At 44.3% G+C, this 72089-nt stretch overlaps 2 protein-coding genes across 2 annotated transcripts; one reads left to right on the forward strand and one right to left on the reverse strand.

Moving 5' to 3' along the window:
* Window positions 1-37689: 37689 nt before the first annotated feature.
* Window positions 37690-42415, reverse strand: LOC140735029 (uncharacterized). The gene is made up of 3 exons (XM_073059858.1): window positions 42343-42415; window positions 41105-42121; window positions 37690-39523 (listed from the first exon to the last, which is right to left on the reverse strand). Exons 1-3 carry the CDS (start codon window positions 42413-42415, stop codon window positions 38598-38600), a joined length of 2016 nt encoding a protein of 671 aa, XP_072915959.1. The 3' UTR covers window positions 37690-38597.
* Window positions 42416-55142: 12727 nt separating this feature from the next.
* On the forward strand, window positions 55143-58470 carry zic3 (zic family member 3 heterotaxy 1 (odd-paired homolog, Drosophila)). The gene is given in 4 exon segments (XM_073057750.1): window positions 55143-55508; window positions 55510-56146; window positions 57219-57382; window positions 57592-58470. Coding segments are annotated over 4 exon segments (1341 nt in total). The 5' UTR covers window positions 55143-55151; the 3' UTR covers window positions 57775-58470.
* The last annotated feature ends 13619 nt before the right edge of the window (window positions 58471-72089 follow it).

Consider the following 72089-nt stretch of genomic DNA (forward strand, 5'->3'; position numbering starts at 1 on the left):
GGCAGCACTGAGAACAGAGTATGACCTGGGTGGTGGGGGTTGCTGATGATGGATGCTGCTTTCCTGTGACAATAGAATAGGAATAGAATAGAATAGGCATCCATTAGTCTTGTGAGACCATGGATTTGCACCTTGGAAGGTTTCCAGGGTGCAGGCCTGGGCAGGGTTGTATGGGAGACCGGCAGTTGCCCAAGCTGCAAGCCTTCCCCTCTCCACACCACCGATGTTGTCCAAGGGAAGGGCACTAGGACCCAAGCAGCTTGGCACCGGTGTCGTCACAGAGCAATGTGTTGTTAAGTGTCTTGCATTGTCCTGTGACAATGCTCCATTTAGATGTACTTTATCCATGATGGATTGTGCTTTATCCACCTCTTTTTGTAAGATCTTCCATTCAAGGGTATTGATGTTTCCATACCAGGCTGTGATGCAGTCAGTCAATATACTGTCTGCTACACATCTACAGAAGTCTGTCGAAGTTTTAGATGTCATTCTGAATCTTTGCAAACTCCTAAGGAAGTTGAGGTGTTGCAATGCTTTCTTCAGAATTTCACTTACGTGCTGGGCCCAGTACGTGCTCCTCTGATCATTAACAAGGCATTTTCACCCACAGAATATTTGTTGCTTGTTTTGCACCATTCCCTGTAAACTCTGGAGACTGTTGTCCATGAAAATCCCAGGAGATCAGCAGTTTTTGAGATACACAAACTACCCCATCCAGCACCAATGATCATTCCATGGACTAAATCACATTTCTTCCCCATTCTTATATTTCACCTGAACAGCAGATGAACCTCTTGACCATGTCTGCATGCTGTTATGCATTGAGTTTCTGCCACGTGATTGGCTAATTAGATATTTGCATTAATGAGTAGGTGCACAGGTGTACCTAATAAAGTGGCCACTGAGTGTGGATTGCTATTAACTTTTACACAGTGAATAGTAGTACACTGAGGAATGCATTAGAACAGAAGGGTCAGGGAATACAGTCCATAATTCCTTGAAAAATGGTGTCACATGTTGATAGGGTCATAAAGAAAACTTTTGGCACATTGGCCTTCATAAATCAAACCATTGAGTATAAGAGAAGGGAGGTTATGCTGAAGCCAATTAAGATGCTGGGGCGGCTTAATCTTAGGGTATTATGTGCAGCTTTGGTCACCTACCAATGCAAAAGATATCAATAAGATTGAAAGAGTTCAGAGAAAATTTACAAGGATGTTGCCAGGATTTGAGTACCTGAGTTTTAGTGAAAAGTTCAATAGGCTAGGATTTGATTTCCTACAGTGTAAAAGAATGAGTGGAGATTTGATTAAGGTATACAAAATTATATGGGGTATAGATAGAGTAAATGTAAGCAGGCTTTATCCACTTGAGTTTGGATGAAACTACAACTAGTTGTCATGGTTTAAGGTTGAAAGGTGAAATGTTTAAGGACAAGCTGAGAGGGAACTTCTTCACTCAGAGGGTAATGAGTGTGTGAAACAAGCTGCTAGCTCAAGTGGTTGATGCAGGTTTGATTTCAACATTTAAAAGAAATTTGGATATGTACATGGATATGTTGAGTGTGGACGGTTATGGTTTAGATGCAGGTCGTTTGGACTAGGCAGATTAATAGCTTGGCATGGTCTCGGTGGGCTGAAGGGCCTATTTCTGTGCTGTGGTGCTCTATGACTCTGTCACTCCAGGGGTGAATCTTATGTTTCACATAACTACTATGACGCTTGCTTATGAAATGTGCAAGCGTATCCTCCGTGGAATGGAATGTTAATGCGCCTAGCAGATCATTACAGAATGTATTAGAGTTTAGAGGTTTGCAGGATAAAGAACATGAGAATTGTCGGGTGAAAAATGACCAAGGGTCTATCTTTTCACCTTCCAACTCACTGGGTGTCCCAACAAGGGCAGTAAAAGAAGAACGGGTTGATTGCACCAATCAATCTTCATTCTTGTTCCTGCTACAGAACTAGACATCAGAAAGGAAGCTCCCGGTGAGGGGAAGCTTTAGGAAATCTAATAAGGCTATAGATGGTTACTGAACCTAGAGGTTACCTATGATTTGATGAACAGTGTCAAGAGGTTGGATGGTTCCTTCCTGTGCCTGTGTGACATAATAGTGAATGGGGCTGAATGTCTTCCTTCTGTTGTTGTGTTGCTCCTGAACAAATTGCATATAACCCATGAGATGTTCATATACTGTATCCTAAATTGTTTTTCAGGATTATAACTGAGTATTCCATCAATTTGAACAAACTTTAAGTAACTGTAAAGAAGATTTACTGACCATGAAAATGGGTTTCAGATGAATCACACCCATCAGGGATATCAAGGATCACTTCCCACTGCTCACTCACTCAATAATAGTCTAAATTACAGATCTGAAAAAATGTATTCCTTTGCCAAGGTTTTGCAGCTGTTCAAATCATATAGTCATTACTTAATAGTGGTTGTATACATGTTTGTATATATTAAATCTATGCTAGACATTAAACAGATTTGTATTCTGGTATTTTCAAAGAATTTAATCAAAATAGAAAAATCAAGTGGTCTAATGACATGGAAAGTTAAATATATATAAATGTATATTTGTGCCCCAGTATAGAAATGATTAAGCTCCTTCGCCAGAGGTGCTATCCCCCACTAGACATCCCAGACACGGCAGCATACACCAGATGAATTTCTCTTGTTGATAATTATTAGGAACTAATGCACTGTTTTATAGTATGGAAGAAACATTGAATGTGTTCTAATTTGTTCTGAATTTCATTTAGATATATAATTTGTAATATAATTAAATGGCAGTTTGTCTTTTTTATATCACTTTAACTATTTCCATAAAACTTCTGCTGCTGGGGCAGCCACTTAATTGGGCCAAAATGCACTGTCCCAATCTGTCCCAATTATGCAGAATCTGTTGGAAATTTTTCAGGATTGATAGAACTACGGACACAATCTTTTAGAGTCTATGGACACTAGCTAATAGCTTCAGGAGATTTGTTCAGTTTCTGACCCTTTAACATTGCCTGAACTTTATACTTAGTTATATTAGCAGCTTTAAGATCACCCCCCCCCCGATTCTCAGATATTTATTCCCCCTCCATTTTTGCCACATTACTTGAGTCTTCTGCAATGAAAACATTTAGGGCATGGAACATAGAGTAGTACAGCACAGGAACAGGTCCTGCAGCCCACAATCTTCTGCTGAATTGATTAAGCTAATGATGCCTAACTCAATTAATCCCTTCTGCCTGCACATGATCCATAACCCTCCATCCAGATAGCACTGGTGAGTAAGAGCGATGCTTTGTGGACAGTTTAAATAACTTCTAGATATACTTCATCTGAGCTACTCTCACTGGAATATGCAGCCTGTAATTTCCCTTTAAGTAACATAGTTATGAACATTTATTGCATAACTATTATCATTATTTGTTTTTATTTATCTATTTGTAGTTTGTTGTCCTTTGCATATTGGTTGTTTGTCCGTCATGTTGGGTGCAGTCTGTTGTTGATTCTATTGTGCTTCTTGTATTTACTATGAATGCCCGCAAGAAAATGAGTCTCGGGATTGTATAATAGTGAAAACAGTGCCTATAAAAGGTCTATAAAAAGTATTAACCCTCCCCCTGTAAGTTTTCATGTTTTATTGTTTTACAACTTTGAATCACAGTGGATTTAATTTTAAAACACAAAATGCTGGCAGAACTCAGCAGGCCAGACAGCATCTATGGGAGGAGGCAGTGACGATGTTTCGGGCCGAAACCCTTCATCAGGAGTGAAGTAACATGGGATGGTTGAGGGGGGATAAGAAGTGGGGGGAGGGATGAAGTAGAGAGCTGGGAAGTGATAGGCTGGAGGGAAATGGGCTAAGGTGAAGAATTAAGGGAAATAAAAGAGAAAGAAAGGTAGGGCTGGGGGGAGATTATAGTGAGGGGGTAAAAAGAGAGAGAAAGAGAACCAGACTAAAATTATAGATAGTGATGGGGTAAGGGGGGGGGGGACAGGGGTATCAATGGAGGTCTGTGAGTTGAATGTTCATGCTGGCAGGTAGGAGGCTAAGAGCCTCCTACCTGCCGGCATGCAATACCTTATCTCCCGTCTAGGTAGCTCTACCTGCCTGCATGAGCATTCAACTCACAGACCTCCGTTGATACCCCTGCCCCCCCCTTGCCCCATCCCTATCTATTATTTTAGTCTGGTTCTCTTTCTCTCTCTTTTTCCCCCCTCACTACAATCTCCCCCCAGCCCTAACTTTCTTTCTCTTTTATTTCCCATAATTCTCCACCTTCCCCCTAGCCCATTTCCCTCCAGCCTATCACTTCCCAGCTCTCTACTTCATCCCTCCCCCCACTTCTTATCCCCTCTCAACCATCCCATGTTACTTCACTCCTGATGAAGGGTTCCGAAATGTCGTCACTACCTCCCCCCATAGATGCTGTTTGACCTGCTGAGTTTTGCCAGCATTTTGTGTTTTTATTTATTTCCAGCATCTGCAGATTCACTCGTGTTGCCTGTGGATTTAATTTTGTTTTTTTGACACTGATCAACAGAAAAAGACTCTTTCGTGTCAAAATGAAAACAGATCTCTACTAAGTGACCTAAATTAATTACAAATATAAAACACAAAATAATTGATTGCATAAGTATGCACCCCTTTCAAGTTAGTATTTAGTAGATGCCCCTTTGGCAACAACTACAGCCTTGAGTCAGTGTGGATAGGTCTCTATCAGCTTTGCACATCTGGAGACTATAATTTTTCCCCATTCTTCTTTACAAAACTGCTCAAGCTCTATTAGACTGCATGGGGATCGTGAGTGATCTGCCTTTTCCAAGTCCAGCCACAAATTCTCAACTGGATTGAGGTCTGGACTCTGACTGGGCCACTCCAGGATTTTTACTTCATTATTTTTAAGCCTTGGCTTTCATAATGGCTGATCCATTTTCCTTTTCAGCCCCAATCTCCTGCCTTCTCCCCGTATCACTTCATGCCTTGACCAATCAAGAATATTCACCTCCTGCCTTAAATATACATAAAGTCTTGGCCTCCACAACTGCCTGTGGCAATGATTTTCACAGATTCACCACTCTCTGGATAAAGAAATTTCTCTGTTCAAATGGCTGCGGAGGCCTAGTCTTTATGTATAGTGTATTTAAGGCAGTGGTTGATAGATTTTTGACTGAGCTGTGTCCTCTAGTCCTAGACTCTCTCACCACTGGAAAGATCCTCTCTGCATCCACTGTATTGAGGCCTTCAACGTTTGATAGGTTTCAATTAGGTCAACCCTCACTCTTCTGAATTATATTGGCCCAGAGCCATCAAATGCTCTTCATACGACAAGCCGTTCAATCCTGAAATCATTTTCATGAACTCCCTTTGAACCTTTTCCAGTTTTAGCACATACTTTCTAAGATCAGGAGCCCAAAACTGCTCACAACACTCCAAGTGAGGCCTCACCAGTGATTTATAAAGTCTCAACATTATACCCTTGCTTTTATATTCTAGTCCTCTTGAAATGAATGCTAACATTACATTTGTCTTCCTCACCTCTGACTCAACCTGAACCTTTAAGGAATTCTGCACAAGGACTCCCAAGTCACCTTGCATGTCAGTTTTTTGTATTTTCTCTCCATTTAGAGAAAAAAGCGACCATATACTTCCCAACATTGTATTTTACCTGCCACTTCTCTCCCCATTCTCCTAATCTATCTAAGTTCTTCTGTAGACTCTCTACTTCTTAAATATACCTACTTCTCCACCTATCTTTGTATCATCCACAAACTTGGATAATTATATTGATGGTTTTGTTGCCAAGTCATTGACATATACGTAAAAAGAAGTGATCCTAACTGAGACTAACGTGGAATATCACTGGTCACTGCCAGCCAACCAGAAAAGGCTCCCTATGTTCCAGCTCTTTGCCTCCTGTCAATCAGCCACTGCTTTTTCCATGCTAGTATTTTTCCAGTAATATGCAGGCTCATTTGTGGCACCTTGTCAAAGACCTACTGAAAATCCAAGTTCAGAACTTCCACTATTTCTCCTTTCTCTATCCTGCTTGTTATTTCTTCAAAGAATTCCAACAGATTTGTCAGTTAAAATTTTCCCTTGAGGAAACAATGCCTATTTTATCATGTGCCTCCAAGTACCCTGAAACCACAGCCTTAATAGATAGATAGATAGATACTTTATTCATCCCCATGGGGAAATTCAACTTTTTTCCAATGTCCCATACACTTGTTGTAGCAAAACTAATTACATACAATACTTAACTCAGTAAAAAATATGATATGCATCTAAATCACTATCTCAAAAAGCATTAATAATAGCTTTTAAAAAGTTCTTAAGTCCTGGCGGTAGAATTGTAAAGCCTAATGGCATTGGGGAGTATTGACCTCTTCATGCTGTCTGAGGAGCATTGCATCGATAGCAACCTGTCGCTGAAACTGCTTCTCTGTCTCTGGATGGTGCTATGTAGAGGATGTTCAGAGTTATCCATAATTGACCGTAGCCTACTCAGCACCCTTCGCTCAGCTACCGATGTTAAACTCTCCAGTACTTTGCCCACAACAGAGCCCGCCTTCCTTACCAGCTTATTAAGACGTGAGGCGTCCCTCTTCTTAATGCTTCCTCCCCAACACGCCACCACAAAGAAGAGAGCACTCTCCACAACTGACCTATAGAACATCTTCAGCATCTCACTACAGACATTGAATGACGCCAACCTTCTAAGGAAGTACAGTCGACTCTGTGCCTTCCTGCACAAGGCATCTGTGTTGGCAGTCCAGTCTAGCTTCTCGTCTAACTGTACTCCCAGATACTTGTAGGTCTTAACCTGCTCCACACATTCTTCATTAATGATCACTGGCTCCATATGAGGCCTAGATCTCCTAAAGTCCACCACCATCTCCTTGGTCTTGGTGATATTGAGACGCAGGTAGTTTGAGTTGCACCATATCACAAAGTCCTGTATCAGTTTCCTATACTCCTCCTCCTGTCCATTCCTGACACACCCCACTATGGCCGTGTCATCAGCGAACTTCTGCACATGGCAGGACTCCGAGTTATATTGGAAGTCTGATGTGTACAGGGTGAACAGGACCGGAGAGAGTACGGTTCCTTGCGGCGCTCCTGTGCTGCTGACCACCGTGTCAGACCTACAGTCTCCCAACTGCACATACTGAGGTCTATCTGTCAAGTAGTCCACTATCCAATCCACCATGTGAGAGTCTACTCCCATCTCCGTTAGTTTGTGCCTTAAGATCTTGGGCTGGATGGTGTTAAAGGCACTAGAGAAGTCAAGGAATGTAATTCTCACAGCACAACTGACCCCATCTAGATGAGAGAGTGATTTGTGCAGCAAATACGTGATAGCATCCTCCACTCCCACCTTCTCCTTATACGCAAACTGAAGAGGACCCTGGGCGTGCCTGGTTAATCGTATCCTACGTCTTTCCAACTACTGAGGTCAGACTAACTGCTCTATGATTTCCTTCCTTCTGTTTCTCTCCCTCCTTGAAGGGTAGAGTGATGCTTGTAATTTTCAATTCTTCTGGAATCATTCCAGAATACAGTGATTCTTGAAAGATCATTACTAATGCCTCCATAATCTCTTCAGCCATCTCTTTCAGAACCCTGAAGTGTACATCACCTGGTCCAAGTGACTTACCTTCTTTCAGACCTTTCAGTTTCCCAAGAACCTTTTCCCTAGTAATGGCATCTTCACACACTTCTGCCCTCTGACACTCTTGAACTTCCAGCATACTGCTAGTATCTTCCACAGTGAAGACTGATGCAAAATACTTCTTCAGTTCATCTGCTATTCCTTTATCCCCAATTGCTACCTTTCCAGCACTGTTTTCCAGCAGTGTGATAACCACTTTCACCTCTCTTTTATACTTTATGTATTTGAAGAAACTTTTGGTATCCTCTTTGAAATTATTGGCCAGCTTATTTTCATATTCAATTTATTCCTTCTTAATGAGTTTTTTAGTTGCTGCTGTTGGTTTTTAAAAGCTTCCCAATCCTCTCACTTTCCACTCATATTTACTCTATTGCATGCCCTCTCTTTCGCTTTTATGTTGGCTTTGACTTATAACCATATAACCATATAACAATTACAGCACAGAAACAGGCCATCTCAGCTCTTCTAGTCCATGCTGAAAGCTTACCTAGTCCTACTGACCCACACTCAGCCCATAACCCTCCATTCCTTTCCTGTCCATATACCTATCCAATTTTATTTTAAATGACAATACGGAACCTGCCTCTACCACTTCTACTGGAAGCTCGTTCCACTACCACTCTCTGAGTAAAGAAATTCCCCCTCTTGTTACCCTTAAACTTTTGCCCCCTAACTCTCAACTCATGTCCTCTTGTTTGAATCTCCCCTACTCTCAATGGAAAATGCCTATCCACGTTAACTCTATCTATTCCCCTCATAATTTTAAATACCTCTATCAAGTCCCTCTCAACCTTCTACGCTCCAAAGAATAAAAACCTAACTTGTTCAACCTTTCCCTGTAACTTAGGTGCTGAAACCCAGGTAACATTCTAGTAAATCTTCTCTGTACTCTCTCTATTTTGTTGACATTTTTCTTATAATTCAGTGACCAGAACTGTACACAATACTCCAAATTCGGCCTTACCAATGCCTTGTACAATTTTAACATTACATCCCAACTCCTATACTCAATGCTCTGATTTAGAAAGGCCAACATACCAAAAGCTTTCTCCACCATCCTATCCACATGAGATTCCACCTTCAGGGAACTATGCACCATTATTCCTAGATCACTCTGTTCTATTGCATTCTTCAATGCCCTACCATTTACCATGTATGTCCTATTTGGATTATTCCTACCAAAATGTAGCACCACACACTTAGCAGCATTAAACTCCATCGTTCAGCCCACTCTTCTAACTGGCCTAAATCTCTCTGCAAGCTTTGAAAACCTACTTCATTATCCACAACACCACCTACCTTAGTATCATCTGCATACTTACTAATCCAATTTACCACCCAATCATTCAGATCTTTAATGTATATGACAAACAACATTGGACCCAGTACAGATCCCTGAGGCACACCAATAGTCACCGGCCTCCAACCTGACAAACTGTTATCCACCACTACTCTCTGGCATCTCCCATCCAGCCACTGTTGAATCTATTTTACAACTTCAATATTAATACCTAATGATTGAACCTTCCTAACTAACCTTCCATGCGGAACCTTGTCAAAGGCCTTACTGAAGTCCATATAGACAACATCCACTGCTTTACCCTTGTCAACTTTCCTAGTAACCTCTTCAAAAAATTCAAAAAGATTTGTCAAACATGACCTTCCATGCACAAATCCATGTTGACTGTTTCTAATCAGACCCTGTCTATCCAGATAATTATATATACCATCTCTAAGAATACTTTCCATTAATTTACCAACCACTGACATCAAACTGACAGGCCTATAATTGCTAGGTTTACTCTTAGAACCCTTTTTAAACAATGGAACCACATGAGCAATACGCCAATCCTCCGGCACCATCCCCGTTTCTAATGACATTTGTTCTGTCAGAGCCCCTGCTATTTCTACACTAACTTCCCTCAAGGTCCTAGGGAAATCCTGTCAGGATCCGGAGACTTATCCACTTTTATATTCCTTAAAAGTGCCAGTACTTCCTCCTCTTTAATCATCATATTTTCCATAACTTCCCTACTTGTTTCCCTTACCTTACACAATTCAATATCTTTCTCCTTAGTGAATACCGAAGAAAAGAAATTGTTCAAAATCTCCCCCATCTCTTTCGGCTCCACACATAGCTGTCCACTCTGATTCTCTAAGGGACCAATTTTATCCCTCACCATCCTTTTGCTATTAATATAACTGTAGAAACCCTTTGGATTTATTTTCACCTTACTTGCCAAAGCAACCTCGTATCTTCTTTTAGCTTTTCTAATTTCTTTCTTAAGATTCTTCTTGCATTCTTTATATTCCTCGAGCACCTCATTTACTCCATGCTGCCTATATTTATTGTAGATATCTCTCTTTTTCCTAACCAAGTTTCCAATATCCCTTGAAAACCATAGCTCTCTCAAACTTTTATCCTTTCCTTTCAACCTAACAGGAACATAAAGATTCTGTACCCTCAAAATTTCACCTTTAAATGACCTCCATTTCTCTATTACATCCTTCTGATAAAATAAGTTGTCCCAATCCACTCCTTCCAAATCCTATCACATCTCCTCAAAGTTAGCCTTTCTCCAATCAAAAATCTCAACCCTGGGTCCAGTCCTATCCTTCTCCATAATTATATTGAAACTAATGGCATTGTGATCACTGGACCCGAAGTGCTCCCCAACACATAGCTCTGTCATCTGACCTATTTCATTCCCTAACAGAAGATCCAACACTGCCCCTTCTGTAGTCGGTACCTTTATGTATTGCTGCAAAAAACTATCCTGCACACATTTTATGAACTCCAAACCATCCATCCCTTTTTCAGAATGGGCTTCCCAGTCTATGTGTGGAAAATTAAAATCTCCCACAATCACAACCCTGTGCTTACTACAAATATCTGCTATCTCCTTGCAAATTTGCTCCTCCAATTCTCGCTCCCTATTAGCTGGTCGACAATACACCCCCATAAGTGTTACTACACCTTTCCCATTCCTCAATTCCACCCAAACAGCTTCCCTAGATGAGCCCTCTAATCTATCCTGCCAGAGCACTGCTGTAATATTTTCTCTGACAAGCAATGCAACACCTCCCCCTCTTGTCCCTCCAATTCTATTACACCTGAAGCAACGAAATCCAGGAATATTTAGTTGCCAATAACACCCCTCCTGCAACCATGTTTCACTAATAGCTACAACAGATTTCCAGGTATCAATCCATGCTCTAAGCTCATCCACCTTTCTTACAATGCTCCTAGCATTAAAATAAATGCATTTAAGAAATTCTCCAGCTCCTCCTCTCTGTTTATCTCTAACAGTACAACGAACTTTACTGTCTTTTTCTTCCTTCTCCCATACATCTGTTCCTACACTCTGGTTCCCCTCCCCCCTCGTATCTAGTTTAAATCCACTGGAGCCTCTCTAGCAAACCTATCTGCAAGAATATTTGTCCCCCTCCAGTTCAGATGTAAACCGTCCCACCGGAGCAGGTCCCACCTTCCCTGGAAAACTGCCTAATTATCTATAAATCTGAAGCCCTCCGTCCTGTGCCATGTCTTCAGCCACGTGTTGATCTGCACTATCTTACTATTTCTAAACCCACCTGCACGTGGCACTGGTAGCAATCCTGAGATTGCTATCCTGGAGGTCCTGTCCTTTAACTTGGCACCTAGCTCCCTAAACTCACCTTTCAGGACCTCCTCACTCTTCCTACCCACGTTATTGGTCCCTACATGGACCACGACATCTGGCTGCTCACCTTCCCTCTTGAGAATACTGAGAACTCGATCTGAGATATCGCGGACCCTGACACTAGGGAGGCAACAGACCATCCGGGATTCTCGATCTCTTCCACAGAACCTCCTATCTGTCCCCCTAACTATCGAATCCCCTATCACTACTGTTCTCCTCTTTTCCCTCCTTCCCTTCTGAGCTGAGGGTCCAGTCTCGGTGCCAGAGATGCAACCACTGCAACTTGTCCCTGGTAGGTCGTCCCCACCAACAGTATCCAGAACGGTATACTTATTATTGATGGGAACGGCCACAAGAGTGCTCTGCTCTTCCTGTCTATTCCCCTTCCCTCTCCTGAAGTCACTCAACTACCTGTCTCCTGACTCCTAGGGGTGACTATCTCCCTGAAACTCCTGTCTATTGCTGCCTCTGCCTCCTGAATAATCCGAAGTTCATCCAGCTCCAGCTCCAGTTCCCTAACTTGGTTTGTCAGGAGCTGCAGCTGGATGCACCTTTTGCAGGTGTAGTCATCAGGGATGGCTGTGCTTGCCCTGACTTCCCACATACTGCAAATGGAGCACTCAACTGCCCTAACTGTTGCCTCCATTACCTACTCCTAAGCTAATTAAATTAATTAAAGACTAATAAGAGACTTCTCTTATTAGCTACGGTTGTGTCATTTTGCCTTTAGATACAGCAATGATGCTGTGTTTTAAGAAAAATTTATTTAACTCTACTGAATGTAATGATCAGAAAGGTAGAAGTTTAAAACATGTAATCAAGAGGATATGGCCACAATCATCATGAGGAAATGCTGGAGATCGATTAGGCACTTGATGAGAAGAGAGGCCAACTCCATCAACAAAGCAGCACTTCATTGGACCCGTGAAGTGTGTAGGAAATGCAGAAGACCAAAGGTAATTTGGTGCTATACCTGAAAGGCAGAACTGAGGACCTTGAACCACACCTGGGACGCAGCAGAGAAGATGGCCAAAGAAGGAGCAGCTTCATTGTTGCCCTAAACACCAGCAGCGTAACAGGTAATATGTAAATAAGTTACATTGCTTTTCGTTTGTATATTTTTATTGTGAAAAAATGTATATTTTTGAAATATAAAAAAAACTTTTCTCTTAGATCTCTCCTCAGTCCCACCACTTCAGAGAAAACAGTCCACCCTCTCCTTATAGCGTATGCCCTCTAATTGATAAAGCATTCAGATAAACCTATTCAGTGCCCTTTCCAAAGCTTCAATGTCCTTCCTATAATGGGCAACCAAAACTGAGTGCAATACTCCAGGTGTGGCAATGGGCTGCTGAGGGGTGTGGGGGGAGGTGGGGGAGGGGGATGAAGGAAGAAGTTGGGAGGGGCTAGGTGGAAAAGGCACTGAAAAAGAAATGTGACAGGGAAGGACAGTGGACCATGGAAGAAGGGGAAGCAGGAGAGGTATCGGAGGGAGGTGACAGGTGGGTAAGGAGAAGAGAAGGGATTACTAGAATGGGGAATGGAAAAAGAGAAAAGATATGGGGGAGAAAATACTAAAAGATAGAGAAATTGATGTTCATGGTATTAGCTTGGAATTAGACGTTCATGGTATTAGACGGAATATGAGCCTCCTTCAATCTGAGTTTGTCCTCATCATAACAGTAGTGGAGTGCATGGACAGACATGTCAGAATAGGAATGGCAAGTTGATTTGAAATTGATAGTTACTGGAATTCTGTTTTACGTGGTGGACAGAGTGAAGGTGCTTAACAAAGTGATCCTCCAGTCTGCCTCAAGCCTCAGTGATGTAAAGGAGGCCATAGTGGGAGCACCAGGTACAATAGATGACCCACCTCATGTGCTTCATCTTGAATTCTAAGTGACTGAACTTTCATTTGTGGATGATACGAATATGTGGAGGGGCAGGTAGTTTTGAGTAATTAAAGGGGCTTTAGAAGGTCTTAGACAATTTAGGAGAAAGGGCAAAGAAGTGGCAGATGGAATACAATGTCAGGAAGTCTATGGTCATGCACTTCAGTAGACAATATAATAGGGTAGACTGTTTTCTAAATGGAGAGAAAATTTTAAAAATCTGAGGTGCAAAGGGTCTTGGGAGTCCTAGTGGAGGATTCCCTGAAGGTTAATTTGTAGGTTGAGTTGATGATGTTAGCATTCATTTCAGGAGGACCAGAATATAAAAGCAAGGATATAATGTCGAGACTAAAAGCACTGGAGAGGCCTCACTTTGTCATGGTCTGGTCCGTGAAATCCACATTTTGGTTCACGGCCCAGTCCGTGTTCCTTATTCCAGGTTTTCTGGGTTTCCCCAGTTTCTGTTGAGGCAGCTGATTCTCGTTTGGGCTGGCTTCATAAATAGCTTCAGGATTCAGCCTCTGGCTACTGGGTTGTTCCTGTCCAAACCCCCTGTCTGTATCCCTTCCTTTCACCTTTCTGCCTGGAGCCTTGCCCCGCCCTGCCCCTGCCTGGAGCCCTGCCCCTGCCTGGAGCCTTGCCCCACCCTGCCCCTGCCTGGAGCCTTGCCCCGTTTGGAACTGTCTGTGTCCATGCCTTTGCTAGGTAAGTCTGGCTGCTTTGCCACTACCTAGCATTGGGATCTGTCTCATTGTGTTCAGTGTTCTGTGTAATGAGTCCTGGCCCTACGTCCTGTACCCAAGGAGGGGTCCTGGCTCAGTTCCTGTCTCTTCCTCAACCAAGTCAAGGCCTCAGGGTCTTGTCCTGTCCTAGTCATGTCCAATGTCCTTGTCCTGTCCTAGTCATGTCCAATGTCCTTGTCCTGTCCTAGCCATGGCTTTGTGTTCTCATCTTGTCATGTGCCTTGCTCAGCTCAGGAATACCTTGCCCAGCCCGCTGTTGGGGTTCCCTTGTCCTGTGATGGGTTTGCCTTGTCCTGTCCATGAGTCTCACATCCAGTCCTGTTGCCTCTCCTCATCCTGTAACCTTGTCATGTCTGTTCTGGGGTCCGAGCCCAAGTCAAGACCCAGGTTCTGGGTCCTTGTCCAGTCTCGGGCTCGGAGCCCAAGCCCAGGCTCCTAGTCCCCAGTTCCATATCCTGGTTCCCTATCCTAGTCAGGTTCTATCCCAGGCCCGGAGTCCTTGTCTCATCCGGGGACGGTGTCATGTCCAGCGTCCTTTCTTCCTCACTTCCCCTGCTCCCTTCTCACACCTAGTCCTGTTCCTGGTTGTTCAGTGTCTGTGTCTTGCTTTTGGGTCCACTCCCTTCGCCCCCCCCCCCCCATGACACACTTGGAGTATTGTGAGCAGTTTTGGGCCACTTATCTAAGAAAGGATGTGCTGACATAGAAGAGGGTTCAAAGGAGGTTCACAAAAATGATTCCAGTATTGAAAGGCTTGTTATATGAAGAGCACTCAATGGATCTGGGTCTTTGCTCACTAGGATTCAGAAGAATGAGGGGTGACACTAAAACCTATTGAGTGTTGAAAGGCCTTGATAGAGTAGATGTGGAGAGGAAGCTTCCTCTGGTGGTGGAGTCTAAGACCAGAGGACACAGCCTTAGAATCAAAGGGCATAATTTCCAAATAGAGAATTTATTTAGCTAGAGAGTGGTGAATTTGAAGAATTCATTGCCGCATGTGGCTGTGGTACACTTAAGGCAGAGATTGATGGATTCTTGATGAGTTTAGGTATGAAGAGATATGGGGAGAAGGCAGGAGATTTGGGCTGAGAGCAATGGCAGAGCAGATTTGACGGGATAAATGGCCTAATTCTGCTCCTGTATCTTGTGGTGTTATGACACCATCAAAATTGTTCTGTCTCCAATTTAGAATCTCAACTCACAGACCTGAGCTATCTGTTTGCACATTTACTTTGAAACTAAAGGCATTGTGATCACTCATATTTCTTCAACAGTTTGCGATCTCTTTGCAAATTTGATCCTCTAAATCCTTAGGACTATTGGGTGGTTTGAAATATCACCCCAATAACCTTTCTTATTTCTCGGTTCCACACAGGGACAACAAAATGGCAGAGTAACTGAAGGGACAACGAAATGGTGGGTGAACTGAGTAAGAATTTTGTATGTCCTCAATGTGAAAAACACTAACAGCATGGTCAAAATTCCAGGTGTCAGGGGTCATGAAGTATGTGAAGTTGCCAAAACTAAAGTGAAGGTTCTTAGGAAACTGACAGGACCGAAGGTAGATAAATCATCTGGACCAGATAGTGTGTGCCCTAGGGTTCTGAACGAGCTGGCTGAAGAGATCATGGATCATCTTTCAAGAATCCCTAGATTCTGGAATTGTTCCAGATGACTGAAAAATTGAAGATCTTATTCCACTCTTCAAGAAGGGAGAGAGGCAGAAGAAAGGAAACCATAGACCACTTAGTCTGACCTCAGTGGTTGGGAAGACACTGGAGTAGATTATTAAGGATAAGGTCTCAGGGTTCTTGGAGGCACATGGTCAGCATGGCTTCCTTAAGGGAAAATCTGATCCGACAAATCTATTGGAATTCTTTGAAGAAATAACAAGCAGGATAGACAAAGAAGAATCATTGATGTTGTATGCTTGGATTTTCAGAAGGCCTTTGACAAGAGGATGCTTAACGAGCCCATGGTATTACAGGAAATATGTGCTCTGCCTGCCAGAAAAAAACAGGATCTCCCAGTGGGGAGATGGGATGATCATCAATTTCTCGAACTTCTGGTAATGGCCCCCTTTCACCATTCTTCATCTATTTTTTCCCTGTCTCACCTTATCTCCTTGCCTGCCCATGACCTCACTCTGGCGCTCTCCTTTTCTTTCTTCCATGGCCTCCTGTCCTCTCCTGTTTGATTTCCTCTTCTCCAGACCTGTATGTCTTTCACCAATCAACTTTCCAGCTCTTTACTTCACCCCTCCCTCTCCCGGTTCACCTATCACCTTGTGTTTCTCCCTCCCCTACCCCCCCCCCCACCTTTTAGCTCTCCTCATCTCTCTTTCTCCAGTCCCGCTGAAGGGTCTCACCCGAAACGTTGACTGTACTCTTTTCCACAGGTGCAGCCCAGCCTGCTGAGTTCCTCCAGGTGTGTGTGCGTGTGCGTGTGAGTGTGTGTGTGTGTCTTGTATTACAGGAAAGATTCTAGCATAGATAAAGCACTGGCAGGAAGATCGGGGGAGTTTCCCTTCTCTGCGGCTCTGGTGGGATGTGGGCAAGGCTCACATCCGACTGCTTTGCCAGGAATATGCGCGCGGTCGAGCAGGCGGCGGATGTCCGGGATCGATCGGTTTGAGAAGGAGCTGACCTGTCCTGGCTAGGGCCGCTCAGTGGGGACCAGCCCCTATGAGTTGAGTACCAGCGGTAGAAGTAGGCACTGAGGCACCTGCAGCTGGAGAGGTCCCAAGGCGCATATGCGAGGTCGCGGGTCCAGATGCTGCAGGATCCACGGCTCGCCCTTCTTCTGCTCTCTCGAGAAGGGGAAGGGTGTCCGCAGGCGCGAGTGGAGTTACTAGCAGAGGATGGCTCCTCCGTCACGGATCCGCCGAGAATTGTTGCTGAAGGTCATTCCTTTTATGAGGCTCTATTCAGGCTGGACCCGTACAATGAGGATGCACGCAGGGCTCTGTGGGAGGTCTTGCCGTAGGTCAGCCCTGGGGGTACTGATCGGCCTGATGCTCTGCTGTCTTTGGTGGAGCTGACTAGGGCCCTCAACCAACTACGGAAAGGCAAGTCCCCGGGGCTGGATGGGTTGACCATTTAATTTATCCGGACTTCTGAGACATCCTCGGGGCCGAGTATCAGGGATACCGGTGGAGAGTATGGCGACGGGTGAGATGCCCCTCCCTTGGCGCAAAGAAGGAGGATCTCCGTTGCCTGCGGAATTGGCGCCCAGCATCCCTCCTCAGTGCGGAGTACAAGGTCTTTGCCCCGGCGATGCCAATCATCTGGGCTCCGTGCCAGCGCATGTGGTCCACCCTGACCCATCCTACACGGTCCCGGCGCGATCGATTCTGGGCAATATCCACCTCATCCGGGATCTGATCTACCTGTGCTCGGAGCTGGTCTGTCAGTGGCTTTTCTCTCCCTTGACAGAAAAGGCGATTGACAGGGTGGACCATGAGTACAGTACCTTTTTGGGACTCTGCGAGCGTTCGGGCTCGGACTGCTGTGCAGTGCCTACTTAAGGTCAACGGGTCCCCTTGTGCTTTGGGGGTTGGGTGCGTCAGAGGCGCCCCTGTCGCGACAATTGTATTCGGTTTGTGTGGAGCCATTCTTGTACTTTCTCGGTAAGAGGCTACTGGGTTTGGTTCTACGCGAGTCAGACATGGAGGTTGTCCTGTCGGCTATGCCGATGACATCCTCCTCATGGTTACCGACCTGGATGATTTGCAGAGGACACGAGACTGCCGGCAAGTCTTCTCGGCTGCGTCCTCTGCAAGGGTCAAATGGGAGAAGAGCGCGGGGCCCTTGGCGGGTCAGTGGCAGGTGGATTCCCTATCTGAGAGCTTGAGGCTATTTGCGTGTGCGTGCGCACCCAGCTGGGGGCCGTCCGCCTCAGGACCCTGCTGAGATGCCTCTACAGCGACCACCCTCCGAGAAAGCATCGCACTTTCTCCGGTAGGTAAGCTGCCTGCAGGGGTGCACGTGAATCCCGGTGGACGCCGCTCTGAGGGAATTACCCCGTTTCTACCGGGAACTGCGGAGGGTATGGGATCAGGACTTATCCGGGAAAAGTGCTCCTGCGTTGTTGGACGGTGCTCTGGCTGCTGGGGGAACTGGTTCCGATCCTATTATAGTGGCTGTCGGGAGGTGGCGGGGTAGTGGACGGGTTCCAGTTGCACCACCACCTGATGTGCTCGTCGGACCCAGGCCTCGGGAGACCACGCGGGAGATGGTCCCGCACAACGTGAGCCAACACGCGGCGTTTCCCATTGTGCCGTTCCGCGACGCTTCGAAGCGCCATTTGTACCGGCTGCTGCTGCACACCTTCCACTCCTCGTCTTCGTCCGTCAACCAGACTCGCCTTGGGGGTCCGTGTTACCATCTGGCAGCGGAAGAGGTCCCTGATGGAAGTCCCTTTACGCAGGGTTGCTTCCCTTGTACACTGGGGATCTGGGGTGGAAGGTGTTGCATCGGGCAGTACCGTACAACAGATTCTTGAGCAGCCTCATGTTTGCTCTGGAGCAGGTTCACTGTCCATTCTGCGGGTACACGGAATGAGGGAGGTTGCAGCCGTGCTTTGATTTTCTCAAGGGGCTGTTGCTGAGGTCCTGGCTGCGCTTTAGTCCCGCGCTCCACATCTACGGGCACCCAGGGGGCGGGGTGAGAGGAGGATGTCCTGGTGGGTTTGGTCCTGGGCCTGGCCAAGATGGCCATCCAAGGGTCTAGGTGGCGGAAGGTGGAGGGCGCTGCCAGGGGCCGACTGCCTGCCCCTTTTCTGAGGATACGTTCGTGCCCAGAGGGTGCATGCGGTCGCAATGGGCACAGTGGGGAATTTGCGGGAACGGTGGGCGCCCCGGGTATTGACTGTTTTATAGCAACCACATTTTGATCTGAGTATACTTACTGTCTTGTAAATATTGAATGTCTTACCTTGTGTATATGTGTTATAAATAAACTTTTATAGTTTTGTAAAAAAAAAAGCAGTGGCTAGTTGGCAGGTGGCAAAGAGTGGGAATAAATGGAGCCTTTTCTGCTGTCTGTTGGCGGCTAGTGGTGTTGCACAGGGGTCTGTGTCGGGACCAATTCTTTTTAAGTTATATGTCAAGGATTTGGATGATGGAATTGATGGCTTTGTTGCAAAGTTTGTAGATTATATGAAGATAAGTGGAGGGGAAAGTAGTTTTGAGGAAGTTGAGTCTACAGAAGGACTTAGACAGATTAGGATAATGGGCAAATAAATAACAAACGGAATAGTGTGAGAAAGTGAATGGTGATGCACTTTGGTAGAATAAATGAAAGGTCTGACTATTTTCTCAGAGGAGAGAAAATAGAAAAAAAAACTGAGGTGCAGAGGGACTTGTGCGTCCTTGTGCAGAATTCCTTAAAGGTTAATTTTCAGGTTGAGTCTGTGGTGACGAAGGCAAATGCAATGTTAGCATTAATTTCAAGAGAACTCGAATATAAAAGCAGGGATGTAATGTTGAGACTCTATAAAGCACTGGCGAGGCCTCACTTGTGAGCAGATTTGAGCCCGTATCTCAGAAAGCACGTGCTGACACTGGAGAAGGTTCAAAGGAGATTCACGAAAATTACTTAAGTTTGAACGGCTTGTCCTCTGCAGAATGATGGCTCTGGGTCTGTATCCACTAGAATTCAGAAGAATGAGGGGCGACCTCTTTGAAACCTATCACGTGGTGAAAGATCTTGATAGACTGGGTGTGGAGAGGATGTTTCCAATGGTGGGAGAGTCTAAGACCAGAAGATACAGCCTCAGAACAGAGGGGAGTCATTTTACTACGGAGATGAGGAGTAATTTCTTTAGCCAGAGAGTGGTGAATCTGTGGAATTCTTTGTCACGGGCAGCTGTAGAGGCCAAGTCTTTTTATTTATTTAAATCAGAGGTTGATAGATTCTTGATTGGTCAGAGCGTGATATATACGGGAAGAAGGCGGGAGGTTGGGGCTGAGGGGAAAATTGGACCAGTCATGATGAAATGGCGGAGCAAAATTGCATAATTCTTCTCCTATATCTTATGGTCTTATGATCTTATAACGCCTCGCTAGAGGATTTCTCCACTCTCTTCTGACCGAGTGCTACCGTAACATTTACTCTGGCTAGTAGTGCCACCCTCCCTCCTTTAATCTCTTCTGCTCGGTCACATCCAAAATGACGGAACCTCGGAATATTGCAACCAAGACTTGCTAATGGCTACTAAGTCATAATTCTAGATGTTGATCCATGCCCTGAGCTCATCCGCTATTCCCACGATACTACATAAAACATAAATGTGACTCTCGCTTCGCCTAGTGGCTTAGTATAGGGGATGATAGCCCCCCCCCCCCCCGCCCGGCCCGGCCAAACTTAAGAAATCTTGTGTGGGTGGATACTACATATGTGTCCCCTGTTACAAATCAGTATCACGGAATAACGAACAGTACACAATATGCGATTGAGCTTTATAATTCTTAATTTGACTATATGGCTAGCAAAGAAAACAAAAAAAGAAAAAGGGCCTACTCTCACGAAGCAGTCTAATGCGCAATGTTGGAGCTCACTGATGAGGCCGTTCTTCCACCATCGACCTCCTGCGATCGTCGCTGACCTTCGGACCCTCGCTCCAGGTCCACTCCGTCCGGCGGTCTACAAACTCTCTCCATTCGCGTCTTCTCTCCTCATCTCTTCCCGGCAAAAGACCGCGAATTCCCGGCTCCCTGGCACACAAGAAAGAACAACATCCCGCTCATTGACTAGCATGCCCCATTATCTCTAGTCATAACCCAGACATTGCTGCTACAGAGAAACCATTACCTCCGCAGTGAAACCTTACAACGTGTTACATAAACCAGTAGCGCAAAAAAGAGAGCAAAAATAAACTCTCCCTTTAACTCAAGGCAACATCTTTGTTAATCTTCTTTGCAATTTTACCCAGTTTAACCACATTTTTTTTTCTATAACAGAACTACACACTGCACTCCAAGTACGATGTGGAATGGACAGGTACATTGGAAAGTTTGGAAGGTTATGAAACAAATCTTGGCGAATTGGATTGGGTTGGTATAGACCATTTAGGCCAAAGGGTCTGTTTCTGTGGTAAATGACTCTATGACTCAGTTGCGGGAAAGGTGATTGGAGAGAATTAGAGAGGTATCAGAGGCATGAAAGGCCAAATGGCTGTGAAGATACCAATCTAAATGCTTCCCATCGCTTTTAAAATAAAATCGTAGCGATTGGAAGAAGGCGGGTTTATAGACACTTTTTCTTTCCTGTGTTTTACACCACGTACACATCTGAGCCATATCGACTCCAAGTTCAGCAACAACCCAGGTTTATGATGCCCAGCGCCCGTTCCGTGTCTAGATAACATATTCCAGCTGTTGATCGTCCCCAGGTGAAGAATTACTTCCTGACAACTCACTTGAAAACTTTGGCTACAGCTGGGTTCCTGCTTTACATTATCCGCCAACTGGTTCGTACTTTGTGTCCTTCGGAGAGGGGGATCTTTCCCTGTTCGGTCTGCATACCTTCCCCAGGGTTCCTGCACTATGACGGGTGAGCTCCTACCTGCTGCCGCTGATGTCTCACTGTGCTTCGCTGTAAATGCTTTGGAACATTACGACCAGGTGCGTGTGAGCGGTAAATTCCAACAAACTGCAAAGTAACTGCACAAGTTACGCTACCGACGGTCGCAAAGAACCTTCCTCAGATGATGTGCGAGATTCCCTGATCTAATCTTAGACATTCATTACATTGTGGGGTCTTCCTCCCATAATCGAAGCTTCCTGTGCGGCGCTCTGCAACTAATGCAGAGTTCCCCCAGCACTGCCCCTCAATCGTGCACTCTTTAACAGTGTGGCGCTCCGTCAATGTATGCCTGCCTCAGTACTACATAATTCCCAATCTACCGCCCCTCCCACAGTGTGACACTCCGTCGGTACACCCCCCCTCAGTGTAACACTCCCTGTACTGCCCCTCCCACAGTATGACACTCCCTCGGTATTGGCCCATTTTTGTATCAAAAATATAAAAATTTATTTCCAACACATAGACACAAGACAATCAATATTTACAAAACAGTAGTTATACCGTCTGTAAAACAGTCTGGACTGCAGTGGGGGGGGGGGGTAAAACCACCATTTCTCGGAAATCCCCCAATGTGCCCGTCGCGATTGGCTCTCCCGCAGTGCGACACTTCTTCAGTATCGACCCTCTCTCAATGCGGCCCCACCCAGAGTGTGACACGCCCTCAGTACCACCCCTCCCACTGTGTGAAACGCCCTCGGTACTGCCCATCCCACCGCGTGACACTCCCTCAGTACTGCCCCTCCTACAGTGAGGCGCTCACTCAGTACTACCACCAATAGCGAATCGTTAACTGCACAGTACGGCTCCCAAGTCTCTGGAATAGGTCTTGAATTTACATAGTGCAAGAGCCACCGATTAAACCAAGAGTCGCCCGGACTCGTCCAGTCTCAGTCTCAGCCGGTGGGCCCACGCGTCATGCTGTGTTGACTCCCCTCGTTCGAGAGATCCGTCCATTCGTCCGGGATACATCACCGTCTGGTACGGGAATTGCAAGGCATTTGACCGCAAGTCCCGACTAAGGATTGCGAGGACTGTTTACGGGATCATCGGGGTCTCCCTTCCACCCATTCAAGATATCTATCAGGAGCGCTGCATACGCAGGTCCCATATGACTGTCGGTGATCCCTCTCATCCGTCCAACAATCTAATAAACTTAAGCTTGAACTCAATATTGAAGCGAGAGGGTCAACGCACAGAGCGCCAGAGCGCCGGAGCAGTGACCGCTGTCCAGTGTTCAGCTGTCCCGGGGCTTCAGCATTAAGTCGGTACTTGTAGTGCAGCGGTTAGGGTAACGCTCTACAGCGCCAGCGATCGGAGTTCAATTCCCGACACTGTCTGTCCATAGGCTCCTCTATCTGTCACAATAAGGCCACACTCAGGTCAGAGGAGCAACACCTCATTACCTGTCTGGCTAGCCTTCAATCTGATTGCATCGACCTCAATTTCTCCAACTTCCCGTAATTTCCCCTCCCCTTTCCTTTTCTTCTATTCCCTAGTTTGGCCTCTTGCTTCTTCTCCTTACCTGCCTGTCACCTACCCCTGGTGCTCCTCCTTCTTCCCTTTCTCCCATGGGGCACTCTCCTCTCCTATCCGATTTCTTCTTCAGTCCTTTGCCTTGTCCACCTATCACCACCCAGCTTCTGACTTCACCTCCCCTCCCCCTCCCGCCTGGATTCACCCATCACCTTCTAGCTTGTCCTCCCTCTCCTACCCCTCACCCCAACTTCTTATTCTGGCATCTCCCCCCACCCTTCAATTCCAATCTTGATGGAGGGTCTCCGCCTGAAACATGGACTGCTTATTCATTTCCATAGATGTTGGATGACCTGCGGAGTTCCTCCACCGGGTGCTCCACATTCTAATTAGACATACGGGTTAAAGTTGTTAAATTGTGGGCATACTATGTTGGCGCTGGAAACGTGGCGACTCTTCCAGTTTGTCCCTTGGATGATGTTGATCGTTGAAGGAAACGACACTAGCTCGACCCAGGCACGGATGGAGGGCGTGCAAGGGAGCTCTCGCCCCGAAGTCCAGCGCTGATGCCACTACGCCACTGTACGTTATGTACCTGTACCTGTACATAAAGTGACTGACAGAAAATGATAAAGTTGTGGTAGATGGGGGTATGGATGGATGTGTTAGCGGGATCTTTCCTCATGGGTGAGGTACTTTGGGGTCAGGACAACCAAAACTGCAGCTTCGGTCTCGGATCAACACAACCAGGAATCTGTGCCTGAAGCAAAGTTCAAAGTAAATTTATCATTAAAGTACGTACTTATATGGCACCATATAGAACCCTGAGATTCATTTTCTTGCAGGCATTCGCTGTGGATACGAATAAACACCATGGAATTCGCACAGAACAGGACGGACAAACAACCAACGTGCAAAAGAAAACAAACTGCAAATACAAAAATAAACCAAAATAATAACAATAAGTAAGCAATAAATATCGAGAACATGAGATGAAGAGTCCTTGAAAGTGAGTCCGTAGGTTGTGGTAGCAGTTTGTTGTTGGGGTGAGTGAAGTTGAGTGAAGTTATCGCCTCTTCACAGGATATTACAGCGAAGTGCTGAGCGCCAACGAGGGACGCATCTGCAATCCCTTATTGAAATAGAATCAAGTTATTCGATACTAACTGCAAATAAGTGATGAAGTGTTTGGCGAATAATTGATGTAATGAAGGTGGTGGCGAACCGAGTCACAGGAACCACTGTGGCGGTCGGGGGAGAGCGGACGTGCGCGGGCGCCAAGTTAACAGCGAAACCACAGCTGTGTGTCCTTCAGTGAAACTAATGAATTTTTCGATTCCCAAGAACGTGATACTCTGAGCTGTGAAAGTCATCAAACGCTGGGGTGGATCAGGCCTGACCAGCACACTGATTAATTCCAAGGCAACACACACAAAACGCTGAAGGAACTCAACAAGTCAGGCGGCATCTGTGGAAATGAATAAATAGTGGATATTTCGGGCCGAGACCCTTCATCAGGACTGGGTGGGGGGAGGGGGGAGATGCCAGAATAAGACGGCGGGAGAACGAAGGGGAAGGTGTACAAACTAACACAGAAAGGGGCCAGTGAGTGCTCGTCAGTTCCAGACCCATGCCCCACTGTTCCCCAGCCTGGAGAAATAACCTCGAAGCTTACAAGTTCAACTTTCCCGAGACACACGCGGGGCTGCGGCTGTGGTCTGCACTCGCCGGCTGAGCAGGGATTTCTCCCCCCTCCCCGTTTTATTTCTGTAGAGATACAGCGACAATCCTTCCGGCCTTTCCAGCAGCGCCGCCAAGCAACCCACAGATTTAATCATAGCCTAGTTACGGGACAATCTGCAATGACCATTTAACCTACTTACGGGTACGTCTTTGGGCTGTGGGAGGAAACCGGAGCACTCGGAAGTAACTCACGTGCACACAGGAAGGATGGACAAACTCCTACGGACGGCCCCAGAAGTGAATGCCGAAGTCCGACGTCCCGAACTGTAATAACGTCACGCTTACCACCATTGTGGTGCCCTTGATATGGAATCTTCGAAACTTCAAAGGTTGAAAGGGAACCGGGGAAGAGTCTCAGATTCCGTCAGAAGCTTTGGGCAGAGACGACAAAATTCCTCTCTTCTGAAGCCCAAGTTCAAGATTCAAGATTCAGGATTATTTAGTGTCATTTCCATTTCCAAGTGTAAAGGAGAACGAAATAATTGTTATTCCTGATACTGATTCCTGAAAACAAACATACTCAGAGAAAGGACATAATAATAACAATGCACAATAAATATAAATACATAAGATGTTTAACTACATAGTTTAATTATACGGTGCCTATAAAAAGTATTCACCACCCTTGGAAGTTTTCATGTTTTATTGTTTTACAACATTGAATCACAATGCATTTAATTTGGCTTTTTTGACACTGATCAACAGACAAGACTTTTTTGTGCCAAAGTAAAAACAATTTTTTACAAATGTATACAAGTTTATTACAATTATTAATTACAAACTAATTGATTGCATAATTACTACCCCCTTCAAGCCAGTATTTAGAAAGATGCACCAATGGCAGCAATTACATACTTGAGTCCGTGTGGATAAGTCTCTATCAGCTATGCTCATCTGGACAATGCAAATTTTCCCCTTTCTTATTTACAAAAACTGTTCAAGATTTGTCAGATTGCATGGGAATCATGAGTGAACAGCCCCTTTCACGTCCAGCCACAAATTGTCAATTGGATTGAAGTCTGAATACTGACTTGGCCACTCCAGGACATTAACTTTGTTGTTTTTAAGCCATTCCTGTGTTGCTTCGGCTTTATTCTTGGGGTCATTGTCTGGCTGAAAAACAATTCTTCTCCCAAGTCGCAGTTCTCTTGCAAACTGCATTAGGTTTTCCTCCAGGATTTCCCTGTACTTCACTACATTCATTTTACCCTCTACCTTCACAAGCCTTGCCAGGCCTGCTACAGTGAAGCATCCCCACAGCATGATGCAGCTACCGCCGTGCTTCATGGTGGGGATAGCATGTTTTCAAAGATATGCAGAGTCTGAAAAGAACTGTTTTTGAGTCTGGCAGTCATAGAGTCATGGAATCATGGTCTGGACGTGGATGTTACGTAGCCTCTTCTTTGATGGGAGTGGGATAAACAGTCCATGAGAAGGGTGCCTGGGATCCTTCATGATGTCACTGGCCCTTTTCCGGCACATTTCTCTGTATATGTCCCTGATAGCGGGTAGGTTTGTGGGGAAGGATCTACGGAGAGAATAGACCAGTCCATTGGTCTTTTGAACTTTCACAATGTTTGATGTGATGCTGACAACAGCTCCTTCTACCATGAGTTATTTGAGTTCTTTTATCTATTCAGTTTCCAGGATGTTGGCTATGTACTAATGCCAGATTTATTAACCATCCTTGATTACACTTGATGGAAAGACATCTACTGAACTATTGTAGTCCTCCTGATCCAAAATGTTGTTGTGCATAATTCGGAGTTTAGACCCAATGTCCCTAAAGGGCCAGTTATATGTTTCAAGATCGTGATATTTCTCAGTAGAGCAGAATCAGTTCAAAGTTATGTCCTCGTCTTTGGCTGTAAAGGTCAAGGTTAGAGGAGAGGCTGAAAGAATTATTGTTTGGTGAAAAGGCCACAAGTTTTATTCTTGAAATTGGCCTTTATATCTGCTACACAGATATCTAGAAAGAAATATTGGAGGACAAACAATCATAAAGGAGCTGAGTTATAAAGAAAGTTTGAATAGGTTAAGATTTTATTCCCTGGAGGGTAGGAGAATGAGGGAAGATTTGATAGAGATATACAAAATTATGGGCGAGACAGAACAAGAGGTCATAGGTTAAGGGTGAAAGGTAAAATATTTAAGGTCAACCTGAGGGGGAAATTCTTCACTCTGAGGGTGGTGAGAGTGTGGAACGAGCTGTCTGTTATGGCTCGCATTCCGGGTCTTGATCCGGTCCGCGCATTCCGGGTCTTGATCCGGTCCGCGTATTCCGGACTCCGGGTCTTGTAGCCGTCCCTCCTTTCACCCTTAAGCCCAAATAGGATCAATTTGGCTTAAGGAGGCGCACCTGATGCCTATCGGCTGGCAGGTGTATATAAGGGGCTCTGGGACTGAGTCTCGTTCGGGGGTTGTTCTGTTTATCTCGCACCTGCTGGTTTGCCTTGTTCGCGCGGCTATCCCGTTTCGACCTCGTCTTGGCGTACCCACTGTTAATCATCTAGTTCTGTAAATCCGTTCTTGTAGTCACCCTGGCCCGAGCTCCCTTCCAATCCCTTGCCTCCGTCGGGTAAGTAGGCCGGACTGCCGTTGCCTGGTGGGGGACTCTGACCCTTTCCTACCCCTCTCTTCCGACGGGTTGTGTCCCGCAACCTGCTCAGGTGCTCCGCGTCTCGCCCAGGCCCCCGTGTTCCTGTCTAGGAGGCCGGGCCCTGCCCAGAAGTAATACGGCCCACCCAGGCGGCTATCCTCCCAGAATTCCTTGTCCCATAGACCTATCCTTTAGCCTAGCCAGGGTCCTGCCCACGCCATGAACTCTCTCTGAACCCCAGGATCACCTTTGCATGTCTCAGTCTCCCCATCTTGTTCTATCCTTTAGTTGTTCCTGTCCTGCCCCTAGTACTCCAGTGCCTGGGTCCTGCATTTGGGTCCAGTCTCCACGTCCCCATGTGACACTCAGTGCAAGTGATGGGTGGGAGATCGATTTCCACATTTAAGGGAAGTTTAGATAGATAGATAGATAGATACTTTATTCATCCCCATGGGGAAATTCAACATTTTTTCCAATGTCCCATACACTTGTTGTAGCAAAAACTCCTTACATACAATACTTAACTCAGTAATAATATGATATTCATCTAAATCACTAACTCAAAAAGCATTAATAATAGCTTTAAAAAAAAAAAAAGTTCTTAAGTCCTGGCAGTTGAATTGTAAAGCCTAATGGCATTGGGGAGTATTGACCTCTTCATCCTGTCTGAGGAGCATTGCATCGACAGTAACCTGTCGCTGAAACTGCTTCTCTGGATAGATTGGAGGGCTATCATCCAGGTGCGGGTAGATAGGACTAAGAGCTTTGGGGACCTACCTAAAGAACTTGGCAGTGGTTTTCACTGAATCCAGAGATCATGTGGTCCTTATCACTTTGGAACTTGATATTCCAAGGCATGTCTGATGGAACCAGTGAGGCAAATCGATGCTAAATTTCGAAGTATTTTCTCAAAGCCAAATTTTGATGAACCCACCGTTAGTCAGGTTTGGCCATGAACGTTGTGCCCTAGCTGTTTAGATGTGCAAGTCAGAGCAGTACGATGTGGAGAGCTAGACAGTATATTGTCCATGCAGCAAGCTCCAAGTCTCCATGCAGCTGATGAATCCAAAGGAATGGCATAGACTGAAAAAATTGGCATCAAATATCAACAAAATATGACAGCAGTGTGTGAGCACTTGATCGGAAATTAGCAGGGAATTTAGACAGAACTTGGAATTGCAGATTTACTGAACTATGTGGCTTAGAATGAAACCATTCAGGAAATGATACTTTTGAAATTGGGAGCTCCAATTATTACAACCACACCCTTCCAATCTTTTCCCATAATCAAACAATTTTCTCTCCAAGTAGATTTCAGTTACCCTTTGAAAATTTCTCCTGAATCTGCTTCCAGTGCCCTTTAAGATCAAAACTGCATGAGAAAAGGTCTCTGAAGAGAATACTTTCCCTTCTGATGTATTATGCATTTTGGTTCTAACTTCATCATTACAACTGTGATTATATTCCAAGCTTATCTTGCTAGTTCTAAACCTTTCTGGTACATATTCAAATATTGAAGACCTCAAGGTGCTGAATCTTACCTTCTCAAATATTGAAAATTGGTGATGATAGTATTGAACGCCAAGCTGTCATCGATGAACAGCAGCCAGATATATTATACTATGAACAGCAGCAGGCTGATATATTGTCATTTAAAAAAAATTGGATAGGTATATGGACAGGAAAGGAATGGAGGGTTATGGGCTGAGTGCAGGTCGGTGGGACTAGGTGAGAGTAAGCGTTCGGCACGGACTAGAAGGGCCGAGATAGCCTGTTTTCGTGCTGTAATTGTTATATGGTTATATACTATACTATGAACAGCAGCAGGCTGAAATACTAAACTATGCACAGAAGCCTGGTGTACCATACAATATAACCATATAACAACTACAGCACGGAAACAGGCCATCTCAGCCCTTCTAGTCCGTGCCGAACGTTTACTCTCACCTAGTCCCACTGGCCCGCACTCAGCCCATAACCCTCCATTCCTTTCCTGTCCATATACCTATCCAATTTTATTTTAAATGACAATACCGAACCTGCCTCTACCACTTCTACTGGAAGCTCGTTCCACACAGCTACCACTCTCTGAGTAAAGAAATTCCTCCTCATGTTACCCTTAAACTTTTGCCCCCAACTCTCAACTCAGGTCCTCTTGTTTGAATCTCCCCTACTCTCAATGGAAAAAGCCTATCCACGTCAACTCTATCTATCCCCCTCATAATTTTAAATACCTCTATCAAGTCCCCCCTCAACCTTCTACGCTCCAAAGAATAAAGACCTAACTTGTTCAACCTTTCCCTGTAACTTAGGTGCTGAAACCCAGGTAACCTTCTAGTGAATCTTCTCTGTACTCTCTCTATTTTGTTGACATCTTTCCTATAATTCAGTGACCAGAACTGTACACAATACTCCAAATTCGGCCTTACCAATGCCTTGTACAATTTTAACATTACATCCCAACTACTATACTCAATGCTCTGATTTATACTATACTATGAACAGCAGCAGGCTGATATACTATACTATGGACAGCAGCCTGGATATTTATGTTTTGCAGTGATCTTGCTGCTCAAAAGCTTTTTCCAGAGCCAGTAAGATTGTGTCAGCTGTAGAGCTGCCGTGGCTGTAGTCAAATTGCAGCGGTTTTAGCCCATTGTTCAGGCAAGAGTTAACTCCAGCGATAACTAACCTGTCGAAGAATTTCATTATGACCGATGTGAGTGTGACAGCCATTCAGGCAGCTCACTCTGCTCTTCTACAACACCGGTGTCATTTTGGACACGATTTAGGAGTAGCGTCTTCCCCTTCACCGTCAGCATTCTGAATGGTTGATAAACCCACGAATGCTACCTCGTTATGCATTACTTTGAGATGTTTCTATTTAATCATTTATGGTAAAATTTGTTTCTTTGTACCGCTGCTGCAAAATGTGTTGACTGGCTATGATGCACGGAACATCCTCTGGTGAAGAATATTTCTCACTTCATCCCACCTCCCCATCCACCCACCTTCCCCCTCACCTGGTCTTATCTATCACCTGCCAGCTTGTATGTCTCGCTTGTATACCTGCCCCCATCTTCTTATTCTGGCATCTTCCGCCTTCCTTTCCAGGCCTGATGAAGGCCCGAAATGTTGACTGTTCATTTTCATAGATACTGCCTGACCTGATGAGTTCCCCCAGCATATTGTCCATATTCCACGGGAATAATTGTCACTGGGATAAGGTTTCGCCTAGATTGTCCCTTCCGTGTATTGCAACCGAACATGGAATCGGGTACAGAAGGCCATTCGGCCCAACGACTCTGCCTTTAGCAGTATCTAACTGTAACCCGAGATTCATATTCACGTCTCCGGTAGCCCTTCACCTTCTCGCTTATCAAGAAAACCTCTCCCAATGCCGTACAAATATTGACAGGCTCTGCCTGTACCGCCATTCGGGGAAGTTTCAAACTCGCCACCTTCTGAGAGAAAATGCTTCATCACTATCTTAAACGGGTGATCCTGTACACTTAAAATCAGTAACGTCTTGTTCTAGACACAACACTCCCGACTGACCATCACAACCCATGTGCACAGTGGCAATGTGGTCAGGGTGGAAGCTACGTGGCTTCCACGCCAGGACCACCAGATTCCAAAACAGTTACTTTCCCCAAGCAGTAAAGCTGATATTCACCTCCACCTACTAACCCACCCCTCCACATCGCCTCCCACTGCTAGATGATTTTCTGTCACTCCTGTGCCCAGTGTCACTCTATGTACGGACAATCGATGTGAATAAGCTATCTCAGGTATTTATATTTATTGCGTTCTGTAGCTTATTGTATTTTTTGTGCTGCATCAGATCCAGTGTAACAATTATTTCGTTCATCTTTGCGCTTGTTTACTGGAAATAACCATCTTAAATCTTGAATTCACCCTGAACAGACTCCTCAAGATCTAGCGACACAAGAAACCGCAGATACTGGAGCTTGGAGTAACACACAATCTACCGGAGGAACTTCATGAATAGGCCAGGGTGCCAAAAACTCATTAGATTCCACCCCCCCCCCCACCCACAGGTGCTGCTCGGTCCGCTGAGTTTGAGGAAAATGCAGGGATATGGGCATTTTCTGTAGACTGAAGAGATTGGTTTAGTTGGGTATTTTCTGTAGACTGAAGAGATTGGTTTAGTTGGGCATTTTATTACTAATTTAATTGGTTCAGCACAACATTGTGGTTCCTATGCTGTACTGTTCCATATTCTATGTACACGTTTTGTCATCTATTCTGCCTGCTCGGCCTTCTCTCCAGCCTGTGGGCCTGATACTGACCACAGAACATAGAACAATTCTGCAGCTTTAATGTAATGATTATCAATGATAATTTCTCAGGTAAGGACAGGTTCGGCACAGATTTGTGGGCTCAAGGGCCTGTATTGTGCTGTAGGTTTTCTATGTTTCAATATATACATGCCTAAGACCATTGCCGCAAAACGACAATTTTCGCGACTATGCCAGTGATATTAAAACTTATTTTGATTCTAATTCTTGTTACTACCGCCAAAAAGGAGGTACAGGAGCTAAAAATTTCTGAATGGACAAAGAACTCACGTACACTACCTCACTATTCCTGTTTTTGCACTATTTATTTATTTTTTCATTTACAGTCATTTTATGTCCTTGCATTCCATTGCCGCCGAAGAATCAGAGCCAAGTTTACTATCACTGGCCTATGTTGTGTAATGTTTTGTTTTGCTGCAGCAGTGCATTGCCATACATAATAATGGGAAAAACGATAAATTACAATCAGATAATATAAAATAAGTAAGTACTGTAAAAAAAAAGCAACCGTGGTAATGTACAGAGTTTCACTATCCATTCATAAATCTGAACTCTTACGGCGGAGGGGAAGATGCCGTTCCTGAATCGCAGAGTGTGTGTCTTCCGGCTCCTGTATCCCCTCCTCGATTGTAGCATTGGGAAGAGGTCAGGCCCTGTGTGATAGGGTCCTTACTGATGGATTCCGCCTTTCTGAGGCTTCGCCTTTGGAAAGTATCCTGGATGCTGAGGAGGCTAATGCCCATGATGGAGCTTGTTGAGTTTGTAATTTTTTGCCGCATTTTCCAGTGCTGTGCAGTGGCCACTGCATACCATAGGTGATCTAACAATTAAAAACAACATTTCATGTAAGACAGTGAAAATTATTCTGATTCTGATAATTTTGCACGCACTGATATTTCAACGCTCGTTAACCTAAGACCCGGAAACCACAAGGTCTGACTCCTCTCGGCGGCTCTGAAGTTCGAGGCAAATTTACCCGAACAACCATCACCTTCACAGGCTTTTCACGCACTGCTGAGTGCCACTTGACTTGGGCAGGTTGTTATTAAAACCAGCTTGACCCAATATACCTCCAACTTTCCCAACAGCAACGAAATAAATACAGTTGCATTACATTCCGGACGGACTCTAAAGATTTTATCGCCGTAAGAGCTTTCCAGTTGCCCTGCCTGTACATAAATGTTCCTGCTTCTTAAAATAATATATTAATACGTCATGCTACGTTCAACCTAACCCCCAAGAAGTAACTAGTACAGAATTTAATGAAAACAAACATCCCCACCATAATCAGATTTCTGAACGGATAATAAATCCAGACAAATACCTAGCTATTTTGCTCCCTACCGTTCTGCATTACTTATTTTTATATACAGTATCTATACATTTTACACTATATATGTAACATACAGTAGCTTATGGTAAATTTTATGTATTGCACCGTATTGCTGCCGCAAAATAACATATTTCACGACATATGTCAGGTGAGTGATGATGAAACAGATTCCGATTCGGATAGCCACCAAAACCAACGCATGACACTCGGGAATGGCTGCGGCAAAAGTGCTAGGAGAAGCGAAGTTTCCCATATAAAGGCAGGAAGTGAGACAGGCGGGGTTCTCTTAGTCTAAACGGGAGAATTTCACATCCGCGCGTTCACACACATAAAGTTATAACCATTTATTTTTAGCCTGGTGTAATTTTGTAATCGTATAAACGCTAATCATCCTTCATACCCTGAACACTCTGGTGTTTTCATGAATGCGACCAGTGGCCGGAGAAACGCCGAGACTGCGGGTGGTTATAATTAAATCTGCGACCTTCGCCGCCCCAGAACCCCTCCTGCTGGGTACAGATTGCGTTCCTATCGCCAGTCAGGCTCCGACAGTGATAAAGACATGGGTCTGAGAATGGCGGGGAATGGTCATCTTTTCCTGGCTTTGGAAATAAATCAATTTTCAGATCATTTTAATTATTATTGTGACGTGCTTTGTAAACACAAGCTTATATAAGACATCTAGTCAGTCACCGAAATGTTAGAGAGTTGCCATAAGGTGAGATAGATGTGGTTTACCATAAGACCATTATACATAAGAGCAAAATTAGGCCTTTCGGCCAATCGAATTAGCTCCCCTACTCAACCACGGCTGATATATTATCCCTCTCAACCCCATTCTCCTGTCTTCACCCTGTAACCTTTAATACCATAAGACATAGGATCAGAATTAGGCTTTTTGGCTCATCGACTTCTGGATTTACCTGACATGACAAATCTTGCTTCAGGATGACCGTCTCGCTTCGGAGACGAAAGGGTTTCGATTCAAGTACCATTCAAGAGACTGAAACACAAAATCTGATCTGGGTTCCCTTTGCTAAAATAATCTATTTGATGTAGGCTGCGGAGATTATAGCTTGTGAGTTATGCCTGATACAAATGATTGTGTAGAATATTATGGAATATCAGACTGTGAAGTAGAATTAGAATCAGGTTTAATGTTGTGAAAGTTGTTTTGCTGCAGCAGTACATTGCTGCAAAATAATTAAAAACTATAAATTACAATAAGTAATAATTAAAATAAATAAATAGTGCAAAAAGAGAGAAAAATAATGGGTTCATTGTCTATTCAGAATTCTGATGGTGGAGGGGAAGAAGCTGTTCCTGAAATGTTGTGTGTGTCTCTTTGCTGGTAGCAATGAGAAGAGGGCTTGTTCAGAGTCAGATTCAGTATCGGGTTTAACACCACCAGCATATGTCGTGAAATGTGTTATGCGGCAGCAGTACATTGGAATACATTATCATAAAAATATGAATTACAGTCAGTATGTGTGTGTGCGCGTGCGTGCTTGCGTGTGTGTGATAAAAAGTTAAATTAAATTATGTAGTGCAAAAAAAGAGGGGGAAAGGTAGCGAGGTAGTGTTGGGGGTGATGGGGGCCCTCGAAATGTCTCCTTGAAGAACCGCCTTTAAAGATGTCCTCGATGCTGGGGAGGCCAGTGCCTGTGATCGAGCTGGCTGAGTTTACAACTTTCTGCAGCTTTTCCCAATCCTCTGCCGTGGCTTCTCCGCACCAGACAGTGCTGCACCCAGCTCTCCACGTTACATCTGTAGAAATGTACCAGTGTCATTGATGACATCCCAAGTCGGGTAACTGGGAAAGTCCAGTAAGACAGTTTCTTCACCGTATATATTTGCCGCTCTGGTCCGGTGACAGGGGCTGGAGGTCGCGACTCTATTATGAATGTGTAAGATTCAAGCAGACGGGAATGCCTTCGAATATTTCCTGCCAGAGAGGACATGGGTTTGAAATGACACACTGGAGAGGCATTGAATTTTAAGTGTGTTTAATTAAACTAGATTAAATGGTTAAACAGGATGCAGAAGAAAATGTGTAGGAGACGTTTCAGGTCGAGTGCTCTCCGACAAAGTCCCTTTTTAAGAAACGTCATTCAGGGTTTAATGCAGAGCGGTTGTAATGCCCCCGCGGGTGCGCGCTCTATAGGCAAGTGAATTCTGATTGTATTGTAAGCAGGAGAGAAAGGGTTGTTGTTTTAATTAACTAGAAATGCCGATTTTCCGCAAGAAATTCACATAATTACTTCAGCGGATGCAGGTAAATCGCGGCCCAGTTTTAAAATGCGGAAATATAGCTTAGTGCATTGTTTGGACTAGTTCGGGGTTCCCTCTCTGTCTCTTTTGTTCTGTTCAGACCTTTCCTTTACTTTCCTCCTTTCTCTCGGGGCGCCGTGTGGCCCCCGTCATATTTACACGCAAAAGCACTCGGCCCGTGCAGTGCGGTGAGAAGCTCTCCAGCCGAACCCACGAGAGAAAGATTGTGAGAAAATACAATGCAAACGGGTGGGGAAACTTGGGCAGATTGCAAACGCTCAGGATACCCTGTTTCAGTTTGACAATACAGGAAGTCTCTCACTCAAGGACAATTATAAGGGGTTTGGGGTGGTTATGGCCAAGAATGACACAGTGCGTTGATTGGGGTGCAGATTACTAGTGGGGTGAACCTGCTGGTGTCCCGAAGCGCGGGGTTCGGAGGGGAGCTGCATTGACTTACGATGCAAGAAAGGACAAGGCGTGAAAGTAGTATCATCATCAGGTTTGACCTAAAGACAGAAAAACACATCCACGACAAAAGAAAGCCTATTCGATTCAGCGAGGTTGTTAGGACAACGAAAAAATATCCTTGGATGATTAGTTCCACTTCAAAGGAATTTACATTCAGCGGTGGAAAAGCAGGTCTTTTATTTAACCACAGGGTTTTTTTTCAAGAAGAGGAATCGTATGTTTGGTCATTGTGTTTAATTTTCTCCATTCAGAGAACACTTGTATTAAAATAAATAGCAGGACCATTATAAACTGCTAATTGTGATGTGTAAACCTATAAAAAGAATCTATCAAATAGACGGACGAAAAGTAACACAACAGGCCATTGTAGGAGATCTGGTAGACGGCACCCTTATTCACTCGCGAATACTCTGAACTGCTTCTACCATCAACGACTCTTTACGACCCATGTTCTCAGTATTATTTTTAACTTCACTCACCTCAACTCTAAACTGATTCCACAACCTACAGAATCACTATCATGTTCTTCGTATTAATTATTTTATATTTGTACTTCGTATTTTTTTGCACAGCGGTGTTTGCGCATCAGGAACAGTTATTACCCTACAACCGTCAGGCTCCTGAACCGGCGTGGATAACTTAATTCACCTCAACTATGAACTGATTCCACAACCTACAAACTCACTATCATATTCTCCGTATTAATTATTCTGTATTTGCATAATTTCTTTTCTATAGCACATTGGTTGTTCGTCAGCATTTGCGTATAGTTTTTTTTCATACATTTCCATTGTTTTAGTTTTCCATGTAAATGCGTGTAAGGCAATGAATCTCAAAGTTTCAAAGAAAAATTATTATCAAAGTATGTTTGATAATAGCCTTGAGATTATCTTCTTGCAGGCAGTCACAAAACAAAGAAGCACAATGGAATCCACGAAAAATCGACTGTCATACTTTGATAATAAATTTACTTTGAACATTGAATGCGAAACCCACTGAAAAAAAATGAGAGCGGGGCCGATTATGCAAAGACTCTGGAAATTTAGCGTCACTTAAAACGGCATGGTCAAGCATCACTTGCCAACTGGGCGTGTCCTCTTTCTATCTGAGGGTCAGTCAGCCTCCGCAGATAGTCTAGAGAATGTGTTCGAAGTAATTTTATTATCAGAGTACATGTATATCATCACATACATCCCTGAGATTCCTTTCCTTGCAGGCAATCACAGTAATGACGAGACACAATGGAATCAATGAAAGACCGCACGGACAAACAACCAATGTGCAAAAGACAGCAGTCTGTCAAACATAAAAAGAAAACTAATAATGATGACGATGATGATGATGATGATAATAATAATAATAATAATAATAATAATAATAATAATAATAATAATAATAATAATAATAATAATAATAATAAAGTAAGCAATAAATTCCGAGAACGTGAAATGAAGAGTAAATTGTGGGAACAGTTTAGTGTTGGGTCGAGAAGGTTCAGGAGCCTGATGGTTGAGGGGTAATAACTGTTCCTGAACCTGGTGGTGTGAGTCCTGAGGCTCCTGTACCTTCGTCCTGATTGCAGCCGTGAGAAGAGAGCATGGCCTGGGTGGTGGGGGTCTCTGATGATGGATGCTGCTTTCCTGCAACAGCGCTCCGTGTAAATGTGCTCAATGGTGGGGAGGGCTATACCCGTGATGATTTAATCACAAATGCTCTAAGTGACGCGCTAATTGGCTAGTTTTCTTTTTGCTTATTTACAGTCGGAGCTGATATATAATAAAGCAGGTATGTCATTAACAAATAAACGTCTCCATTTACCCCCAAATCAGTTAGATAAATCCATTTTTGTTCGAATAATTAAGAATACTCTTTCTTAAACATTTAATTCACATGTTTCTCTGCACATTTTTTTCGACAGAAGTAGCATACTGCTATTTCAAACACCAAACAGATTCGGTGCTGATATGCTCCTCTGAACTAGTCTTAAATGATCAATGGATTAAGTAATAAATAAATCAATACAGTTTGTACGTTCCTTCTTGTGTGTACGTGGGTTTTCTCCGGGTGCTCCGATTTCCTCCCACAGTCTAAAGATCTACGAGTTAATTGGCCATTGTAAGCTATTCCGTGATTAGGCAAGGGTTGTATTGCCGGGCGGCGCGGCTGGTTGTGCCGGGATGGCCTCTTCTGCGGTGTATCTTTAAATAAAAACTAGCACTCCTGTAGTCTGGAAATCGAAATCGCTTGCCCCAGTACAAACTGTGTCTGAAGTAAGACACCTTTCATGTAATTGTCTCGGTCGCCAGCCTATTATTCACAAATCGACTGTTGGCGTCGTCAGGAATGGCAGGTTGTGAATGTCCTATGAAGAAAAATCGTTCTGGTAAGAAGGGCATATATGTTCACAATGCAGACTGAAGCAAAGACTAGCCCGGCGGTTGCCCAGTCAAGGCGGGGTCGCTGAAAACCTGGGGACTGTTGTACTTTGAACTGCTTTTTTGAACATTTCTAGCCCCGGCACTGAACGTCAGTGCGTTTCTGAAAATTCACTCCTGAATAACTCCCCGTGCACGCCAATTAGCACGTTTATTGTTTCTGTCATTTGCATATTTCATATGAATTGGCTGTGACCCGAATTATTTCCAAATGACCCAAAATATTAAAGAACAGTATCACATCATTAGAGTAACATTCCATTACTAGACTATTCAGAGTAGTTGGGTCCACCTCACTTGGGAATAATGATAGTTCTGCAAATCAGGAATGATTTCGGAATGATATTCCAGTCCTCGGTGAATTAATTCAATCCTCTACATACTTAACAAACTTTGGGGAGTGTCCACCCTCTTGCGTTGTCGGGCAGTCCTGGTTCAGAGTTTTTACACAGTTGCTTCTGTTCCGCCGTTGGCAGGTATACCACGCATTTAGGAGCCCGTCCGCTACTCCATGTGTCCCGTAGGCGAGACCTTCCCCGTTGGAGCGCAAGGTGGTACCGAGCCTGCCGTCCGGTCGCTGTGGGGGAGGTGGCAGCAGTCGAATGGAAGGGACGGAATCCACTCTGAAGTCAGAACCGTCAAAGGGCATGAAGTTCATTCTACCTTCCGGCCATCTAGAAGGAGCACGCATGTCCGGCTGAGGTGAAGTCAGCTGGTTTCCGAGTTCACACAGACCAGTGGAAAACCTGCCGAGAGGTGCCCCAGCTTTGACTCTAGCGGACGGGTCCACTTTTATCCCCAGCGGGTTGGAAGCCAATTGGACAGAAGTGCAATCGGATTGAACCAGTGTAACTCCGTCTCCGGTTAGGACTGTGGATACGGGAGATAAGGGGACTCCGGGTCTAGTCTTGGTCGACGCATCCAACCTGTTCATTCTTGTGGAAGGCAGAGAGCCCAACACCGGCGCTGGAACCGATTTGTCCTCGGAACGATGGAGAGAAGATGCACTGGGCTGGAAGGAAACAACATCTCCTACAGAAAAATCACTCTCTGTGTCCGAATAAAAACCCCCGGTGAAAGTGTCGCGTTCATAATTCGTCGGGGGCGTAGGCTTACAGTGCAGTTTCATGTGTTTCCGAAGGGAACTAGGGTGCGTGTACGATTTCTCACAGTCCTTGACTTTACAGATGTAGGGTTTGTCGCTGGTGTGGACGTGGGAGTGCTTCTTTCGATCACTGCTGTTGGCGAACTTTCTTCCGCAGCCCTCAAATTCACACCTGAAAGGCTTCTCACCTAGAGAAAGAAAACATTCCGCAGAAAACTTAACTCCCAGTCTTCAAAATCGATAAAACTTTGCTCTGAAAATGTAGATATAAACATCAATTCTACCCGACATAATGTCACAAACGTGTATTAAATATTCCGGACGCACGGACAGATATATTGATTCAAGTAATCCCTTTGTCAATCTGCACACACTCAGTTGTTCGTGCGTTCAGCTCTAATGGGGCTACCCAAGGCTAATTGCTATTTCTGAATACTGTCAGCTTATAGCGCACCTGTTTGGGACTAAATTTGAATATACTCATTAAATTCGTGCTAGATTTGCATGAATCATAAATCATAAATAAATCACGTATCATAAATAAATAGCAATCTTTCTGAATTGATCCGATATTCAAACAATTGTTTCTCTCTACGCCCTTTTCGCACAAGGCCAGGACTGTCCCGCAGGGCCCGTATATTTAGAGAACAGTCCTGTAGTTCTTTTCTTCCTATGGTATTGGAGTATGTGGCAACGTGATACAGGAGCTAGTGGGGTACAGCGACTAACTGACGGCAGTGAAGGATGTAAATCCACTGTGACTCTCCCAGACTCTTCAATAACAGTTCCATGACTAACTGTTTAAAGACACCAAATCTGCTAGATTGACGCATACACTACTAACCCTGGTCAATGCAACTACGCCCCGTTAAGGACCCCCATCACCCACATGCCATCTTTTCAATGCTGTCATCAGTGAGGAGGTACATGAGCCTGAAGACACGCACTCAATATTTCCGCAGTATCTTCTTCCCATCTGCCATTAATTTCTGAATGAACAATGAACTCAGGAACACTACTATTTTTCATCTCTTTTCGCACTACTTATTTAATGTATATATACTGTGCACTGTCAACATCGACTATTTGTTTATTTGCTGCCTGACCTGCTGAGTTCTTCCAACATTTTGTACGTGTTTCTCTGGATTTCCAGCATCTGCAGAATACCGTGTTTATACATATAGTAATTGATAGTTCGTTATTATTATTATTATTATTATTATTATTATTATTATTATTATTATTATTATTATTATTATTATGTATTACAATGCACTGCTGCTGCATAACAACAAATTTCACGACTTATGCCAGTGATACTAAACCTGATTCTGAAACATTTCTACAACTGATCTCTATGTGAACGTCTTGGATGTTTCAGTTTTTAAAGGTTAGTTATAAAAGGTAAATAGTGATTCATTATGGTTGCTGTAACGTTCTTCTTCTTGAATTTATACCAATAGCTTGTCAGCAGTGCGAGATAAAGTTTAACAGCATCAAGTAGAAAATGCTGCATGAACTCAGCCGTTCAGGCAGCATCTATGGAAATGAATATACAGTCGACGTTTCCTGATGAAGGGTCTCGGCTCGAAACGTCGACTGCTTATTAATTTTCATAGATGCTGCCTGACCTACTGCGTTTCTCCAGCATTTTGTGTGTGTTGGTCTGGATTTCCAGTATCTGCAGAATCTCTAGTGTTTAACAGCATTCCGAGTCTGAGGAGGGCCTACACAACAGAGCGGAAAAGGATGAAGCAGGCTGCACTGACCTGTGTGTGTCCTCTTGTGTATTTTCAGGTTCTCTGAGCGGGCGAACAGCTTCTTGCAGCCGGGATACGGGCAATGGAATGGTTTCTCGCCGGTGTGGACCCTGACGTGATTGATCAGTTTGTACTTGGCTTTGAAGGCCTTCCCTTCCCTCGCACAGTTCTCCCAGCAGCAAACATGAGAAAGGCGCCCGGACGTCGCAACGTGCTCCACCGTCAGGTGAGCCACCAACTCCTGGATGTTGACGAAGGTCCGGGAGCAGCAGCCCTTGGACATGGGCTCGTGGCAGATCCACCTGCAGACTAGCTCCCGTTTGATGGGCTTCAAGTATCTCAGAAACGGAGTGGAGCCGCCGTGAGCAGATAAACTCAGATTGATCGGGCTGTAGTTCTGAAGCAGCGAGGAGAAGTAATTCTCGCCGCTTGTCCCCGTCACTGGGTGGTAGTGGCGTGACCTGCCGATCAGGCCCCCTGATATCCCCAGTGGGATCTGCTCATTGACCGCCCTGGTGCTCTGATCGTGAAAGGCAGGGATGAACGGGTGACCCCCACTCCCGGCGCGGCCGCTACACTCGCGGTACATTCGTTCGGCCTTGCCAAACGCGCCCTGGGCTAGACCGGCACCCGGGGGATGGTCCAGCATTACGGGCATGGAAGCTGTCGAGAAATCCCGCCGGGCGAGGAGCTCCCTCCCACTGAAGCCCGAATAAGACTGGTAGGGGGCTGCAAGAGTCGTGCCCCCGTTGTATTCGGATAGATTGTGCGAGGGACTAAGTTTTAAGGAGAGCGCCAAGTGTTCTGGGGGCAAAGGTGACGACCCCACACTGACCTCGGTCTCACTCTCCCCCGGGTACACGTGTGAGAGTGGGTAGCCACTAAATCTTGGCACGGCCGTCATCATCTGCCTGGACTGCCGGTCACCTCTGGGCAAATCCGCTAATCTGAGCGCTGGGATTCGCCTACAAGCGTGTGTCCATAACCACTCTAATCTGCTCCTCAGCACCAATCTCCCGACAGTCCCTTAAGCAGAGTGGGGAGCAGGGTGGCAGATTCTCTGATCCATATCTCACACTGCCATTCTGCATCAGGCCCCTAATCTCAGGAGCACAAAGGCATCAAAACGGACCAGGGATCCGGAATAAAAGCGCAGCAGGAAGGTCTGCTTTTCAAAACGAAGGGCGAGGGGGATTGGAGGGATTTTTTAAAATGACTGACGCGAAGCGAGCTTGCTGGGAAGATACGCATGCGCTCGCAGCGTGATTCCTCGCCAATTTTTTTGCAAAAAGAAATACTGTGAGCAACACCGTACGTCATCGTGCGAACGGTTTGTTTTGTCTGGACCATTTAGTTTAGTGAAGTCGAAAGATTGACGCGCAGTAAATAGCACAAAACCGTACCATTAAATAAGTGACGGTTTCAAATGAGAATCCGGCTCAGAATCCGGTTGAGTATCATTGGCAAATGTTGTGAAATTTGTTGTTTTTCGGCAGCAGTACATAACTAAAACTATAAATTACAATAAGAACTATATATAAACATAAATTAACCAAGTAGTGCAAAATAAGAGCAAAAAAAAAGGAATACTAGCGTGGCAGCTTTCGTGGGTCCATTCAGAAATCTGATGGCAGAGGGGAAGAAGCTGTTCTGAAACGCCGAGTGTGTGTCTTCAGGCTCCTGTACCAGCTCCCTGACGATAGTAAACATGGGCATGTCCTGGGTGATGGGGATTCTCAATGATGCATGCAGCCTTTTTGAGATTGTTGAGATACATGTTTAGAAGTGCCATGTAATGCGCCCCACCAACTGTTGTCCATTAGAGCGCATTGTACCCTCCCAGCGGAGGTAGATTCACAATAGGAGCGAGCTGTCTTGTGGCCCACGGGAAATAACCAGGGCGGAATTTATCTACCGCCTTGGTCAGCTTCCGAGGAGCTGAGAGTTTAGTCACAACAAAATTAGCGAGAATTTTCAATCGACTGAATTACTTTCACTTGGTTTTTGACTTCCCTCTCCAGCTCTGATTGACGGGTTTGAGATAGCATATGCTCAGTCCGGTAATCATGACATCAACAACGAATACGCAGACCTATCCATCTCTCTCATCAAACACACACACACACACACACACACACACACACACACACACACACACACACACACACACACACACACACACACACACACACACACAAACACACACACACACGCACACAAACACACACAAACACACACATAAAACACGCACGCACACATACAGATACACACACAAACACACACACATAAACACACACACATACACACACATAAAACACACACACACACATAAGCACACACACACACACATTAACACACACACACACATAAGCACACACACACACATTAACACACACACACACACAAAACACACGCATTAACACACACACACACATTAACACACACACACACACAAAACACACGCATTAACACACACACACACACACACACACACACACACACACACACACACACATACACGCACGCGCCATGGAAAGCAGCAATTACATACATTACTGCCACATATTCCTTCAGATATACGGTATATTCCTGCGATATACTGTAGTCTGGGTTACAAAACCACCTACACTAATTTCAATCCGCATCGAGACAGTGCCCAACAAATTGTGAAACAATTTTCTGCATGCTGAAGTCGAGAGACTACGCACTCTTACAAACCAGCTCGAGGTCGAGAGCGAAATAGCTTTTCTTTTAAAGGAGACATGTTCAAAGCGATTTTTCGATATAAAGGTTTGTTTAAATTTATATTTTGGAAATTATGTGCATTAGTTATGACATGCCGCCTAGGTATTTCATCCGCAGATAAAGTACGAAAGGTTGGCGAGCCCTTAAGTACGAACGAAAATGATCGCCTCCTCCCGGTTAACGTGAGGAGATCGGGAATGGCAGAAGTCACGTGCTCACGAGACCGACCTGCATCGGTTTTGCTCAGTTTCGGTGAAGCTAATAGAACAAGTATTTTCAAGTTCAGCAAACTTTCTCGATACCGGGCTCCCAGTGTCAGTTCAGTACCCTATCTCGGTAGCCGGTTCGAGCTGAACGCGCATCTGCCTTTCCAACAGCCTATCGGTTCTAATTTTCCTCAGAAGAGTAAAAGGGAACAACATTACCGTTCCGTCCACTGCCTGGAGCGCATTATCTGAATATTATTAACACACTGTATCTTTCAAAGTTCAAAGTTCATTTATTATCAGAACACATATATGCCACCATATACAACTATGAGATTCATTTTCTTATCGACATTCACAGTAAGTACAAGAAACACAATAAAAACAACGAAAGGCCGCACCCAGCAGGACGGAGAAACAAGCAATGTGCAAAAGACATTTCGCTGTGCAAACACAAAAATAACTACTACTACTACTAATAATAATAAGTGGAAGAAGAAAAGGAAGAAGAAGACGAAGAAGAAGAAGAAGAAGAAGAAGAAGAAGAAGAAGAAGAAGAAGAAGAAGAAGAAGAAGAAGAAGAAGAAGAAGAAGAAGAAGAAGAAGAAGAAGAAGAAGAAGAAGAAGAAGAAGCAATACATATCGAGAACATAATTTGAAGAGCCCCTGACAGAGAGTCCATAGATTGTGGGAACAGTTCAGTAACAGGGTGAATGAAGTTGACTGAAATTATCCTCTTTGTTGAACAGCCCGGTGGTTGAGGGGTAATAACTTCCTGAACATGGTGGTTACGTTGTGGCACACTGTCTGAGTATCTTTAGCAATTTTCTCAATACCGGTTGCCCAGTCTGAACTGAACCCGGACTTGCCTGCCCTTCCATCTGTCTATCGGTTCCAACTCTTGAACATGTAAACGGGGACAACATTATCGTCCCACCAGCTACTCGGAGCACAGGGTGAAACAGCCGGGACAAGGATTCCACACGTGTCCAAACTCAGCAGTTACACCAAAATATCACAGTTCTCCGTGTGTGTAGAACCAGGATCGATATTAGCACGAGTTAACTGAAAGCTGATGAAAATTTGTTTCGTCTCTTGTTTACTTTTAAAGTTAAAACACAAAGAGAGACGGAAAAGTAGATTTGACGTTGACTGACGTTGACTGTCTGACGGTCGACGTGATTTTCCCCTTTATTCTAATTAATCTGGCAAACTCGGAGTTTGGTTCCCGTGACGCCAGGGCTGGGTAGAGTTTGCAGTTTGGGGTTCCAATATGGATGGAACACATTTTCACCAGCATTTTCAAGTGCAAATTGAAGGTTATTGTCATCTGAATGTATCTATATACAACCAAACGAAATAACGTTCCTCCGGACCATGGTGCACCCACAAACCGTATATAACACAAGGCTTATAAAACAAATTATTACCATAAATAAATGAATCCAATATAATTCAAAAATGCATGCAGCGCGCAGGACAGGTAAGCAGAAAACAGTACAGTACTGTCGAGTAAGTAGGGAGCACGCTGTCCCAATGCAGTGACGAGATCTTGGTGGTGGTTGGGTATGACACTGTTACTCCGTTTCATTGTTGGGATCGCCAGCTGTAATTTCCAATGTCTTATTTCCGTTCTCGCTTGAGGCCCACATGAGCTTATATTAGAAAACTTCTCTACTGCGAAATGAAAACTCTGGATCTTCAGTTCAAACCAAGAAACAGAATTCTTCGTTAATTATCTTTCTGTTCTGAACACAGTGTTTATTGAAATAGGACAATTCTATTAGACTGCACACAAATGTCAGAGAATCAAATCACGGACATATTTCAAACAATAACACTGTGTGGCGACACAAACCTCTCATTCAGAAATACATTTAAAACAGGCGCATCATATTCCGGGTAACGTGGTGTATTTGTTAACAGTGGGGTTCGCCGCTTGGGTCATTTTCAAGAATTCTCGAACGAAGTAAAGTGCAGTAAGATTGATCCGCAATATTTTACCGAAAATCTTACTTGGCTTAGTTATCAGTAGCTACATTGAAGTTCGAGGAAAACAGTATTCAGTAAGCACGCCGCACTGTGAAGCATAGACAGCTAAAGATTTCAATATGAGCATCAGAGATACTGCAGATGCTGGAAATGTGTATGTTTCAATCTGAATTCATTTGATTTAGTGTTATTTCAGAGACACAGGTCTACCGCCCCAATGAGCATTCATCCGTACTAACCGGCATGTCTTTGGAATGGAGCGGGCGGGGTGGCGGTGGCGGGGAGGTGGGGGCGAGCACGCAGAGGCAACCCACGTGGTCACAAGGAGAAGGTGTAAACTCCCTACAGACAGCGGCGACAATTGAACTCCAGTCGCTGCCCCTGTAAAGCGATGCAGTGAATATGATACCAACTGAATTAGCAATTTAGTTTGAGGTCATGACTTCAACTTTGAAACTGGCAGTGAAAATAAATTCTATTTTGACTTTCCGGTCTAGTCCGGGTGTAGATCCGGAGCGTTTATGAAATAACGGCGATTCCGGATAATACTGTACTTTGACATAGATGCGCATATCGCCCATTGTAATTGTAGATTGTGCGGGGGGTATTTTACAGATTGGCAGATAAACCGATAGATCGATAAATGGACAAATAGATCAAATGGCAGATAGACAGTCCAATAGCAAAGACTCCTGCATTGCATTGAATTACTCGTGGATTAAAGAGCTTGTTCTATAACGAGAAGTTGGACAAACTTGGGGAGATCTGACAGAATTTTATAAGATTATGAGTGGCACAGATAGAGTAGCCAAACAGTATCTGTTTCCATTGGGCGTAATGTCTAATATCAGAGGACATGCATTTAAGGTGAGAGGGAGTAATTTCAAAGGAGGTGTGAAAGGCAAGTTTTTTACACAAAGAGTGATGGGTGTCTGAAATGTGTTGCCTGGGGTGATGTTAGAGGTAGATACATTAGGGACTTTTAAAAAGCGTTTGGATAGGCACATGAATCTGAGGGAAACAGAGGAATGAGGACTGTGTAGGCAGAGATGAATCGCTTAGATTACTAATTTATTTGGTCCTGTATAATATTGTGGGCTGAAGGGTCTGTTCTTATGCGGTATTGTTCTATGTCCTATATCCAGTAGGTACGACAGCGGCTGTGGCGTGAGAAAGAGTTCTGGTGGTAACAAGTTGTCCCTTTTTGATGCATTCGCTATTCCACTGTGGGCAAGTCGACAGACAATCTGCTCACGTCAAGATTCTGCAAATGAAACCGAAGGCTGGTTCTTGTTGGCCAAGAACTCGCCTTCTGTAGTGGCGTGAGGTCGTTCACGTGTCCTGACGGAGGGGGTAATGCCCTGGGAAAGCGTCCGCAGTACACGGCCCCTCTCAGCCCTCTGCTGCAAAGACCTGGCTAGATTTCACTTCACGACTTCAAGGTACGATGCCTGAACCCTCAATCTCCCTTCCTGGGGTTCAGACAACTTCTCTTCGAGACACCGGTGTTGCTAAATACTGTGAGGTGTACTTACCCCTGGGGACATTTTTTGTGCATCAGGATGCGCTTGGAAAAAGTGACGCGTGAGTGGCGTCCAACATTACCACTGCTGGCATTGAAATGGGTCCAGAGGAGGTTCACAGGAATGATTCCGGGAAAGAAAGGGTTAACGTATGAGAAGCTTTTGATGGCTCTGGGCCTGTACTCGCTGGTGTTTTGATGAATGAGAGAGCAGGGGAGGGGGGTCTCGTTGTAACCTATCGAATATTGAAAGGCCTAGTTCAGGGATTCCCAACCTGGGATCCACACGGACCTGTTGGTTAATAGTTGGGGTGTATGGATTAAAAAAAGGTTGGGTATTCCTGGCCTAGTGGATGTGAGAGGATTTTTCCCAGTAGTGGGTGAGTCTAGTACCAGAGGGCGCAACCTCGGATTAGAGGGACGTCCATTTGGAACGGGGATGACGGGGAATTTCTTTAGCGAGAGGGAAGTTAATCTGTGGGATTCATTGCCAGAGACGGCTATGGAGGCCAGGTCATTTGGTGTATTTAAAGCGCAGGTGGTTAGTTTCTTGATTCAGGGCGTCAAAGGTTACCGGGAGAAGGCAGGAGAATGAGTTTGAGAGGGATAATAAATCAGCCATGGATGCGTGGCGGATCAGACTCGATGGGCCGAATAGCCTTATTCTGAACCTGTTTTATGGTCTTGAAGCCTGTTCCCGGGCGGTGATTTCGGGCGGCAGTCCAGATGAAGGGTTGGTATTGTGGCTGCAGTCAGCACCCCGACCGCCGGCTGCCGACTCACACAAATACCTTCAAGTGTTCCTTGACTAGCGTTGCTTCTCAGGGTTCAGTCACGCAGAAAGGGGTCAATAAAAAAGTGGCGCGGACAACAAAAGAGCAAAATACAATAAAACCACCCTCCGTGTCACAGGTCACCTTCATTACTGGTTGAGATATTTACAACTCTTCTCAACTGCAAAAGGTAATCGTACAATGATGCCGTCCTTAGTAAGAACGAACGCCTTGTTTTACTCGGCCCCGTCAAAGTCTCTAATGCAATTAGGAACGATACCGTCATTTGAGTTATTCAGTAGAGGGTGAGATTTACGGTGTTTTAGGCTTGTTGATGGTCTATTTGGTTAAGGTTCCCCTGAACACCAATAAAGCCCATTATTCTTGTCATCGTTTACTCTGCCGTGATGCGCATTAATCATCCCCGTGGGATGATCCTTCGGTTATTGATTGATTAGACCACAACACAGGACAATTGAACATGTGTTTTTCCGTCTATCTTCTACAATAAACACAATTGCAGTTTTCAATCTTCCGGAGGCCACTCGATATTCATACTGCTTTCTGGTGAAATCCCAAATTACATTTAAATACCGCGTAGGAATTTAGGAATTGTATGTGTCATTGAAAATTGCATTTAAATCGCCAATTGTACAACGCCTGACAGGAAATCAAAACTGTACAAAATACGTCGGGACAACTCTAAGGAGTTTGAAACTTTTTTGGAAGCGCTGCTTTCTTCAGTTGTACAACAGAATTCACTAAATTCTACCCAATAAATATTCCATGCTCTCGACCTTGACCAAAATTAATTAAAAATCGACGAGATTTGTTTGGTCACAGTTGCAAGGCACCGAGTTTAACGATTTGTAAACACAACAAACATTTTATTTACAACAGGGAGCGAGGAGAGAGAGAGAGAGAGAGAGAGAGAGAGAGAGAGAGAGAGGAGAGAGAGAGAGAGAGAGAAGAGGGGAGAGAGAGAGAGGGAGAGATGAGAGAGAGTGAGAGGAGAGAGGAGAGAGAGAGAGAGATGAGAGAGAGAGAGAGAGGAGAAGAGAGGAGAGAGAGAGAGAGAGAGAGAGAGAGAGAGAGTGGGGAGGGAAGGCGTTACACTTGTGAGATTTTACATGCCACATCTGACAGCGAACAGTACCTAACACGGCCATTATAGAAACGGCTAGAAATTACCCGTGGACAGACGGATACAGAACAAACAAACAAACAAACAGATTTCTCTGTTTCGTCTTTTTCAAACTTCTTGCAGATTTTATTTTAGTATTTATTGAATCTACTGTGCCGCAAACTGCTGGATATTAACATTTTGTTTTTATATTTTTTATTTAGAAGATAAATTTTAACTCACGGCAATAGGAATATGCACTTCGGATAAATAACAAATAATTTATTGGAAAACGTACGCCGGAGCCCGTGTTATCTGATAAAAAGAATTCGCGTGGTCGATTTATATTCATGTAAGAGAAAAAAACAACTGATTCTTGTATCTTTGACATAAATATATAATATTACAATATTTGAAGGGCAATGAGACCAAATATTCGATAGATGATATCAGACAAAGTAGCAATATTTGATGGCAATTTTTATTCTCAATACTGGATGCCACGATGTAACAATTTCACTCAAATCGGGTAACTGATAATTTCGCGGTAAAGGACCATTACAGATTTTTTGAAGACGCTTGGGAGCAGCTTGCGATGGGATGAAATTTCCTGACGTAGTTACTAAAGTCTCAGACACATACAAAATAGCAATTTAGCGTTGTACGGCGAATTCTGAATTAAAATCCAATCACAAGAGAACGGACGTTTCTTGTGCGTTTGTGAAATAGAGCGACATTAATTGAAATTAGTTACATTAATTACCTGTATGCCAATTGATTGAGGTTAACCATGGTTCTAACTGTAACATAGTTGTCGTAAAGAAAGACGATTAATTATATTACAGATCGCAATTAGCCGTATATTCCTGGAGTGAAGTGAAGCAAATTGGATTGCAAATTCACACAAAATGCTGGAGGAACTCAGCAGGCCAAGCGGAGTCTATGGAAAGAGTACAGCCGACGCTTTGGGCCGAGCAGATTTTCTCTTGTTTGGGTTGTAAATTCGATCGACAGAATTCTTTATTTAACCAAGCGCAGTCTGCCGTTTTACAAAGTAAATACGAGGTTTGTAGAATCGGTTTATTATTTTAAACCATTTCGGAAAAAGCGAATTCAATCGCGTCGCTCTCGAGTTTGATACCTATAACTCAATGAGAAATATTAAATATTTCAGCTAATAATGTGACTAGAAAAATGATTCATCCAGTTTACTTTGGTTAATCTACGTTGATTCGTCTAGAAACAGAGTTATTCTTTGTTGCACAAGAGAATAGTTCCCTCGTCTCTCTCGTTACAAAGTGTTAATCAAACAGGAAGGCCTTTGTCCCGCCGTCACGAAGTAAGAGAATCGTTTCTTTGAATTATTCCGCGTTAGATGGTACAATTTCAAAACGTATACGCAATACATAATGCAATTCTAAACCAGCCGAAACACAGCCGAGATATTTTCACTTTAACCTGCTGAGTGTATTGGACTTTACAGCAGAATTTGAGCCTGAGAGAGTTGAGCGGGAGAACTGATTGCACATCTGCCCCACAAAGCAACATACTTACTTCCCTCGATTATTTATATCGCTTACGTAAAACTGGTTCCGTGTGTATGTGCTGATTGGTACGGAATGAAAACATACTAAGTTTTATTTCAATAATCCCAATCGATGTACGTGTCTACTATAGTTTCAAGTTTAATTATCATTCAACCACACACAAGAATACAGCGTTCCATTGGGGCCAGGGGGGCAAAAATACACTATCAACAGTCACACAGCACACATCACATATAATTATGATAGCATAAAGGCATACGGTTATAAAAAAATAATCTAGCCCAAGTCCCTGAATGTCATGGCCTTTAGATTGAAGGTGCAGGAATATTGTCCTGGAGCCACGTTTCTGGCTCGCTCAGTCGGCTTCGGACGGTAAACCATCTTTGAGAGAAGAGTAAAGCAAGCAGCTAGTGAGTCTATCTGCACAGCATTTAGAGGGGAATGTGAACACTGCCTCGGGTTCACTGTGTTTAAGAGTTCAGAATGAAATTAAGCTGTGTAATCCAACACAGTTCTGAATCCTGCACAACTCCACACGGCCTGGCTTTGTGACCGGCCAGGCTGCAGTGATCATTTGAAAGTTCGGGTTTAGCGGGATCTGGAGCCGGTCTCCGAGGTGTGATAATGCGCTCTCTACTTTCTCCCGAAGATAACAGTTGGCTCAAATTATTTTAAAGGCAACAGCACCGGGCTATACACATGTGTCAGGCTATAAGTCAGAGGTCAAAGAGTCTGCCTTGCGCGAAGTCGGCGACATCAGAAGGCTGATACAACGGGATAGTCAGTTGATGACCTAATTGAATTAGGCGTTTTTGTTAGAGGGAGAACGGATGCGCGTGCGTCTTGTCATTAATTATCTCCCACAACCACATAAACTGGCATTTCGGGCCTTCACCGAAACATTCAAAGTCAGCATCCCCGGAAATAATTGAAGCGGATTACGACGGGGGTGGGGGGTGTGGGGCATTTTTCTAGTTTAATGACGACTACAGTTCCCAACAAAATGAATTTTTGAACTTTTATAACAACTCGGGGACCGTGCACAGTTCCATTGGTGGAATATTCTCGAAGGATTTTCGCCGATACAGGGCAGGAAAATTCCCAACAATTCATTGAGAGTTTTTGTTTTGTAAAATCGCAATTTAAAGTGAAAGCAGAAGAGATTGCAGGGGCTTGCGCCGGTTCCTGGTTGTTCTTCATTCACGCGTTCTGGACTTCTGAAACCAACAACAGCCCTTTTCATCCACAAACACATTAACAGCGCAACAACATCAAACTGCTAAACCGTCCACCTTTATTAAACAAATCTTTTCTTTTGCAAGATATGTATTCTACCAAAACCAGGAAAGTTTTGCACCCCGCAAGTCGCTGGTGTTAAGGAAATCTGATTAAATTATACATCTTTCTCTTTATAAAATGTGTTGAATAAAGGGCTATAATTATTCAGCATTGCAAAGAACTCACCTTCTACCTTTGTTTTCGCCACTGAACCCATGCACTGAGCGCGTTTGTGGGACGAGGAGCTGCAGAAGCCTGCGGAGCTGCACTGAACTCACAGCTCACTGCAAAGCTAAAAAAAAGAGGTAGTGAAGTTCTTTCCAATGTACTGTTTGGGGATAAGGGCCGTCAAAGAATCGTGTTATAAAGCTCTGCATGAAGCAGAGCCTCAATGCATCTCTGAACTTGATCAGATTTTATGTTTCCTGCAGCGAGGCGGCGGCAGTTGTGTGGAGGCTGTTCAATGGACAGATTTGGGTAGGACAATCGCAATCCCACACCTTCCGGAGACTCTCCTTCCAAACCCAGCTACACCTTTGTGTGTGTGTGCCGCGTGTATATGTCAGAGTGTGAATGCGCGCGCGCGCGTGTGTGTGTGTGTGTGTGTGTGTGTGTGTATGCGTCTGTGTGTGTGTGTGTGTGTGTGTGTGTGTGTATGCGTCTGTGTGTGTGTGTGTGTGTGTGTGTGTGTGTGTGTGTGTATGCGTCTGTGTGTGTGTGTGTGTGTGTGTGTGTGTATGCGTCTGTCTGTCTGTGTGTGTGTGTGTGTGTGTTTGTGTGTATGCGTCTGTCTGTCTGTGTGTGTGTGTGTGTGTATGCGTCTGTGTGTGTGTGTGTGTGTGTGTGTTTGTGTATGCGTCTGTCTGTCTGTGTGTGTGTGTGTGTGTATGCGTCTGTGTGTGTGTGTGTGTATGCGTCTGTCTGTCTGTGTGTGTATGTGTGTGTGTATGCGTCTGTCTGTCTGTCTGTGTGTGTGTGTGTGTGTGTGTGTATGCGTCTGTGTGTGTGTGTGTGTGTGTGTGTGTATGCGTCTGTCTGTCTGTGTGTGTGTATGTGTGTGTGTATGCGTCTGTCTGTGTGTGTGTGTGTGTGTGTGTGTGTATGCGTCTGTCTGTCTGTGTGTGTGTCTGTGTATGTGTGTGTGTGTATGTGTGTGTGTGTGTATGCGTCTGTCTGTCTGTCTGTGTGTGTGTATGTATGTTTGTGTGTGAGTCTGTGTATCTACCCTGTGTGTGACTTTGAGTGTATCTGTGTTCGCGTGTACTGTGTATATGATTGTATGTGAATATGTGTTCTCTGTATGTGTATGTGTGTGAGAGAGAGAGAGAGTGTGTGGGTGAATCCGTGCGTGTGTACTCTGTGTGTTTATGAGAGAGTGTGTGTGGGGATACGTGTGCCTGTGTCCGAGAGTGAATGTGTGTGAGAGAGAGTGAGTGTGTACAGACTGGAGTCGGTGTGCATTGCTGCTCGTGACAACTGAACAGCAACTTTAGTATGGTTTAATTTTAAAAGGGAGCAAATAAACAATGCCAATAATCATACAATGACAGCTTCCCCTCCCTTTGTACGTGTACAAAGAAAATCTTCATATTGTGTAGTCAGGAAAATACCCGAAGTGAGTTCTGTAAGTAATAGTTAACTTTTAAATAGGTGTTCAACCAGACACTTCCCGCAGAATCAGTTTGGACAACATTCAAAATTCACGATTGTTTAATGCCATTTCCTGTACAAAAGTGCAAAGGAGAACAAAATAATTGTTACTCCGGATCCGATGCAACACAAAAAAAACGCACTAAGATAGAGAACTCAATAATAATAAAACATTAAATCACAATAACTATAAATACAGAAGGTAGCTTATATACATAGATTAATTGTGTGTCCATAAAGTAACGCCACAGACTGTCATTTTACACATTTGCACATTTATTGTCCCTAAAATCCTCAAAACATTTTTAAATGTCAGGAAGATTCTTTTTCATTGTGAGCTCAAGGGACCAATTTAACCAACAGATGGGTAAAGGCTGCTTGAAAGTGGGGCTGGGGGCGGGGGGGGGGAGGTAACAATACGAACTGGTCTGCGGATTCAATATTTGAGACCATCAGGGAAACATTGGTGGGAAGTCTCCCCAACCATCACGGCTCTTTCAACGAAAATGTGTGCAGATTTGATTGACGCAGGAGTTGTGCATTTCTCGACCCTTCCTAGTGTACAAATCTCTACTTTTAAAAGGAATCTGCAGCGGAACAAATGGTCTGAGCGCAGTGGGGAGCACAAAGAGCGGATTTGGCCTTCTACGCGGTACCACTGGTTGAGCGTAATTAAGTCCAAATATACAACACATTTTAAACCGCTGTTTCTGAAATTAAATGGAAGAGTATGATGCAAATCAGACTGAACTGGGCACAATTAATCAAGGGCGATAACATAGAGGTGCCATACCTGTAAATAACCCTGGCAATCAACCAATCGGAATCAAGAAACTGTGAGCCTCTTGGATATTTTAATAGCAATTTGTGCCACTCAACTGGGTTTCTTCCAATCAATTCACAGCATGACGCTCACGTGACGGCAAGCTCCTCTTCCCCTGATTGGTTGGCTGCAGGTTGCCTCTTGAGTTGGGCAGTTGTGTGATTGACTCTATCAGTGAGAGAACTCCAGCCTATTGAAGAGGAGGTATCCGGCTGAGAGCAACAATCACTCCTGGAGTTTGGTTTTTTTTTGAACAGCGCGACCTCATCAAAGGCGTTTCTAATGCAAAAAGACTGAACCGGGACATTTTGCAGAGTCCAGGGTCTCCCGCCCCCCCCCCCCCCCCCCCCGCCATCTGCTTCCAGATTCCCCCCGGAGCGAGCGTATTTTGGGGTAGATGGCGATGCTGCTCGACGGTGGCCCCCAGTTCCCCACGCTGGGAATGGGTGGTTTTGGGAGTCCCCGACACCATGACATGACTAACCGCGAGCCGGCACTGGGGTTCGGCCCTTTCTGCGACTCGCCTCACCCTGGAACCTTCAAGCTCAGCCCGGGGTCTCATGAGATTTCGGCCGGCCAGAACTCTGCTTTCACCCCGCAGGCATCGGGCTACACCGCCGCTTTGGCTCCTCACGCCGGCCAAGTTGGCTCCTACGGTGGGACGCCGTTCAACGCCAGCCGGGAGTTTCTGTTTCGCAACCGGAGCGGCACTCTCGGGGACTCGGCCAACGCGGGCTCCCAGCATAGCCTCTTTAGCTCGCCCGGCGGGGGGGATGCACGGACCCCCGGCTATACCGGACGCCCCGGGACATCTCCTCTTCCCAGGACTTCACGAGCAGAATTCCAACCACTCGTCGGCCGCCGGGCACGTCGTGAACGGTCAGATGCGCCTCGGATTGCACGGTGAGTTGTTCGCCAGAGCAGACCCTTACCGGGGCGTGAGCAGTCCGCGGGTCGAGCACTACTCGACGGCGCAGCTGCACAACTACAACCCGATGAATATGACGATGGGGATGAACGTGACGCGGCACCAGAGACCCGGCGCGTTCTTCCGCTACATGAGGCAGCCCATCAAACAGGAGTTACCCTGCAAGTGGATGGACGAAGTTCAGAACAATCGCAGCAAAGCCACTTGCGAACGGACTTTCGGCAGCATGCACGAGCTGGTAGCCCACCTCGCCGTGGAGCACGTCGGCGGGCCCGAGCACACCAACCACATCTGTTACTGGGAGCACTGTTCCCGGGGAGGCAAATCCTTCAAGGCCAAATACAAACTCATCAACCACATCCGCGTGCACACGGGTGAGAAACCTTTTCCGTGCCCCTTCCCAGGATGTGGGAAAATATTTGCCAGGTCTGAAAACCTGAAGATCCACAAACGGACCCACACAGGTAAGGGGGCAACAAGGGGGTGAGCCCGCCCGGGCAGCCATGGTTTTTGTGTGGGGCCTTTTCCCAAACCGCGATCAGTATTACCCTGTGGATATTGACAGCACTGGCCGGTACGAACACTTACACCACGCTCCTTCGACCAGAAACAATTCAATCTGATCTCACATTCCACCCCCCCGCCCCCCCCCCCCCCCCAGTTACTTAGTGGAGATGTTGTCGGGGACTTTACGAAACTTGTTTGGAAAACATTCACTTTCAGAGTGGAAAAATAGCTGGTGTCTTTCGCACTTTTCCCCCCAGGCAGGAGGTACTTCCAGAGACAATTCTAAAGATGCGCGCCTTTGTCTTTTATTTTCACAACAATAAAGGATGACATTTTATTCCATTTACCGAGGATTAGAGAGAAACTCTCATTCGCCTCTTGGCTTCAACCGCCTTGTAGCCGCACTTCACGTCCGCACTTGAAGCAAAGCGCAACCGGCACTTTTGTTATACCATGAGGTTAGTTCGTTTTGTTTCTGAGCGAAGGAAAGAGATCAAATTGCCAAAGTCCTTGCGCGGGGAACTACAATTCACAGAAAGGTTACACACTGTTTTTCTAGTCGTTTCCCCCTGATGTAGGCCAAAGGTTTCAAACCATCAAACGCCTTATTTAAAAAAAACAATTCACATCTTTCTTAAAAACGAATCTAAATCAAACTTACAAGTAAAATCATACTACATTATTAATTCAGGTGAAATATCCAATTGCAGAATTTAACCACAAATGGTCTTTTTATAGTTTTCTAGATTTCTTGGTCTTTGGATTCTTCACATATTCTCGATATTTATTACTTAGTTTTTCTTTTTGCATTTGCAGCTTGTTGTGTTTTGAACACCGGTGTTTGTTCTATCCTGTTTCTTTCATTTTACTGTGAATTCCTGCGAAATAAACCTCAGGGTTATAAATGGTGACATAAATGTACTTTGACTTTTAGACATTGGCCCTGAAAGTAAGAAGGCAGTAAATAATTCGGGTTACATATGTGTAAGACAGATAGTTCCTGATGGTACATGTATTGTTTCCGCACAGGTGAAAAGCCGTTTAAGTGTGAGTTTGAGGGCTGTGACAGGCGATTCGCCAACAGCAGTGACCGCAAGAAGCACATGCATGTGCACACATCAGACAAGCCCTACATCTGCAGAATGTGTGACAAGTCCTATACGCATCCCAGCTCCCTTCGTAAACACATGAAGGTAACCGCTTCTTTACTGATGGTCTGGATGTGGACTTACTCCGGGAACCCAAGCCCACTTGACATTCCCAGTGCACACCCCGCTCGCCCCACGACTTCGCTACTGGAAGCGTTTCTGTTTCTGCAGAGCCCAACTTATGCCGAAGGAATCCGCGCCGGGTTTGTGTTTGAGGAAATTCGCGTCGCCACGTTTCTGATTTGTCGTTGCAGGTTCACGAATGCCAGGGTTCGGAGACATCTCCCGCGCCCAGCTCCGGATACGAGTCCTCCACTCCCCCAGCCTTGCTCTCCTCAAACAGTGAAGATCCCGGCAAGAGCGCGGCGCCACTCGCACAGAACCATCCCAGTCACAACCCGCCGCTGCCGCCTAATTTTAATGAGTGGTACGTGTGAGGATCGGAAAGAGGAGGCTGTTCGGGGACGGATCCGGCGGCTCACCACCTCCAACCTGTTGAAACTTTACCGAACCGAGCAGATAACCGCGTCCCGGCAAAGCGCTGCCGGCGGTAAGCGGCTGGTGGTTGGCTCCGGTTTCAAGGCGAAAGTTGAGCTGGTCGACACCGAGAACACACTCAGGATTTCAACCGACTGCACCGGCGCTCAAGAGGTGATGGTTTTTTTTTCCCGTTGTTTTGCCAGAATTTTTTTTTAATGAGGGTTGGGAACTCGCGTTTGCCATTTCTAGTAAGTTCACGGCACCTCAAAGGTGGTGACTGAAATCCAGACAGTCTTAAAAGAAACTGCCAAAGTCTTATTATGTCTTGAAGTTAAAAGAATTCTTGTGAATGTATTTCCTGTCCGACTGGGTCAAAGCTATTGTGGTCTTATGCTTTTCACAAGTTGCGCAGTCCTGTCACCGGCGCTGCTCCGTGACAATTAACGTTGCCTTTTTTGTAACAACTAATTTCTGTAAATATACATATTCATAATGTCATATTTATCACTTTGTAATTTAATCGTCGATATTTGCGTGACTTGCTGAAACAATATTTATGAAGAATTGTTTTCTAACAAAAACTATGTACAGTTTGATTTTTTCTGAAAAAAGGTTATAACAGCGTTAACATTAAACAGTTTTCGTTTACAAAACCAAGACGTGTTCAATATTCAGCTTCCCCGTTTCCTCAAACCGCTCGCAGTGCAATTTTGCTGTGACTTACTGCCCATCTCTTGAAAAAAAGAATTTAAATCGTTCCGAAAATTATTTGATAATTAACATAAAATTGCAGATTCTGAATTATTTTAAAGAAAATTTAAAGCGATTAATTAAAAGGAGACTGAATTAATAATAGTCGGGGAGTGTGTATGTGTATGAATCGTTGTGGTAATAGATAGGGAAGAGGCCTTAGAGATGACGCTAAGTGTCTTCCTAAAAATCACTGTTTGCATAGTTAGTCCATTAATTAATTGGCTCATTAATTAATAATTAAGCGGAGAAAAATTGATAGGCTGAATGGCCTGATTTTTGTTTCTATATCTTATAGTCAAAGAAAGGAAAATAGAGGGTTATAGGGTAGTGTGGGTGTAGTACTTTTTTAAGGATTATATGGGTCGGCACAACATGGAGGGTTGAAGGGCCTGTACTGTGCTGTAGCGTTCTATGGTTCAATAATTGCGTCCTACACCAAGTTTACACATCAGAATATGGTTTATTATCACGGATTTATACCACACAAAATCACTGAATAAAGGCTGTCTTCTGTTTACTCGTAAGATTTCAACTTGATTTTCCCCTTCCCATCCCCCAACCACCCCCGAGAAAAGATTGTTTGCCCACAGCAAACATTTATCCAGCGAGTGAGCACCGACCGCCGCGGATTGCCACATTCGCTGCCGGATATGATTTAACATAAACTCCAGCGCTGAGAGTTTGCGACCGGCCGATTCCAAACATGTACAATATCGCTATATCAATCTTCATACAGGCAGGGGAAGAGATAATTCACGTTTCAAAATAATTAAATTCCATTTAACTATATACAGAAGCGTTGGGATTTATAGCTCCGTCCATGCCGCCGTAAAATAGCAATATTACCGGGCTCTCCGTTTCACTGGAGTCCAGTCACCACCAGCTTTTCACTGTTCCTAGTACTTCAACCTTCTACCATCGGAAGTTACAATTACAATAACAAAACAGATGTATTTATTTTAAAAGTCAGGCAAAGCGTCTTCTTAAGGCCATCGCCTCTACAGGGGCATATCCGCCGACAGCAGCTCGCAGAGTCTCTGTCCTGGGTCAGTCTGTCAAATTGTCCCCACGTGTCGTCCACCTTCATCCCTCTCCTCTCTCTCCCAGAGGAGAAGTCTTTTAGAGCCTTTGCTGGCGTTTCTGCAGTTGTGGGTTTTTCTGGGATGGGGTTGCTAGGCCCATGTCCTTTTGCAGCCGGGCTTGGGACTGTTCATGGCGGAGTTCAGGCAAAGCGTACGGCAGAATGATACAAGAGAAGCTGGTCGCCGTGGGCTTTCTAAACAACAGCGTGACCAGGGTCGCTCGATCACGTATTAATTAAGATCGAGTACAAATCACGTGGGACGTGTCTAACTGGCAGCAGAGATTAACTTTAATATCGTGTTGACCTTGGGTGATTCCTGTGATTTCTTAAAATATAAATTATGAAATCTTTATCTCGCGGTCTGCAAATGTCTATAGGGATTGCTTAAACTACATGCATTCACGATTGTATAAACAGCTCGTTTTTCTCCACGGTGACAGTGTGTTAATTCGGGAAGTCAGGAGACTGCGATATACCTACTGGATAATTATACTCCCACCAATGGCTGACAATCAATAAATTCGTATTCTAGCGTTGGCGTATATTCAGTCGTTTTTGGGTTCGCAGTTCTCTCCGGATAACACTGACATGAAAACCTACAGAGAATTCCTGTTGCATATTTAAACCGATTCATTTGAAGGTTTCGTGTAACTGGACTTAATCCGCGTTCTTCGCCCTGCTTTGAATATTTTCTCCTTCCTAGTTTCATTTTTAAAATGAATTAACGAATTGCACAGACTCTTCGGTGAATTAAAACATATTTCAATGTTTATTAGCCTTCGCTAACAGAAGTACATGTTAATATATTGTATACACCAGTTACAGCGGAGATTTCTGTCCTTTGAACCAACGCCGGAAAGACTGGTTTTAGAGAGTTGCATTAAATAAAACACAAATAAATATATATATTAAATCCAGTTAATTAGATATTCAATCTTTATATAAAAGTATATCCCAATTTTATGTAATTTAAACGTCGTAAATTAATAATAAGGAATAAACGCGGGCTTAAACGCAAACAGTAGCTTCCGAAGGTTAAGACTTTCAAACAATATCGAAGATTAAAGGTGTCAGAATTAGCATCTCCAATTTCCTCTGGTGTCCCGGTCTTCGTAGACGGTCGTGTTGGTATGCGGCCCATGCGCGACTGTGTAAATGCTAGTTAACATTAACTTGTGTAACTGCCTGTTCTTGAACATATTTTTGTGTGTTTATGAGCCCGGGTTTATTTGTAAGTGAGAAGATGCGAATGTTCGTGAGTAAACTGATTTTGAATTATGTTTGCACTGTGTCCTTGCATTGTAACGCTGGCATGTAAGAAAATGTGAAAATTTATGTGTGTGTGTGTGTGTGTGTGTGTGTGTGTGTGTGTGTGTGTGTGTGTATGTGTGTGTGTGTGTGTGTGTGAGAGAGAGAGAGAGAGAGAGAGTGTGTGTGAGAGAGTGTATGGGTACGATAATGTGTTCATGGTATCCGCGGGGTGCGAGTATTTAACCCGAGAGTGAAGATCTGTGTGTCTGCGTTCTAGTTTTGTGAGAGTAGGAATGAGTGCGATTATTTGAGTGTGTAGGTCAGTAGGCACAATGCTGGGCCGGTTAGTCCGTGAAGGGTGGCTGCAGCATTCTCAACTTGACAATGGCCGGCCAGTGCTCCGAGTCGCTGCAGTGACTACACTTGGCCACCGGCCTTCCGGAGCGCAGTGGCAGCGCTCTGTGAACAGCCAGAGCAGTTTCAGGGACTCTGCTTGTGTCTTACCCGCTCTCCACAGGGCCATCTTACACAACCCCAAATCTGTAAGATAACTAATATCTACTTTCAAATATTTAATGTGATTTTGAGTAAGATAGATTTTACAATGCAATTAATTAAAAATTGTAGAAGTCGTTAATCCACTCGACGCTGGGGAATAAATATAAAGTTCATAAGTAAAGGTCTGTTTAAAAGGGTGATATTGCTGTAAATATTTCGGCTCAGGACTGGAAGCTGTTCTATAATAATGTTGCCTCGATTTTTGAAATGCTGAACTTTATGTTGCACCTTTACTCACTCATGGACCCGCGGGAACACCGCAGCGTCTGGCTGTGGAGTCTGTAACGAAGGCCATTAGGCCATAAGCCATAGGAGCAGAATTAGGCCATTCGGTCCATCGAGCCTTCACCTCCCATCCATCAGGGCTGATTTATTATCTCTCTCAACCCTATTCTCATGCCTTCTCCCCGTAACCTTTGACGCCAGGATTAATCAAGTGTCTATCAACCTCTTTAAATACACCAAATGGCTTGGTAATTTTCGCAGATTCCCGAGGAAGCACATGCACTAGCGTGCTTTGTTACGTGCCTGCCGGGCCCAGGACAGATCCTCTGAAATGATAACATGGGTGAATTTAAAGTTGCTGACCTCCTCCACCTCTGATCCCCTCTAAGAGGACTGGTTTATGGATCTCCAGTTTCCTTCTCCTGAAGTCAATAAACAGCTCTTTGGTTTTGCTGACATTGAGTAAGAGGTTGTTGTTATGACACTACTCAGCCAGACTTTCAGTCTCCCTCCTATGTGCTGATTTGCCACCCTCTTTGATTCAACCAGCGACAGTGGTGTGGTCCCCCTTAAATATGGCACTGGAGCTGTGCTAAGCCATAAGTTAAAGTGAGTAGAGCAAGGGGCTAAACATACAGCCTTGTGGTGCAACGGTGCTGATGGAGATTGTGATGTTGTGAATCTAAAATGACTGGGGTCTGCAAGTGAGGAAATCGAGGATCCAATTGCATAAAGAGGTATTGAGGTCAAGGTCCTAGACCACAAGTCCATAAAATCATAAGAAATGGGAGCAGAATGAGGCCATTCAGTGCATTGAGGCCATTCTGCCATTCCATCATGGTTGATTCCATATCCCACTCAACCCCATACACCTGCCCTCTCACCATATCTCTTGATGCCCCAACCAATCAGAAATCTATCAAATTCTGCTTTGAATATACTCACGGACATGGCCTCCACAACAATCTGTGGTAGAGCATTCCGCAGACTCACCACTCTTTGGCTAAAAAAACTCCTCCTTACTTCTGTTCCAAAGGGTTGCCCATCAGTTCTGAGGTTGTGCCCTTTAGTTCTGGATACCCCCATTAGAGGAAACATCCTCTCCACATCCACCCCATCTAGTCCTTTCAACATTCAATAGGTGTCATAAGCTCTCCCTGCATTGAGTACAGGCCCAAAACAGCCAACAACATAGTCTCTTTATATGTTAACCCCTTCATTGCTGGAATCATCCTCATGGACTTCCTCTGGACTCTTTTCAATGACAACACATCCTTTTTGAGATAAGGGGCCCAAATCTGTTGACAATGCTCCAAGTGTAGCCTGACTGGTGTCTTATAAAGGCTCAGCAGTGTCTCATTGTTTTTATATTCTATTCTGTTTGAAATAAATGCCATAGCATTTTCCATCTTTACCACAGACTCAACCTGTGAATTAACCTTCTGGGAGACTTGCACAAGGACTTTTTGTATCTCTGATGTTTGAATTTTTTTCCCCATTTAGATAATAGTTTGCACTATTGTTCCTTATACCAAAACACATTATCATACATTTCCCAACACTGTACTCCATTTGCAACTTTTCTTTCAATTTATCTAAGTCCTGCTGAAATTGCATTGCTTCATCAGCACTACCTACCCCCCCCCCCCACCCATCTAGGTTTGTTTCATCCATAAACTTTGCAACAAAAGCATCAATTCCACTATCTAAATCACTGACAAACAATGTGAAAAGTAATGGTCCCAATACTGATCCCCGAGGAACACCAATAGTCACTGGCAACCAACCAGAAAGGCCCCCTTTATTCCCACTCACTGCATGCTGCCTATCAGCCATTCCTCTATCCATGCCAGCATCTTTCCTGTAGCACCTTAGGATTTTATCTTGTTAGGCAGCCTCATGTGTTGCACCTTATTAAATGCCTTCTGAAAACCTAAGTAAATGACATCCTCTCCCCAACCACCCTGCTTGTTAATTCCTCGAATAATTCCAGCAGATTTGCAGGAAAGATTTCCCTTTATGGAAACCATGCTCTATTGAACTTATTTTATCATTAGTCTCCATGTACCCTGAAACCTCATCCTTAATAATGAAATTCAACACCTTTGCAACAACTGAGGTTAGGCTAACTGGCATATCCTTCCTTTTCTTTTCTCTTTCTCCCTTCTTAAAGAGTGGAGTGACATTTGCAGTTTTCCCGTCCTCTGGAACCATGTCAGAATCAAGTAATTCATGAAGGATCAAGACTAATGCATCCACTGTCTCTTCAGCAACCTCCTTCAGGACTCAGGGATGTAGCCCATCAGCTCCAGGTGACTTATCCACCTTAACACCTTTTAGTTTGCTGAGCACTTTTCCCTCTGTAATAGCAATGGAACTCACTCCTGCTCCCTGACACTCACAGACATCCGGCATACATCTAGTGTCTTCCATGGTAAAGGCTGAAGCAAAGTACTTATTAAAGTTTCCATGCCATTTCTTTGTCTCCAATTACCACCTCACCGGCATCATTTTCTGGTGGTCCAATATCAACTCTCACCTCCCTTTTATTCTTTATATAACTGAAAATACTTTGAGTTTCCTGCTTTATATTATCAGTTAGTTTGCCCTCATATTTCATTTTTTCCCTTCTTATAGCTTCATTTAGTTGCCTTTTGTTGGCTTTTAAAAGCTTTCTCATCATCCACCTCTCCACTCACTTTTGCAACCTTATATGCCCTTTCCTTGGATTTTATGCAGTCCTTCAGACCATAAAACCATAAGGCATAGGAGCCAATTGACTCATCTGGTCTGTTCCACCATTCAGTCATGGCTGATCCTTTTTTCTGCTCCAGAACCCCATTCCCCAGCCTTCTCCACGTAATCTTTGATGCCATGTCCAATCAAGAACCTATCAATCTCTGCCTTAAGTACACCCAATGACCTGCCCTCCACAGCTGCATGTGGTAATAAAGTCCACTAATTCACCACTCTCTGTCTAAAGAAATTTCTCTGCATCCCTGTTTTGAATGGATTCCCCTCTATCCTGAGGCTGTGCCCTCTTGTCCTAGACTCCCCCACCATGGGAAACATCCTTTCCACAACTAATCTGTCTAGGCCTTTTAACATTTGAAATGTTTCAATGAGATACCCCCCTCATCCTTCTAAATTACAGTGAGAACAGACCCAGAGTTAACAAACGTACCTTGTATGATAAACCTTTCATTCCTGGAATCATCCTTGTGAACCTCCTGTGAACCCTCTCCAATGCCAGCACATCTTTTCTCAGATGAGGAGCCCCAAACTGTTCACAGTACTCAGGGTGAGGCCTTATAAAGCCTGAGCATCACATCCTTGTTCTTGTATTCTAGACCACTTGAAATGAATACCACCAATGCATTTGCCTTCCTCACCACCGACTCAACCTGAAAGTTAACCTTTTGGGCGTTCTGCACAAGGACTCCTCAGACCCTTTGCATCTCAGATTTTAGGATTTTTTCCCCATTTAGAAAATAGTCTGCACATTTATCTCTGCTACCAAAGTGCATAGCTATGCATTTTCCAGTATTGTATTTCATTTGCCATTTTCTTGCCCATTCTCCTAATCTGTCTAAGTCCTTCTGCAGCCCTCCTGTTTCCTCAACACCATCTGCCCCTCAACCAATCTTTGTATCATCTGCAACTTGGCAACAAAACCACCTATGCCATCACCTAATTCATTGATATACAGCATAAAAAGAAACTGTTCTAACACTGACCTCTACAGAACACCACTAGTCACCGGTAGCCAACCAGAAAAGGATTCTTTTATTCCCACTCACTGTCTTCTATCAACCAGCCAATGCTCTAACCATGTTAGTAACCTTCCTGTAATACCATGGGCTCATAACTTGGTAAACAGCCTCATGTGTGGTACCTTGTCAAAGGCCTTCTGAAAGTCCAAGTATACAACATCCTCTACATCTCCTTTATCTATCCTACTTGTAATCTCCTCAAGAAATTCCAACAGACTCTTCAGGCAAAATTTTCCCTTAAGGCAATCATGCTGACTTTGTCTTATCTTGTCCTGTGTCACCAAGTACTCCATCACCTCATCTTTAACAATTGACTCTAACATCTTCCCAGCCATTGAGGTTAGGTTAACTGGTCTATAATATCCTTTCTGCTGCTTTCCTCTTTTGAGGAGTAACATTTGCAATTTTGCAGTCCTCTGGCACCATGCCAAGTTTTTGAAAGATAATTGCTAATGCTTCCACTATCTCCAACGCTACGTCTTTCCCTAAGGTGCAGTTCATCTGGTCCGGGTGACTTAAGTAACTTGAAATCTTTCAGCTTTTTGAGCACCTTCTCCTTTGTAACAGTAACTGCACCCACTTCTCTTCCATCACACCCTTCAACATCTGGCACACTGCTAGTGTCTTCCACAGAGAAGACTGATGCAAAATACTCATTTAGTTCATCTTCCATTTCCTTGTGCCCCGTTATTATTACTCCAGCCTCAGTTTTTCAAGATCCACTCTCGTTTCTCTTTTATTTTTTACATATTTGAAAAAGCATTTACTATCGACTTTGATATTGTTTGCTAGCTTGCTTTCATATTTCATATTTTCCCTTCTAATGATTCTTTTAATTGCTCTTTGTAGGTTTTTAAAAGTTTCCCAATCCTCTATCTTCTTGCTAATCTTTGCTTTGTTGTCTGCACTCTCTTTTGTTTTTACATTTGCTTTGACCTCCCTTGTCAGCCATTGTCATACTATTTTGTCATTTGAGTATTTCTTCATTTTTGGAATACATCTGTCCTGCACCTTCCTCATTTTCCCCAGAAACTCATGCTATTGTGGCTCTGCTGTCATCCCTGCCAGCAGCTCCTTCCAATTTATTTTGTTCAACTACTCTCTCATACCACTGTAATTTCCTTTACTCCATTGAAATACTGCTACCTCAGACTTTACTTTCTCCCTATCAAATTTCAAGTTGAGCTCATTTATATTGTGACCATTGGCTCCTTAGAGCTCTTTTACCTTATGCTCACTAATCGTCTTCAGTTCATTAAATAACCCCCCATCCAGTATAGCTGATCCCCTAGTAGGCTCAAAGACAAACTGCTCTAAAAAGCCATCTCATGGGCATTCAACAAATTCACTCTCTGGAGGTCCATTGCCAACTTGATTTTCCCAATCGACATGCATACATTACTATCATAACAGACAGACAGACAGACATACTTTATTGATCCCGAGGGAAACTGGGTTTCGTTACAGTCGCACCAACCAAGAATAGTGTAGAAATATAGCAATATAAAACCATAAATAATTAAATAATAATAAGTAAATTATGCCAAGTGGAAATGTCCAGGACCAGCCTATTGGCTCAGGGTGTCTGACACTCTGAGGGAGGAGTTGTAAAGTTTGATGGCCACAGACAGGAATGACTTCCTATGACGCTCAGTGTTACATCTTGGTGGAATGAGTCTCTGACTGAATGTACTCCTGTGCCTAACCAGTACATTATGGAGTGGATTGGAGACATTTTTCAAGATGGCGTGCAACTTGGACAGCATCCTCTTTTCAGACACCACCGTCAGAGAGTCTAGTTCCACCCCCACAACTTCACTGGCCTTACGAATGAGTTTGTTGATTCTGTTGCTGTCTGCTACCCTCTGCCTGCTGCCCCAGCACACAACAGCAAACATGATAGCATTGGCCACCACAGACTCGTAGAATATCCTCAGCATCGTCCGGCAGATGTTAAAGGACCTCAGTCTCCTCAGGAAATAGAGACAGCTCTGACCCTTCTTGTAGACAGCCTCAGTGTTCTTTGACCAGTCCAGTTTATTGTCAATTCGTATCCCCAGGTATTTGTAATCCTCCACCATGTCCACTCTGACCCCTTGGATGGAAACAGGGGTCACCAGTGCCTTAGCCCTCCTCAGGTCCACCACCAGCTCCATAGTCTTTTTCACATTAAGCTGCAGATGATTCTGCTCGCACCATGTGACAAAGTTTCCCACCGTAGCCCTGTACTCTGCCTCATCTCCCTTGCTGATGCATCCAACTATGGCAGAGTCATCAGAAAACTTCTGAAGATGGCAAGACTCTGTGCAGTAGTTGAAGTCTGAGGTGTAGATGGTGAAGAGAAAGGGAGACAGGACAGTCCCCTGTGGAGCCCCAGCGCTGCTTTGCCCTTTTGACATGCCTTTTCTTTTTCCTGTTGTAGTCTGTGGCCCACATCCCAGCTACTGTTATCTTCCCTTGTCAGATATGCTTGCCTAGCCCTGTCATCTGAGAACTCCTTCTTCTGTGGGACTTAACTATCCTGCACCTTATGAACAATTCCCAAAAACTTAAGACACCTCTGTTCTGCCAGCATCCCCGCCAGTAGCCTCCAATCCACGTGGGCAAGCTCCTCTCTCATGTTTTTGTAATTCCCTTTATTCCATTATGATACTGATACATGTGACTTATGCTTCTCCCTCTCAAAATGCAGTATGAATTCAGTCATATTATGATCACTGTCTCCTATGGGTTCCTTTGCATTAAAGCTCCCTAATAAGATTACACAACACCCAATCTAAGATAGCCTTTCCCTGAATAGGCTTGAGCATGAACTGCTCTAAAAAGCCATCTCATATGCATTCAACAAATTCCCTCTCCTGTGATCCAATACCAACCTAATCTTCCAATTCCCTTGAATATTGAAGTCCTCCATTACTATTGTGACATTACCATCATTACTTGCCTTTTCCAGATTCCCTTTGCAATCTCAACCCCACATCTTGGCTTCTATTTGGAGGCTTATAAATGATTTCCATAATAATTTTTTTACCCTTGTAGTTTCTTAACTCCAGCCACAAATATTCAACATTCTCTGACCCTATGTCCCCTCTTTCTAAAGATGTAATTCCATCTCTTACCAACAGAACCACACCACCGCCTATGCCTTCCTGCCTGTCCTTTCAATACAAAGTATATCCTTTGATGTTAAACTCCCAGCTATGACCTTCTTTCAGCCACGACTCAGTGATGCCACAACATCATACCGACCAATCTGTGGTTGCATCATGAGTTCATCTGCCTTATTCCAAATGCTATGTGCATTTAAATACAGCATCGTCAGTCTTGCATTCTTCATCCTTATGAATTTCGCCTCTGTGATGCAACCTAATTCTTTGCTCTGTCTGCAGTTGTACCCATTCATTGGCTTGTCCTTTCTTACATTCATTTTACATATTACTTGTAAACCTGCTGGATCATCTTCAGCTCTATCATACCTGTTCTCATCCCCCTTCCATATTACTTTAAAACACTTCCAACAGCTCTAGCAAACTGTCTGGTAAAGATATTGGGCCCCCTTGGATTTAAGTGCAACCCTTCCCTTTTGTCTTGAAGCATATTGATTAGTTTTAAGGAGATAATAGTATGAATGCCAAGCTGTAATCGATAAAGAGCATCCTGATATATGCATCTTTGCTGTCCAGATGTTCTGGGGTTGAGTGAAGAATCAATGAGATGGCATCTGCTGTGGACCTGTTGTGCTGGTAGGCAAAATGGAATGAATCCAAGTCAGTTCTAAGAGAGGAATTGATTTGTTTCATCAATCTCTCAAAACACTTCATGTAAGTGTTACTGGACTATAGTCATTGAGACAGGTTACCATGTCCTCTTGGGCATTGGTATAATTGAAGCCAGCTTGAAGCAGGTGGGTACCTCAGACTGCCGAAACGAGAGGTTAAAGATCTCAGTGAACATTCCAACCTGTTGGTCAACACAGGTCTGCAGTACTTGGCCATGTACCCCATCTGGGATGGATCTTTTCATGGGTTCCTCCTCCTGAAGGATGGTCACACTTCAACCTCAGAGACTAAAATCACAGGGTTATTGGGGGATGTTGGAGTTGTTGATGTTTCTTCCATGTTTTGATGGTCAAAGCGAGAATCGAAGGCATTGAGATCATTTGGCACCTACATTGCTTGATTTCTCTTTGTAAGAGGTGATAGTATTCAAGCACTGCCACAGCTGTTGAAAATCATTCAGCAATTCAAGTTTAGTCCAGAAATGCCACTTCACCCATGAGATGGCTTTTCAGAGATTGTACCTGGACCTCTTGTAACCTTCTTGGTCACCAGACTTGAATGCCTCTGATATGGCCCTCAGCAGATTCCAGATCTCATGTTTCATCCAGGGCTTCTTTTTGGGGAAGACTCTGAATGATTTTGTTGGGATACACTTGTCTATGATTGTTTTAATAAAGTCTGTGACAACCATGATGTATTCATTCAGATCCACAGATAAGTCCTTGAACATGGCCCAGTTCACTGAATCCAAGGAATCCCATTGCCACTCCTCTGAATCCAGCGACCACCTCTTTGCCATCCTGAACTCTGAGCCTTGCTCTTTAACCTTTGCTAGTATGCTGTTTGGAGAAGGACAGTCAAGTGATCCGATTTCCCGAAATGCATTCTGGGCATGGAACTGTAGGTATTCATTATCCTAGTATAACAGCAGTCTAGTGTGTTGGGTCCTCTGGTGCTACAGGCTATATGCAGATGGTAATTTGGCAGGAGTTTCTTCAAACAAGGTTATTGCAATCCCCAATTATGATATAAAATGCATTGGGTTTGATTCTTTTCCAGAGATGCTGCCTGGCCTGCTGAATTCCTCCAGCATTTTGTCCAAGTTGCTCTGGATTTCCAGCAGCTACAGGAACTCTTGTGTTTTCTTTTAAGGCCTTTCATTTTTTGATTGGTATCAATGAAATCCTCCTCATTCTTCTGAATGACTGTGAATGCAGGCCCAGAGCTATCAAACGTTTTTCATAAGTTCACTCTGCAGCTACTGCAGTAAAAGCACGTGAACATGCTGCTACATGTTGGACAAAGGGGGTCAGGCCTCAGTTGTTCAGCAATTTGCATCTTTTAAAAAAAACCCGATTGTAATGATGCACATTTCAAAAATAATATGCTGAAAATACAGGGGAATGGAAACCTATTGGTCAATTCGCACTTAAACACCGCCACAAGTCAGGACTGAGAATAGCATTGTGGAGGAAAACGTTTGAGGAAACTTGGTATGTCACCAAATGGGCCACTGCACAGGATCAGAAAAAGCTTCAGAAAGTTGTGAACTCAGTCTGTTCCATGCAAAACACACAAAATACCAGAGGAACTCAGCAGGCCAGGCAGCATCTGTCGAAAAGAGTACAGTCGACATTTTGGGCCGAAACCCTTCAGCAGGACAGCTCCATCATGGGCATGAGCCTGGAGGGCAGCTTCAAAAGGTGATGCCTCAAAAAGGCAACACCTATCATTAAAGACCCCCCTCCCCAATCCAGGAAATGTCCTCTCCTCATTGCTACTATCAAGGAGGAGGTACAAGTGTCAAAGCCATGCACTCGACACTTCGGGAACAACTTCTTCCCCTCAGCTTTCAGATTTCTGAATGGATAGTGAACCCCTAAGCACTATTTAAACATTGGTATTCTTTGTATTGTTTATATAATTTATTTTTATATATACATGTTGTAATTGTTAGTTTTTTATTATGCATTGCTGCAGTAAAGCAGCAAATTCCACAACGTACGCCACTGATATCAAACCTGATTCTGAACATTTTAACCTTTTGCTGATTGACCCCGGTACTTTGTGGATACAAAGTACAAAGTACAACCCCCACCTCTTTGCCATATAAGTCTGGTCCAGCTCTGAGACCTGGCCCTCTCAATGTCCATCACATTTATATGTGTCAATCAATCTTTCAAGGAACTAATTAGATCTGGAACAGATTTACACAGCATAGCGGTGTAAACTGAACACTTAAAATATCAATGTTTAGTATATTTCACATCTTGGTGAAGTTTAAGATCATTGCTTTCTCTGTTTTAAGCTTGGGAGCGCAGGTGAGATCGGGTGCTGTTTATTGAAGTCGCTTTTGAATAAGCTGTATACAAACAAAACAAAATTGAAAAATTAACCTCCATTTTGGTATGAAAAAATTGTTTCCAGATAAATAGTGGTAATGAACAGTTTAATGTCAGTGAAACACAGACATTAATTTAGCATTACTGACCTAGAAATTAATTTTGTAATTTAGAGTAATTTTATGTCTTTGACTAGATACTGATAGAGCTCTAGAAAATTATAAGGGTGCCAGGAAGGTGCTCAGGAGTGGAATTAGGAGAGCCAGAAGGGTCCATGAGAAGGCCTTGGTGAACAGGATTAAGGAAAACCCCAAGGCATTCTACAAGTTTGTGAAGAGCAAGAGGATGAGCCGTGTGAGAATAGGACTAATCAGGAGCGATAGGTGAAACATGTGCATGGAGCTGGAGGAGGTACTTAATGAATACTTTGCTTCAGTATTCACCAGTGAAAGGGACCTTGGCAATTGTGGGGATGACTTACAGTGGACTGAAATGCTTGAGTGTATA

Source organism: Hemitrygon akajei, chromosome 10, assembly GCF_048418815.1.
Source record: "Hemitrygon akajei chromosome 10, sHemAka1.3, whole genome shotgun sequence".
Lineage (NCBI taxonomy): Eukaryota > Metazoa > Chordata > Chondrichthyes > Myliobatiformes > Dasyatidae > Hemitrygon > Hemitrygon akajei.

Bases quoted from the DNA above. Each gene is read 5' to 3' on its own strand.
- LOC140735029 (XM_073059858.1), bottom strand. From the start codon at position 42,415: ATGACGTACGGTGTTGCTCACAGTATTTCTTTTTGCAAAAAAATTGGC. The intron at 42,122-42,342 runs GTATCTTCCCAG...ACTCTGCTTAAG, and splicing joins ATCACGCTGCGAGCGCATGC to GGACTGTCGGGAGATTGGTG. The intron at 39,524-41,104 runs GTCAGTGCAGCC...TTCTTTCTCTAG, and splicing joins ACACAAGAGGACACACACAG to GTGAGAAGCCTTTCAGGTGT.